We start from the raw sequence: 68,405 nt of genomic DNA on the forward strand, positions 1-68,405 counted from the left end.
TGCTATTTGCACGTGTGTTGTAAAACAGCCTGCATGCAGCTACCATAACGCAGTGCAAATGTAGAGTTTGCATGTGCTGGAAAGCCGGCGCACAGCGAGAAACCGACCGTCTCACGTAGCCGACGGAATTTGCCGCCTTTACGACTTCGGTTACGAGTATTGTGCGGATGGCGCACAGATGGTCACTACACGTACTGCATGAACCGGGAAGCTTTTCACGCGTTTAAACAGTCTTTGTAGATTGCTGACAGCTTTGGACAGCGCACAAATGCCGACGATCGCATCCCCGATTACGTTCCACAATGAGGCATGCAGGAACACGACACTACAGTTGTTTGACCGGAAACGAGCTCACTAGATCGGCGAAAGATCGGCGAGATCACTAGATCGCTTTGCAAAAAACATACTCACCAAAGAGCATTTCCAACACGAGGAGATCCCAAGACTTTGCTTTCGTTCACGTCGAAAGCACTGCTCGCACCAGCATCCTTTGCTTCTTCGAGAGGCCGGCTCTTCGCAATCGGCTCGTACGTGTAGGGAGTAACGCCGAACTCCTCAGAAAAACGCAGTCTCTCTAAATTTTCCGTTACCGTCTCAGAAAAACAGCACCAAACTACCTGGCGTCGCGCTTCATGTGTAGCGGCAGCGGTCGGTTCAGACGAACACTAGTGTTGACGTCACGAGGCGCCCGACCAATCACGGGCGGAAACGAGATGCGCGAGCTGGGCGTGTCCGCTGCTGCACTTTTCGTCGAAATAAAATATATTTGCGCTTTCTTTCGCTCAATTTCGATACGATATTCGTATACGGAGGGTTGAAAACCATTATGTACAGATGTTCACTCATTTTTTCTGGAAAACCTTTCAGCTTCCCTTTAAGGCTCAGCGACCACGAATAAATTATTCTGACTGTGATAGCTACAGCTGAAGGTAATGAAACTTTTAAGGAATATACTGCCTAGTTGATCTTCTCGATGCATGTTCTTTTTTGTTGGCATTGGTTGCATGATTGTAAACAATTCTTCCTGCTGCAGTGCACACCTGAAACCTCCTGCCAGCTGCTAAGTCCACGCAGGATGATGACACTGCTGGGCAATACGTTGGAGCACCTTAACGATGCCATGACAGCCGACAAAGGCGTGCCTCTCTCCAGGCTCCAAGGCATCCTATCACAACTTCCACCATCAATCCGGGGCCGGTTCGGTGCAAAAACTGAAACCATACGGTTGGTGGCGAGACATTTTCCCAGCAAGATTGTTGTCGGTTCGGACAACAGAGTTTACACATCCACACAACCTCTCGCATCTACCAGAAACAGTGAAGCAAAGAGCCACAGTCCGGCTGACAAGAAACATCTCGACGTGACTTACGGACCCATTCAGCTCTGTAATGTCACAGGCACCATCTCAAAGTTGTTAATGCTTTATGGTTTTGTCAATTTGGTACATCCACTTCGGGCTAGTGTTTCTTTTGACAAGAGATTCTTCAAGAAAAGTAGGCACCATGACCTAACAAAGTTGTGGTTCAAGCTAGGCAATGTAGTCATATTAGATGCAGTAAAAGGTCCACCAAGCCACAGAGCTACGTATCAGGCCACTCATATAGAACTTCTAAGAAAAATTGCACATACGACCAGCCCCGCAACAAAGCAGGCAGCGTACCAACCAGGTAGTGATGGCATCGGAAGTGGACTTCCTGGCTCAATCCAAGCCGTCAATCCAAGCCACGCATTTATATTATTCGGTGAAGACAATATAGTGTGTGCCTACTTTTCTATTGATAACATTGGCAAGTCCCTGCTTCAGCCAGAAAAGAGTTTGAATAACATATTTAGCCTCGGGGACAAGGTTCTCTTTGATGCCCAACCGAATCCAAAGTCGACTAGCTACGCCAAGTGGTGGGCCACCAATGTCATCAAATCGCAAAGTGCTCAACTTTCCCAGGCCAACGACAGCGGAGACGAAGCTTTTCTATCCGACAACGATATTGCTGAGCTTCTGCATGACTCAAAGGAGTTCTCTGCACGAAGGAAACTGTCAATCCAAGCCACGCATTTATATTATTCGGTGAAGACAATAGAGTGTTCCTACTTTTCTATTGAAAGTCCCTGCTTCAGCCGGAAAAGAGTTTGAATGACATTTAGCGTCCGGGACAAGGTTCTCTTTGATGCCCAACCAAATCCAAAGCCGACTAGCTACGCCAAGTGGTGGGCCACCAATGTCATCAAATCGCAAAGTGCTCAACTTTCCCAGGCCAACGACAGCGGAGACGAAGCTTTTCTATCCGACAACGATATCGCTGAGCTTCTGCATGACTCAAAGGAGTTCTCTGCACGAAGGAAACTGTCAATCCAAGCCACGCATTTATATTATTCGGTGAAGACAATAGAGTGTTCCTACTTTTCTATTGAAAGTCCCTGCTTCAGCCGGAAAAGAGTTTGAATGACATTTAGCGTCCGGGACAAGGTTCTCTTTGATGCCCAACCAAATCCAAAGCCGACTAGCTACGCCAAGTGGTGGGCCACCAATGTCAACAAAACGCAACGTGCTTAACTTTCCCAGGCCAACGACAGCGGAGACGAAGCTTTTCTATCCGACAACAATATCGCTGAGATTTTGCATGACCCAAAGGAGTTCTCTGCACGAAGGAAACTGTCAATCCAAGCCACGCATTTATATTATTCGGTGAAGACAATAGAGTGTTCCTACTTTTCTATTGAAAGTCCCTGCTTCAGCGGAAAAGAGTTTGAATGACATTTAGCGTCCGGGACAAGGTTCTCTTTGATGCCCAACCAAATCCAAAGCCAACTAGCTACGCCAAGTGGTGGGACACCAATGTCAACAAAACGCAACATGCTTAACTTTCCCAGGCCAACCACAGCGGAGACGAAGCTTTTCTATCCGACAACGATATCGCTGAGCTTCTGCTTGACCCAAAGGAGTTCTCTGCACGAAGGAAACTGTCCGGCATCAAAGGCTCATTCTTCCCAAGCTCCAAGATTAGGGGTCTTGTATCCACTGTGTAACCCAACGCCATGGTCCCAGTTCCAGACACAGTGACATATTGCAACAGAAGGAAGATCAGGACATTCAGCGAGCTGTTGAAAGGCAGTGCTGTCCTAGAAGATTTAGATGCCTTTATAGATGCCATCGAAGCAAAACACAACATATGATTAGCGACGCTCATGTGGAATGGTGAACGTCCCGAGCACTTCCAGCGGAGACGAAGCTTTTCTATCGCCCACCCAACCAGAAATCACCTCATAGCCCCTACACAATTCTCTCCGCAATGCCGCTTCTGCACAGAACCCAGGTCCCTCAGGTACATAGTAGGGGGTTGCAGACCGGCACCATTAAATCCTCCGAACCCTTACCTCACTGACAAGCTTTAAGAGAGAGCCTTGGCCAGCTCCAACCTCGAGGATGAGCAACGGCTGATTGCGAGGGCCTATGACGCGGCCCGAGCTCAAGGCATTCTGCAATGAGGACGCCTCTCCAAAGCTGCATTCACCCATTAAAAATGTTCATTCTCTCTCTCGCTCTTTCTGTCTGACAACGACATCGCTGAGCTTCTGCTTGACCCAAAGGAGTTCTCTGCACGAAGGAAACTGTCCGGCATCAAAGGCTCATTCTTCCCCAACTCCAAGATTAGGGGTCATGTATCCACTGTTGAACCCAACGTCATGGTCCTATGACGTATTGCAACAGAAGGAATATCAGGACATTCAGCAAACTGTTGAAAGACAGTGCTGTCCTAGAAGATTTAGATGCCTTTATAGACGGCATCGAAGCAGAACACGACATATGGTTAGCGACGCTCATGTGGAATGGTGAATGTCCCGAGCACGTCCCTGCACTTCCCATTCTCAGAGAAAATGACATCATTCGGATTGACTACATGGTCGGAATGGTTGGAGGGAGGATAGAGGTGTGCAGCCGCCTTGTGCGGCACGGGGAAAGGCCTTCAAATGCGCACCAAATGAGTCCCTCAGAGTTCTGCCTGCTGCTGAAGGCCAGGGCAGCACAGCAAGACATCCCTGCAGTGCCTGGCAAGCTCGGCACACTAGCGTAAGTTTTGGAAAGGTTTAATGTTTGGTTCAAACTACGTTTCTGTTGCCATTTTAAGTTTTACAGAGTGAACCTAGTCTACTTGCACACACCACGACTGAATTCTTTGCACAACACAGCACATTTCACACATAGCAGGTGAATGCTATGAAGGCTAGAGCGAGTTGTCTCACTGCTCTATTTGCGACTAAAAAATAGTGTGTCACATATAGAAGAAAAGGTACGGTATCTATTAATTGAATGTAACATTAGGCCTCATGCAACATGGGAGGCATCGTAGATCGGAACCTCTTTAGCACCGTACTAATGAAGTGGCACGTTTCTGAGACCAGTGGCCGCAGCCCAGAGTTTTTGCTTAAGCTTGCAACAAGACGTATGATGCATGCTGGAAGCACAAGGGTGCACTGATAACCTTATGGCCACATGTTGCAGTTGTGATGTGGAGTAGGTTGTTCCATAGAAAGCATTGCAAAGTAAAAGGTAACTTGTAAAGCTGAGTGAAATTCCCATAGCTGGACTACTTGCATGGCAACCTCGGCGTTGCCTGCTCACTGTGAACACAGCATAGTGAACATTAACATTTCCTTTCTATCATTAGCATCTGACATGAAAATGCCTAGAGTAGTCTCCACATGTTGTACCTTGGCCCTTCACACCATGTATAGACAGGTTACATGACTGGATGAACTGCAGTCATCAGAGAGCTTTAGCTGTGTTGGATAATATGGCCTGTGAGGCAGGTCCTCTGGTGTGGGCACCTTAATACAGGCCTAACGTTTTGGTGTCCTTGTTTAATATATGTAAACATCCTTGACCGAAATCTGTCTGGGAAATCTGAATCTGTCGGTGAATATGTTTGCTGTTTCTTAAATGAGCTGTGAATCTGAGAGACAGGACCCATTTGAGTGAGACACTTGGCAAGACAGAAATATCTCAATCCAAGTTTGAAAATGAGAGTCCTAATGTTGTGATGACAATTCGGCTTCTTTCTCTAAAGCCGAATCAGCCTCGAGGTATTGTCACATTGATTTTTGAAACATGGATAGAGGCTTTGCTTGTGTGGTGTCACCTTTTTGCAGATCCCCCTTTCCCTCCTTTTATTAACATCTGCAATCGATCAGCACAGCAGGCCCACAGGTGTAGAATTAATCAAATGAAATCAATAAAGTTGCACCTTTACATACATATCTGTCTGCACAACCACAAGCAGCTATCTCCAACGCATATTTTTTTATTTGGGCCATAGCTCTGCACGGTCAACAACAGTCTCACGGCAGTTGACAAGGAGGGCCAAGCAGTGCTCCAAGCTGCAACTTTCCCGACGTCCAGAAATCGAGAACTAGCAGTCTGCCTCCAGAACCCGGTTGCTCCAAATGGCCGTCAGCAGATTCGCTTTGAAAGATACTGGCTGTCAAGCAAGATGGTGAGCTTGGCATATGTTCTGACTTAGATGCCGTGGTGGTACATCAAAAATATTTATGCCATCTGGGGCTTCATAATTATTACAGCGCAAAATACGAAGATGAAGGGAAGAAAAGAAGCGACAGGACTTTGCGCTGACTCTCGGCTGATTCTTTAGTGGAAGAAGCATTTTATAGAGATGCCAAGCTTCTTCTCACACATGCTCACCATAATAACACGCTATCATGCCACTGTCAAACAAACATGCCTCGATCAATATAAAATGCGCTTTCCAATAAAGAAACATCAGTTGATAATCAGTGCATAGTCATGTTGCTTCGTGTCTTCCCTTTACGTTCGTATTTTACACTTTAGTAACTATAAATCGATACCAATTATTCCATTCACTATTCTCTGGCACTTATCTTGTCCCCAAGCAATAATCCTCACCCATCTTACATGGATTTCCGCTCTTTAAACACTGTGCTTACTATCCTTTCAAGAATGCTATCGCTTGTTAATAGGCGCTTGACGTTTGTGATCTGAAAGTAAAGGGCACACATCAAGAATAGCCAAGCAAGGTAGGTGGTGTTTATTGGTTTGGGAGAAGATAAGCCCCAAAGAGCGCTAACTTCGAGAGTGCATGCACTGTTCCACATTTTTTGCAGAATTGGAATTATTGTTGAATTCGTTATAAAATTACAAGGTACTACGGTAACATATAGACAGTGATGTGTATAGAAACAGACAGTGTAGGATTGATTGTGAATAATATGAACGGCTTGATTTTGGATATCCTCATGAGCCCCCTTGTAGTTTCTAATGCACATTACCTCGAATCAAAATTAGCTCGGAAGAGGTTATGTGGAATATTCATCCAGGATATAAAGTCTGATGCTTCTGGAGCTGTGTGAAAGTGGTTTAAGTCATTTGTGCCATCAGTTTTCCTGAGAATTGGGACTAACTTTACCTAGACCATTGCGTGGGTACAGATGATAAAAAGCGCCCGTGAAGAAAGTTTCGGTTACCGCAAGTTGACGAGAGAAGCCATGATGTTAAATCTGTGTTTAAGCAGAGAAAAGCAGCTTTTACGACAAGAACATGAATTGACAGTTTCTTTCACCATGTGCATGGAGATGGAACCCCCTATGTAGTACTCCGTCACAGGGTCTTTAAGGAATAAAAATGAAATGAACTGATGCGCTCAGCGTCTAAGTGTGGTAATTCAACTAAACAAAAAAATGGGTTTTTCATGTTGGTAACATAGCAAGTCAGTAATGAGAACTGAACTTGTAAAGCAATTAAACAGCTTAGTTGTCTTTTGATCTGAGGAAGTTATGGTGTCCATGGCAAAGGAACGTACCTCTTTGCCTGTCCTCATGCAGTCACTAATATTTTTTTACGTTTTAGTAACCGTCCCGTCACTACCCTTGGGTCCTGCCACCAGCAATGTAAGTGATATAAGACAGGTCACTTGTGACTTCTGGTCACACTATGTTATTTTACAACATACAGATGGTTTGTAAAACAGGCAGGGGAGGACAGTCAGTACACCAAAATGGAATAAGAGTGTACACTGGAATTTTTATATGTCAGAGATTGCGATGCTAGAAAGACACATTGGCAGCGTGCATGATTCGTGAAGTAACATGTGATAACAAGGACATGGACACGAAAAAACATGAATTTATGTTGTAGTGCATACTGATGAAAAAAAATTATTTGGAATAAGGAGGAACAAAAATAAGTGTTCAGTCTTGTTTCTTTGTGTTTGTGTTGCTGTTCTTACGCTTGCGTGAGATTCATGGAACCTCACCAACTAGCCTAGTTTCAAGTATCACAGAAAGTTTACATGGCGTGAGTCAATAATGAATGTTTAAAAATGTTTGTTTTGGCACTAAAAAGAGTCTAATGGTTAAGAGTGATTACTACCGATTGATTTACTGCAAGGCTTTTATGATGGAGCTGTTATTTCACAATTGGTTATTATTAATGAAAAAGAAAGTAGAATTTAATTTTCTTGCTATCAGCACAAATTGAAATGGGAAAACCCCGATCACTATGTGTGTTATGCATCACTGCATAGAGCTGTAGCTGATTTTTAAGCATGTATGTGCACTTTAAAACACGAGAAAAGTCATTGGTACTAATAGACTTTTGAACCTTGTTTCGGAACATTGCTCCTATTTTGATCGAATCTCATTCTTCCCAAGTCTTAGGTACGGTGATTTCAACTGCACAGCAAGATTTGCATGTTCAAATTGTGTTGGGAAGCTATGGTGTAAGCCATGCATGAAAGACACATGTTCCCTTTGTATCTGCTTTCTGAAGGGGGAGGCTGAGAGCCATGTATGACCACTTGCCACTATGCTCATACTTTGCTATGGTGTAATAGATGCTAAACAATGAGACAATATTGACATGAGCAATATTGATAAGAGCAATATTGCCTGATCTGTGATATTTTCATACTGTTTCGCATATTTCATATCGTAACAGTGAGAACCATGTTTGGATCGTGCTACGACTATTTTTGGGAGGGGAGGAAGGGTTATTAAAGCGTGTTTAGACTCTCATTGGTCAGTACCTTAAGTCACGACTGGTACCTAGTCCAGATCGATATGCAGTACGTAGGTACAAAACCGTAGTACGTTGTTACAAATGTCACATCCAGCTATGCAAGTGGTTCGGCAGAACAGTGAACCTCAGTAGTACAGCATGCCAGCATAGCAGAGGTGAGCTGGACTGGTGGCACCACGGAAAGGAGCGTCGTAGAGAAAAGGTGAACATACACATCTGTCTTCAAAGAAAATTTGCTCATCCAATCGCGTGTGTGAACCTAAATGTCGCAAAGCTTGTTCAAGTTGGCAAAGTAGCAGTGGTAGTGAATGACACATGCACAGCCTCAATGCCTGTAGCTGTTGGCTCTTTGCGTCAAAGCATACATTGATGAGGGTTGGACGCACGGAGGAATGTGACAGATGTGTAAATGCATTTAAGGCTTCTACGCCCCTTGCGTCACTGTGGCACATGTCCATTCTGGGGGATTGGCGAAGAATGGGCAACACACCCCATGGCACATATCCAGTAACCGAAGAGTTCTACTTGGCAAGAAAGCATCTGCAGTGTGGAAGAAAGAGGCATATAAAGCTGCCATTTAAAACTGATTGTTTTTCTTCACGGTTAGTCTTATTTCATGGTTCCTGTTCCATGTGTGCCAAAATAGAAACGCATGTTTTGCAGGCTACCATAAACTGGAAATCCACTGCAGCTGGCCACCCCCCTCTGGAGCCTACAGTCTGCATCTTCTCGGGCAGAAAGGAGTAATGCAAGTCCTTGACTCTTCCACCATGGTGGAAGCCAGGGAGGGGCAGACTATCTGGGAGGTGACGGTCAGTTTGGACAGCTTCTACAGGGATGGCAGGACGGTCTTGAGCGAACTCAACCCGGAATCCTGCGAAATAGTTCCATGTAGTCAAATTCGATAAATAAAATCATGTAAAAAACACGTAAAGGGCTTGTACAAATCAATGAACTTCGTACAAAGTATCTATTTCTTTGGCTGTAAGTACTGCAGCAGTGTAGCCTGCTGCTTATTGGCAGCCACATGCTTAACCGTGATGTCGTCAACATAGTCTAAATGATCCACAAGCAATAGGCCGATGCCTTCTATTGTGCCGTAGTAGCGGCGCAGAAGGGCCAAATTAAGCTTCTACAGCCTCAGTAAAGTTGGGAGCGCGGCAAAATGAACGCTTGCGGGATCAACCTCGGCAGCGTCTTCGTTTGGCCGCTACTTCCACTGCAACCTCTACATCCCAAGTGACCTTCTGTTTCTCGCAAAGGAACACTGGGACTGTTTTGTATTCAATTTTGTTATTCGTTTGAGTTCTTTATTCCCCAGGGAGCGCTTCTGTTCTTCATTTTATATATATGGTTGTATATGTTGAATAAACGGCTTTTTACATCGGGACGGCTGGAGCCTGACTTTGACCTTCGAAAGTACCACATTGGCGACGAGGATGTCGTGAACATACCCCCAGCCCCGCTGCACCATCCGGATCCGCCCACTTTGAGTTTCACCGGGCTTGCTCCGCCACCGTTTTTCCTTCCGACACCCGGACGCTCGTCATTGACATGGGAGCAGTGGGAGCAGATGTTCAACGTGTACTTGCTGCTATCCGGAGCCGCCACACTCAAGTGGGGGCAACGCAAGGCTATTTTTTTGCATTGTTTGGGGGCGGAGGGCCAGCATATTTATCAGACGCTGCATGCAGGGACCAGCGCCGCAGCACCGGCAACGCCAAGTGCCGCAGCACTCGCCGATGACAAGTCTGTCCTGGCCCCTCCTGAGCAATACGACTCTGCACTCGCTGCATTGCGGCACCAATTTTCGACGTCGTGCAACGTTATCATCGAGCGTCATCGCTTTCACCGCCGCAGCCAAAACACAGGCGAGTCCGTTCATGACTTTCTTGCTGCTCTGCGAGAGCTAGCGTCACATTGTTCGTTTGCCTCGCAAGATGATACTCTGCGGGATCAATTCGTTGTCGGCGTAGCTTCCACTCGCGTACGTGAGCGGTTACTGCTCGAGGGTTCCACTTTCATTCCGGAATTCCGTTCGAATTGCACTTCAGTTTGAGCAGGCGGTTGAAGAGCTAAAGGAACTTCCCGCTTCGGTCGAGGCAATTTCATTGCGGCAGCGTCATAAATCATCTTCGCATTCTTCGCAAAAAAGAAATTCACAGCCGGCAGTCACCTTTCAGCAGAAGTTAACGAGGAGTGCGGGCGGCTCACATGCGCCGCATCGGAACCACCTCCTGAATGGAACCGAGAACAGAGTAGCCGCTGCAGTTCACCACATTGTTTCCGATGCAGCTTGCGAAACCACATCGCGTCAGCGCCGCAGTGCCCAGCGCATGGCAAGACTTGTTCGTTTTGTGGTCGCAAGGGCCACTTTCAAAGGGTATGCAAGCGCAAACGAACTCAAATGCAAGGCCGGGTTCGTGAGGTTTAATTTCATGAAGATGTTTCGTCATCTAGCAGTGCTGAGCAAGGTTTGACTGTGCAACGTTCCGCGCTTAATGGAATTCATATTCAAATGCAAGTAGCGAATTTCACTGTGACATTCCTTGTCGATTCAGGGTCGTCTGTTTCAATCATGTCAGAGCAAGAGTTGAGTCAATATTTTCAGAGCGTTCCGCTCCTGCATGCTCCGCATGTTACTCTGTTTGACTAATCTCAACGGCCGATTTCCATGCTAGGTTGTTTCCAGGCAGACATTGGGTTCAAAGGCTGCACAGCGTCACTACGTTTTTATGTTCACCGAGGAACTTGTCTGATCGGTGTTGACGGCATTAAAGGCTTGAATCTTCGCATTGAGGGTTCTGCTCTCAAGTGCTTGTACACGTACGTTGCTCCGCTGCCGACTATCGTTGACCCGCTATCCTGTTCCATTTCCACACCGTCAAGCGCGCAGCCCCGTGGCAAAGATCTTCCACCTGCCTTGGCACATGAATTCAGTTCACTTTTCAGTCCCAAGTTGAGTCTTGCTAAGGGGTTCACGCATCGCATCAAGACGCAGCAAGGTGGGTAGCCTGTAACTTTGAAGCTTCGCCGTCTGCCATATTCTTTCCGGTCACCAGTATCAAATGAGATTCAGAGGTTGCTGAGCCTTGACATCATTGAATGCATCGATGCTTCTGAATGGGTGTCCCCCATTGTTGTTGTTGACAAGAAAGATGGTAGCATCAGGATATGTGTAGATATTCAAGAGCCGAACTAAGCTATTGTTCCAGACAGTTTCCCGTGGCCCCACACAGAGGAACTGCTTCACGCTTTGGTAGGCGCTACACACTTCTCAAAACTTGACTTGGCTTCCTCTTAAAATCAGGTTCTCTTGCACCCTGACAGCAGGAATCTGACAGCTTTCATCACTTGTGACGGCCTTTTCCGTTTTTTAAAACGGAAAAGTTTGCTTTGGGTTGGTTTCCGCCCCAGGGGCATTTCAGAAGATGGTGACGATCCTTGACCGCTGCCCTGGCGTGTTCTACATTGATGATGTCATCATTTTTGGCAAGACTGCAGAAGAACACCTTTCAAACTTGGAAGACCGTGCTGCAAAATATCAAGAACGCAGTTCTGAAACTGAACCACAAATGCCTCTTCAATGTTCCAGAACTTGCGTTTCTAGGGCACAAGGTCACCGCACATGGTATTTCGCCACATCCATAGAAGGTAGACTCTATAGTTAACACACCAGTGCCAACTGATGCTGGCACACTTCGTTCATTCCTGGGTCTCGTAGAATATTACTCCAAGTTTGTTCCACACTTGACACAAGTGGTCGAGCCTATGATAGTCTTACTTTGCAAAAATGAGCCGTTCATCTGGTCAGTCGAAGCACACAGCAGTTTCAGGAAGGTCAAGGAAATGCGTTCGTCGAGTACAGTCCTCCATATGTTTGATCCGTCACTTCCAGTTATTGTGTCGACCGACGCGTCCGACTGTGGGCTGGGAGCAGTCCTGCAGCAACAAAGTGGCCACGAGCTCTGCACAGTCACTTTCGCATATCGTACACTGTCGCCTGCGGAGAGAAAATACTCAGTCGGTGTACAAGAAGCTCTTGCATGTATTTGGGCATGTGAGCGATGGCACACGACCTTTGGGGTCGCCATTTCACAATTCGAACAGACCACCAGGCACTGGTGTCCTTGCTGTCGTCACAAGGACATGAAAGACGCCCACTGCAAATCGCACGCTGCAGTGCACGACTGCTTTGCTACAATTTCACCGTTGAATACCGCAAGGGGATCCACAAACACTGTAGTAGATGCACTTTCTCGGCTGCCAGCACCTACCTCGGAGGCAGAGATTGTTGAGGAGGAAGAAATTCTCGTTCATTCAGCCAGCCTACGTGACAAAGGAGAAGTTCAGGCAGGCTGCCCTCGACGTCAGTTGCCTGGAAACCATCAAGTCATTCGTGCTGAGGTCCTGGCCGCCAAAGAAGTCCATACCAGAAGAGGTGAAACTATTCTACCCCATTCGGGAAGAACTTTCTGTTGTCCATAACGTGCTGCTGCATGCAGAGCGCCTCGTCCTTCCGTCCTCCCTCACGGCTCAGATCATTGGCATCACGCACGAGGCATATCCGGGTATCACGTGCACGAAGGCGCGACTGCGTGAGCGGTTCTGGTGGCCACGAATGGATAAGCAAGTGGAAACGGCAGTAAAAAACTGCCACATTTGCCTGGAGGCAGATAAGTCAGACAACACATCACCAGCACCGTTGCAACCTGTTGAATGCCCTGAGCGACCGTGGCATAAGCTTGGCCTAGACATTGTTGGGCCTTTGGAGCATGCAGCTTACAACAGCAGATTTGCTGTAACACTTGTTGACTACCGTTCTAAATGGCCGAAGGTATATTTTTGCAGCGAAGTGTCCACAAGCACCGTGAAAGACGTTTCAACAAGTGTTTTTGCCCGTGAAGGCTACCCATAAGAGACGTTTGTGACAATGGACCTCAGTTCACTTCGCGTGATTTCATCACTTTCCTGCAAAACGGAAGCATCAGTCTTTCACATTCTTCGGTCTACTACACCCAAGTCAATGGGCAAATAGAATGTTTCAATCGCACATTGAAAAACTTCATTCAAGTAGCACTCCTCGAAAGACGACTACTCCAGCAAGCTGCCACAGAATACCTTGCCATTTACCGCTGTACTCTGCACGCCACCACCGGGGTCGCCTCAGCAGTTCTGCTGCATGGTAGAATGCCCCGAACCAGGCTGGATGCCGTGGGTTTCTCAGCTCCAGCATTTGCGGAAGACCCAGCCAAGGAGTTGGCGCGACTTCGTCAAAGGGTTCGGCGTCAACAGCAGAGCAGCAAGCACTACACGGACACAAGGAGAGCCGCCAAGAAGACGAAGATAGCCGTAGGTGACTTTGTCCGTATCAAAAAACCTTCTGTTCGTTTCAAGGGAGACTGCACCTTTTCTTGACCTACTAAGGTGATCAAGAGGAGGGGAGCAGCCTCTTTCCGACTTGGAGATGGCCGTACATGTAATGCGTCCAAGCTTTCCAGGGTTCCGGAGAGGGGCACCTGGGAACCAGGCCAGCCTGCCAATCTACAGCCGCGATCTCCTGATGCGCTGCAGCTCGCCACGCCACAGCCTCGGTCCCCTGATGTGCTGCAGCCTGCTGTGCTACAGCCGCGTTCCCCCAGGATGCAGGTACGGCCTCCTGGCATACTGCAGCAGCATTCTACGAGCCCGTCGCCATCGTCGCCAGGGCGACGTCGAAAGCGGCCGACCCAAGAGCGCCGGCCACTGGCCTGGCTCCAAGACTACCAGACCAACTAGTTGGCCGTCTGAAGTTGTATACATACTTTGTAAATACCGTATTTTCCCGATTCTAAGCACCCCCCCTCTATTTTCGCGAAAAAGTTAGGAAAAAAGTTTGCATGCGAATCTAAGCACCCCCCTATTTGTTAGGAAGAGCGCGTAGCCAAGGCCGCCAAACGCGCTTGCTCACTCTGGAATCAGTGCTGGGCGGACCTGCAGGCACGTGGTCGATGCTTCTGTTGGACGCGTTTCGCGGCCATCTGACCCCGGAGGTAAAGACAAAGCTTCGGAACATCAATAGCGACGTGGTTGGGATTCCGTGTGGCATGACGCCAGTGCTGCAACCCCTCGACGTTTCAGTCAACAAGGCCTTCAAAGCCAATCTCCGACAGGAGTACGAAGAGTGGGTGCGAAACCCTGACTGGAAGAAGACGCCGACGGGAAAGCTGCAGAAAGCGTCCCTATCAACCATCGCAAAGTGGATCTCGGACGCGTGGAAGAGGGTCCAAGTGGACGTTGTGGTCAAATCATTTAAGAAGTGCTCGATCACAAACAACTTCGATGGATCGGAAGACGACCTACTGTGGGATACTGAGAGCAGCGGTTCAAGCGGTGCTACGAACTCGAGTGGCAGTGATAGTGACTGAGCATCCTACACATGTGGTGGGTTTACTGTCTGCACCGATTTTTTTTTTTTAATGTTTGCAAATTAAAATGTTGTTTCTCGCACCCATCTCCTCGTGATATCGCAGCGAAAAGAGGGAGGGGGGGTCATTATAGATTTTTCGAATCTAAGCACTCACTTTGGGCATCGCGATCGTAAAAAAAAGGGGTTGCTTAGAATCGAGTAAATACGGTATGTGTAAATAAGTACAGTGTGCATGCCTTGGGGTTTCCTTACTAATACTTACTAAAAACTAATCACTAAAGATAAGGGGGGGGAGTATGTTGTATTCAGTTTCGTTATTCATTTCATTTCTTTATTTGCCACGAGGGGCTTCTGTTCCTCGTTATATATATGATTGTATATGTTGAAAAAACGGCTTTTTACATCGGGACGGCTGCAGCCTGACTTCAACCTTCGAAAATACCACAGACTGCTTACTCCAAATGTCAGTGTTGCCATAGCCGCCATGCTCCTGAAGCTCTTGCTGCTGCTCTAGGCCTCTGAAAAGGGAGCTAAGTTCTTTCTTCCCATGCCTTTCTCTCAGCACATCATGTTCGCAATACAAGCTGACTTTGGAGCATTGGACATTGGACATTTGGACATAGACAGTTTTGTTTTGGGTCTGTGTGTGTGAATGTGAACCGGCAACAGAGACACTCAAGCAATCACGGCACGAGTGTACGCAGTCTTCAACATGCCACGGAAAAACACAGGAACGAGTCTGCTTCACTAAAGCTCTTACAGAAGTTTCGTAGGCTTTCTGACGTGCGTCGGCAGCACACCCTTCCGGCGGCTCGTAGCAATGCAAATTCAAAACTCGTGCCTATCTGCTCCCGGCGAGCTGATTGGAGGCGCAAAGCGAGATGGCACACTAACATGGCTGCATTTCCGACTTCAAAAACTCTACTTCAGGGCCTCTCCTATTTTGTTTCATTCCTCCGTGGGTTCATGCATAGAAATCTGGAAGCGCAAGAGCGCCGCCATGTTGCTACGTTGTCGTTGCCAGCTCCCGAGACAATTGCTAGACTTGACAGTAATCAACAAGGGTGGTTGCTTGCTAATTCAAGGTAAAAACGACGTACAGCATGAAGGACAAGGGCTGAGAGTGACGATAAACACAGTAGTCAGATTTAATCTGGCAACTGATAGCATCTTGCTTGTAATGGTGCAATGTGGTGTGCGTGCAGCTGTGTGTGTGGGGTGTGTGGGCTTTATTCTATGGTGCGGGTGTTGGCTGTGCGGGTGGCAGTTATGCATTCAGAGGATGATCCTGTTAAAGTTTCCGGCGGTGTGGTTTTCAACGGTCACGCACTGTCAGCTGTTGCAAGTGTCGCTCAACGAGGTTATGTGTGAGGAGCCCGGAGCTCTGCTCGGCTGATTCTTCGTTGGAGTTGGAAGTTGTGGTCGGCAGATCCCTCGTTGGGCATTCCATAATTCTCCTCGCACGGGTGCGGTATGTTGCAGAACCCGCGGGGTGGTTGTTTTGTTGCAGGGTGCTTTTGTTCTCATGACTGTAGGTTGGTTTCTTTACAAGTACTGATCTAGCTGGAGACCACGTGTAACCGACAAACGGAAGTATCAGGAGGGCAACTGAGATTATAATAAAGCAGGCTGCGCAGGATCTCCAGGGCACCAAAGGGACAGTGGGTGGATCAAAGTCCAAGCATGGTAGTCCGTAGGTTGGGGTCGCCAAGGCCGGTGCGTGCCAGGGAATGTTTGCACGGGCAGCTCCCTAGGCATGCACAGCAGTGTCTCGCAAGGTGGAGATACATTAAAGGTACCTGTGCCCCTGATCTTTCTTTTGTCTCGGTGCAGTGAGCATGATTAACCAGAAGAATATGGAGGGCATCCGGGGCAGTCGTGAATGCGATTGATGGCATATATAGCTCGCGTTGCCAGAGGTATGTAATAATACCAGAGTTTGTTGTATGAACCGTATGCCTAATATGCTTTGTTACGGTACCCTAAAGGAATGGGTCTAGAGGAAGTTAATATTGCATGCATTTGGTACGTTTGTTCCTGCCGCATCTACTCCTATCCCCCCTCCCCCACGCGCGCACCCACCCTTCTTTTTTCTTTTCTATATGTGTACATATAATCCCTTCCCATGACGGATTAACCAGTTGAAGTTGTCAACTTGTCAATAAAAAATAAGTCATATGCATTACTGTAATAAACAATGCCACAATGAGATTGTTTAGTGTTATTTGTTATAGTAAGACTGAGAACTGTGCGTAAAACCTCATTTTGTATTTGTCAGAGAAGCATAGGCCTCTTGCACATGTGGATATCGCAAGCTTAATCCAGTGTGCACTACACAGACAAGGCAGCTGCTATGACATGAACTGTGGCATTGAGGGCCACAGAACACGTACATAAAGGTGAAAAACATAGAGGGAAGCTTCAAAATACGCTCTGTAGTGGTGCAAAGTAACATTGTATGTGTACACTAAATATTCAAAGAAAGCAATGCATTAATGTCCTATTTGCCTTCACGTTTATTATCAAGTTCAAGTTTATTGAAGTTTATTATCAGCATATGTACAACCAGGAATCTGCCGACACACCCGCAGTCAAGGTGGATGTTCGAGGTGTGCTGGCTGCCTAAGCCTAAGGAAAAGAAGTTGCGTGAATGTCAACACCAGTGCCATTGCTTCTTGCCTCTGACCTGCACATTCCTCTGTGGCATCTTTGTTGGTGGAGTTTGTGCAGGTGCGCTGGCGTGGTGAGGTGTAGGAGTCATCTGAGAGAGAGCATCATTTACATGGAGAAGTGACTGTTTTCATTCCCTGTGGCTTTCCCTCAAATGCTTCCTTGGCGACTTGTGTGACACATCTGCAGTCAAGGTGGCTGTTCAAAGTGTGCTGGCTGCCTAAACCTAAGAAAAAGAAAGAGATTGGTTTAATGTCAATACAAGTGCCATTGTATCTTGCCTATTACATGCATGTCGTTTTAAGTTATGTGAAAAAAAATAACACCCAGGTATTTGAAGTCATTAACGTGGGACAGGTAACTACCATTAGCACTGTAAAAATGTGGCGGTGGCTTTTTGTTACGAAAGGTCATTGCGACTATTTTAGTTTAGTTTTTTTTTTTTAGTTTTTTTTTTTTTTTTTTTTGATTTTTTACAATCACTGCTCCAGGAGGGCACGTAACCGGGAAACGGAGGCCTCAGGAGGGCACCTATTATAGTAAGGCAGGCGGCGCAGGATCTCCAGGGCACCCAAGGGGTAGCGGGAGGCCAACCCGAACTGGTCCGGGGTTGGCGCTCGCCGAGGCCTGCGCATGCCAGGGATGTATAAGATCGGCTGCCCGCTATCGCGGACAGCCAATTTTTTATGCGAACACCCCCTGGCACGGTTCGGCCTCCGCGGCCCCAACCCAAGGGCCGCCCTGCCTAATTTCCAGCTTTGGTGTCCCCGTTACCGCTTTGGTGTCCTGGAGGCGCCACCAATAATGCGAAATAATGACACGTTGTCACAATTTAAAAAATACGATTGAATAAATATAATTACGTCTGCAGCCGCCAACTTGTGACGCTAAGTTCAGCAGTATCGCGCCACGCGACTTCTGCAACACCAGTCAGAAGGTACGTCAGACAGACTTTCTCGCGCCTGCGGCGCTGGTGCTGAGTCACTGATCGTTACCGGCGACCGTTAAGCTACTTGCGTTCAACCGTGATTGCTAAGGCCTTCTAGATTTTCAATCTATGCGGCCCGGCTCTACTACGGTCGCTACTGCTCCCACAGAAACATCTGTGATGTTATTTGCAAGGTACATCGCCGTAAGGCGCGAGAAAGCAATGATCCGCCACGGTTGACCTAGCACGAGTGCAGCAGGGGCGAGACAGTGTTCCCGACAAAGCGGTCGCCATATCGGGCGTCAGTGCCTACTGCTTCACCATTTTACCGCGCCGGCAGCCAGCGTCGTTGCGTAAACAAACTCAACCCCACTCCGCAATGCCGGAACTCCTAGGGACGAACGCCTGCAATACGCGCTAAGAAACCTCCTCCGTAGTACCTAGGCAGAGTCATGTATTCAAGGTGCAGAAGCCCCCAGATTTTCTCTCTCGCGCCCGCTCTTACTCGCGCCTGCGCACAAACGACTGGCGATCCCTCAAATGAACGTCTCGTCACAGGGCTGACATTGGAGGAGGAGCGAAGAGAGCAAGGCTCGCGCCGTGCGCGAGAGATGGCGTCAGGAGCGCGCGCAGCTGGAGCAGTGCGCTGGTCCCAGCTACAGAGCTGGTTACGGCGAGGGACAACAGTGAGGCACAATGGCGAAGGCCACACGAAACGCAGGAACGGGCGCCAAAAAAGCTGAGCTCTAAAAAAAAAAAGAAAATTTAAAACAATCTATACGTTTCCTGAAAGGAACAATGTTTAGTGCATGGCTTTGTGGTGTTGCACATGCTCTAGGAGATATAAAAGAAAGGGTACCTGAATGCCGATGACGTGTGAATGATCTGTAAAGAATGATGATTTGTTCCCGTGTGCGCCTTTGTTTCAAAGTCTGCAATGATAAGATTTGAGCATGTGATGAAGGTGAAAATCTGCGATCAAAGCGACCGTAGGTGAATCTGATTTCTTTTTTCTGAACTGATTCCAAAAGGTTAATGTCACATGCGCAGTGAGGGCCGGAACCAAACAGTTGAAGTGTATTCCAGTATCAGGCGGACTAGTTATTTGTAAGCAGGTTTATATGTGGGAGCAAGTTTAGGAATATTAGTGAATCCAGCGCAGGCGGTCAATACAAGGTCAAGCACGGTAGCTTTTCACAAAGTACATCAGTTTGGCTGTGTAATAATTTGCAGTGAATTGAATTCAGAACAAACATTCAGGAGGGATGTGCATTCACATGATAAAACGGATAGAATGAGGAAACAAGAAATACACTGTATCTTTATTACTGAACTGAAACATTGCGCAGGATGTAAAGGTGTTGGATTGCGTAAAGGGCAGTGATCGTAGTTAGGTGTAGGGTTGTCCTCGATTGGTAGAAAGAAGGGAACAATATGAAAACAGGCCGACCAGGTAGGAGCTAATAAAACAAGAAAATTCAGGCCAGTGCTAACCAAATATGAGTCTTCAGAACAGGAGGATGTTAACGTAGAGATAAAGAATATAAGACCCTAACGAAAATAATTTCAGAGGCATCTGTTGAAGTTAGGGGTAAGGCACCAAGTCATGGAACGGGCAAGCTCTCGCAAGCAACAGAGGACCGCAGAAATGACTGTACAAATCTTTAATACCAGTAATCACACTAAACTGACTCGTGTCAAAACTAGGAAAGTGGAAAAGAATTAGTCACATAAAATTAAGTTTACAATATTTGACAGATTGAGAAAGCACTAAAAACAGAAGCATAAATTCATCAACACTTGGCATTGGCTTGAATGAGATCTACCATATTGCCTCCTTTACTAGATTCCTGCGGCATGGCTCGAGCTCTCAGAGCAATATGGTCCTGCCCTCAATTGTGAACAAGCATCGAGTGGTGGCGTTCGCCACCGACACTATAATCATGGGTGACATGTGGTGCCAACGGCTCGTGACTCAACGCAGGGTGTTTACGTGGTCGGTACCGCGGTGAAACCGCGGTCGGCACAATCCTTCGGGTGCACATTTTAAAGGCTGATTGCCTGTCCCTAGAATAGATGTGCCTGGAAACGTACGCTGAGCTATGATTAAAGGAGTACGGACACAAAAAAAAAAAAAAATTCACGTGTTTTTTTTCTGCTTTAATAAGTTGCTAATGACCGAGTAATCACGGCACGAAACCTCATTTACTTCAGAGCGCGACAGGTAATTATTTGCAGTCTTTTTTGTAGTGACGAGTTGAAGTTTCGGTTCCAGAGAGCAACGAGACGGGAGAAACGGGAATGTAAACAATGTGGTTACGTGTTAGCAAAAAGCCATGACGTATGCTCTGACGCGCAGCCAGCGTGCGCGACCAACTTGCTGAATATTGTCCTGCGACTGCCGCATCGGTCGGACGACCGCAGCCAATGACAACGCCGGTAGCGTGAACGTCATCGCCACGTGGTACACCCGGCGGGGCGGGCCGGCGAGCGGGCGCCTCGCCGCTCTGATCATGTCTTGTTTTTTCTCTCCCTGGTCGAAACGCGGGCCTCTTTCGCCGCTGACGGCTGCACATAAATCGGCTACAATTTGTTTCTGAAACGAAATAACTTCTAGAATAAAGTGACCTCGAAAGAGTGCGAGTTATAAAACGTCGTGCGAAATTGTAAATCGTTGGCGTGATTTCTACTCGGGCGCGGTAAGCGCAGACGTGCCAGCAATCGTCTGTACACGAAGCGGCTCGCCTGACTGGCGTGTTTACTCATCGCTACTAACGGCACCAGGAAAACTAACCGTATTTTCACTTAAGAGAAACATAAATGCTCAGGCATTGATTGTGCTGATGAATTTAGGCGATTTTTTACGAGCTGCGGACGCATCGCAAGGACCCTCGGCCCCGGATAGACGGCCGGCGAGTTAGGCTTACGCTAGGCCTACATCGTCTCCCAGCGATCACAAGCTCGCCTGGCATGCTCGTTCGCTTCTGTCGGCGCCAATGAAATCAAATGTGCTGCAATTTAAGCGTGACATAACTGTGTACACGTTGTACCGATTAACATAGGCGCTTCGTTATACGAGCTGCAAGCGATCGTGTCACAAGCGCAACCGGTGTCGGATTCGATGGCCCTGCGAGCTATGCCTGCCGGCTCCTGGCCATCGGCGGCTGTCAACGGATCCGATACTGCTAACGCGGCCTTGCGGAAACACGTCTACAGTGCTCGCATATACGTGTTTATATGGTTATCGTTTGTTTCAAACAAGATAGCTGTGCAAATACGGTTCCTTTCACTTTCTGTTCGAAGTTACGCAACATTCCGAACTTCCACGTAGGGGCGCCGGTTCTGAGCGGAGCTACTCGCCGCATGCGGCAAATCGCACACGATGCGCCGTACGCCAGATCGCACGGAAAATCGCACCATGTGTCTTGCGCTTTAGACGTGGCCAATCACTTAGCGACTCAGATATTGCGGCCGGCGATGGTGAGGACGAACCTAAACAAAACCCTCGCATCGGCCACGATCAATGGCAAGACACAACAAATCGGCGTTGAACGTTGTGGCTGCGCAGTCAAGCTGATAGTGTGGGAAATATCCCGATGGACACGACAAAAACTGCAGTTGCAACGACACGGAGAGCGTCCCACTGCAAGTACAACAGCTAGAACAAGCAACAACAAAGAAGAGCACATGTAAGCCGCATGGCAGCCAACGAAAATTCGTGACGTAGCCACATGACGTAGCGTTTTCTTGGCTATTTACAATCCCGCGTGATGTCAATCTCGCGAGGTGCTCTATCTTGAGGTTGGCTGCGCGCACGTACTTTAAAATTGATTTTAAATATTTTCTAAGCGATATTCGCCGCTGACATTTTATAGACGATGTGTGTGTGACCAACTAAATCGATCTCGCAAGTTATCTCGACTTCAAATGTTTGTGTCAGTACTCCTTTAAGGTTAATGGCCTTTGAGATTCGCGCGCACGCCTGATGAAGATTTCGGAAGCCACACGAGGTAATGCCCAGTGGTTCCGCCTGTCACATGTGGCGCTCGCGATCGACCAACACTGTCCTTGGGTTCAGAGGGAGCAGTGCTAAAACAAACATGTTCGCAATATAAATTAGTAAGAGGCGACTGGAGGATTGGTGGAAGAAAAGTAGGGAAACGACAAAAGACGGAGACGTACAAAAACACAGTTCGCAATAGGGGATCAGAAAATTTGGGCGTGGTAGTTCATAGTGTTTTTTTTTTTCTTTTTTCATTATTTAACCTAGGTAGGATATTAGGCAGTATAGTAGCAAGAGCTTGATGGCGCAACCCACCGCCCCGTTCCAAAGGGGACGCTCATAATATCCATCCATCCATCCACGGCGTCATCATCATCAGCCTGGCTACGCCCACTGCAGGGCAAAGGTCTCTCCCATACTTCTCCAACTACCCCGGTCATGTGCTAATTGTGGCCATGTTGTCCCTGCAAACTTCTTAATCTCATCCGCCCACCTAACTTTCTGCCGCCCCCTGCTACGCTTCCCTTCTCTTGGAATCCAGTCCGTAACCCTTAATGAGCATCGGTTATCTTCCCTTCCCATTACATGTCCTGCCCATGCCATTTCTTTTTCTTGATTTCAACTAAGATATCATTAACTCGCATTTGTTCCCTCACCCAATCTGCTCTTTTCTTATCCATTAACGTTACAGCCATCATTCTTTTTTCCATAGCTTGCTGCGTCATCCTCAATTTAAGTAGAACCCTTTTCGTAAGCCTCCAGGTTTCTGTCCCGTAGGTGGGTACTGGTAAGACACAGCTGTTATACACTTTTCTTTTGAGGGATAAGGGCAACATGGGGGGGGGGGGGGGGCTGTTCATGATCTGAGAATGCCTGCCAAACGCACCTCATCCCATTCTTATTCTTCTGATTATTTCAGTCTCATGATCCGGATCCGCGGTCACTACCTGCCCTAAGTAGATGTATTCCTTTACCACTTCCAGTGCCTCGCTACCTATCGTAAACTGCTGTTCTCTTCCGAGACCGTTAAACATTAGTTTTCTGCGGATTAATTTTTAGACCGACCTTGCCTCTCCAAGTCAGTGAGCATGCGTTGCAATGTGGGCGTCTTGCGCTGGAGTTTGAGGTATAGTAGCGGCGCCTGGTGGCGGTGCGCTAAACGTTATCTGGGTAGCACCAGCTTGGGTAGTACTGAGCCCTGGCTGTGGAGAAGCACGTTTCTAGCCCGAGCTTTGCGTCGATTCGCGCTTTTTACTGCCCTGTTGCGAGTGCGAAAAGGCTCGTCGCTTCTCACTGACCACGCCGACCACGCTGGGAGCTCGCCGCAGCCTATAGTTTAACGAAAACGGACTCTTCGTGTGCCGTGGGACGTATTTAAAGCTGGAAGCAGAAGGAATCGGCGACCTAGCTCAGTCTGGAAAAAGCGTCACCGTCGTTACTTCTGCGTCGTAGGCAGCCATGAACAAGAAAGCCTAACCGAATCCCAACATCAGATTCTGCCGTTTTCCTTCAAGGCCTCACGAAGCGGGGCGTAGGGCGCGCTGGATAGCTGCAGTTCGTCGCGTTGGGTAAGCGAAACTTCGCGCCATGCTGACTGTTTCGCCTGTCTTGAAGCTTGCTTGATTATCTGCGTTCTAAAATTCGGTCTTTTGCACCTACAGTCCCGACAGCAGACCGACATAGCAGCAGGCATGGCTGGTGATTCACGATTCGAGACCCGGCCACAGCGACAATTAACAATTCGATCGGTGCGAAGTGGTGAAGTAACCAGGTGCGTGCAAATGAACACAAATGGTCGGGCTTATTCGGTGACAATTTTCTGCCCCACTACGAGCAGCACAGGTTAGAGAGTTAAATGTGCTCATCCTTGACCTCAAGCCAGCACGCTGAGGCAGCGCAGCAAGGTAGTATAGATTGCAGCACATCGATGTTCGATCGCTGTCATTAAAAGCTACATCAAGCGACCAGCGCACCAGCTCGCGCTGCAGCGCGATTCGCACGTACTTTACTGCGAGCTTGTATGCATTGCATCAGTTATTTATCACTTGCTAAAGGGACAGATGACCGCTACTACAGTGCAGGCATAACCACTTGTCTAGCGGCATGCAGTCAACAAAGATTGCAGGAGGCCCGCCGTTTCGCGGCATGTCGAAAGACCGCTGCCGTCGCGGCGCGTAGGATTGTGCGCTCGAGCAATTCGTACATCGCGGCGTGCTGAAAGACTGTTGCCGTCGCGGGACGTACCGTCGTTCGCTCGAGCAGTTCCGTACCCATGATGTCTGCGAATCGCTGCGGTGAATTCATTTATAGCAGGCATTTCCTCGCGTTTGTGCGCCTGAATCTAGGAGCGTGCAAACCTCACCTCAAGTTCAACTTCGTAGGCGACTCGCTTCACTTGCGATTGACACCGCGCTAAAACTTCGCCGCTTATTTCTTGAACGGCGTACACGTATGCGGCGTTGCATTATTTATTGCCTTTACGCAGAGTGCCACCCCCGAAAAAAATATTTGGCGCCCGATATTAGATGGAAGCCGTGGTACAACAAAACCGAAAGTGGCGGCTACATATTGTAAACGTGCTTTCCGAAGCAGACGACCGAGCTTGGTACTACCCAGTTCAAGACAGAGGGCGCTTTTTAGCACCATTTTCGCTTGCTTTCGGGAATGCGGTTCTGTGTTTAAGGGCAGAGGTTCTGTCGAGACTAGAAGTAAATCAGAGAGCTGTGGGAAGGTTAGCACTAGGTGCCCACGGGAAAGCCACAAACGAAGCAGTACAGGGAGATATGGGCTGGGCATCGTTCGAAGCACGGGAAGCGCAGAGTAAAATCCTATACGAAAAACGTCTGAGGAAATTGGACGATAACAGGTGGGCAGCTAAGGTGTTTAAATACCTATACAGAAAGAGCGTTGACTCACAATGGCGGAAAAGAACTAGGAAGCTAACCAGTAAGCATGCGAGACACGAGGACGAAGAAAGACAGAGCATTAAACGACAGGTTAATAACGCGGAAGGTAAAAATTGGATAAATTCAATGGAAAAGAAACGTAGTGTGGACCCAAGCAACAAAAAGACCGTGGCAAAAAGTCGGCCCGACGTCTCCGGCCGACTGCAAAACGGTTGGCCCGACCTCGGCAACCAAGGGCGGCCCAGCTTTGGGGATTGACATTGGCCTAACGTCGGCCGATCGTCGGCAATCGATGTAGGCCCGACCACTGTGGCCGACTTGGCCGACGGCGTCCCATACGAGGGCCTACCAAGGCTTTAGGTACGTAGTCAGTCGGCCAGCCGTAGGGCCATTCTATTTGGCCAACGCAGCCGAGCGCATGCCACACGCGGGCCAGCCATGGCCCTGACGACAATAATGGTCGGCATTGCACCGGCCCGGTGCTGAAAGCCGACGTTGCTTTTGACGCCCCGAATAATCGTAGCTTTTGCATCATGCATTTACAACAGCATGCGCATCATGCATCATGCTTGTGTGGTGGCCGGCATAGAAGTACCACACGAAAGCGAACGCTTTTTTGTACTTTTCATGCCACATAAATGCCAGGCAAAAGATTCTGATACAGGTCTTTATTTCTTGTAATTGTCTTAAATTGGATATGTACACCGACACGTTCACAAGTTTCAAACACTAGTTCATATGTGGTGGGCTTGAAGCAGGGTCACGGCGCCTTCTTTCATTCCGGCCTCCATCCCTGTCAGCTGCTCCAACCAACCAGCGTTTTGCGACTCCAGCCACTGATGCTAGTGAAGCGTCAGGGAACGTGCTCCTCACAAATGCTGCAAAAAAGCGGCACATATAAGAAAGCTGCCCGCGCTTTATAGTTCAGTTGGTGAGTCGCATTCCATTTGAAGAAGTGAAACAATCAAAAAGATCATAAGTCAGATATTCACGAAACGTTAAAGAAACGACAACAAAGCAATATTAGTGACGTGCAAATCAGTATCGAAGCTGTCAGGAAGAGTGGCTGGACAAAACAAATCGTGTAAGTACCGGATAGTTGGTAATTTTATATGTCGTTAGCAATAGGGGGAACTGAACACGGAACCATAGCAAAACACGTATACACAGTGGCTACTGTGTCTATAGGTAGCGCGGCTATTTACACCACGATAGGTCTTGTTGCTTCCCGTGAGCACTGTATGAAACAGCTGAGTTGAAACGCTGATACAAAGAACGCGCCGGAGCCCGGAGCGCGCCAAGCGGCACAAGGAGGTGAATAGGTAAATGTGGAGAGGCAAGAGGGGAAGCTTATGGCGTGATACATATACTTTCTGACATGATGGCAACGATGATAGGTCTATGTTTTGCAGAAAACAGTTAGCATACATGGGTTAAAGCAGAAACAGCATATACAGCATATATTATATGGTGAAGCAAAACAAACTCCTCAAAAGCAGTGGCAAAATATGGACGCCGCAAGTAGAACTCACTTATTACGGCATTATTTTATTAAAGAAAATGCTAATACTGGACGCTGCAAGATGCAATAAGCAGCAGCTTGTTTGAATGAAGAAAAAAAACTAAGCATGCAGTTGGTACCGATGTTCGCAACGTGCACTAGAAAGCTGATTGTTATGCCATATTTCTTACTTATATTCGTGATGGCCATGAGCTTCACGAAGGCGTGCTTCCTCCCCTGCGACCCTTTCCAGTTGAACTGCAGTGCAGCTTCATTTGTAAGTATGCCCTGCAGAATAGTGCTCACGGCACGACCGGTGTCCGTTCCTCCGTATCTGGAAAAAAAGTTCACCTGCACGAACCAGCGCACGTAGAGTTAAACCAGACATCCAAATACGTGGTTATCGTGGTCTGTAAAAAATATTGGCCAGGATAAGAAACGCTCTCGTTTTAAATGTTTTAACCACATAAAACAAATATATCTAGAAACAACGTTCTATGACAGAATGGCATATGGCTGCGGTATTGTATGAATGACAAAATGAAAATCAACCAAATATTAAACATGAATACATAGTTTCTCTAAAAAGAAAACACAGCATGTCATTCACCATCTGTTCCATGCGGGAATCTGAAGCTAAATATTCCTCTAAGATACGCTTTAGAGCCGCCCAAGGAAACATGAGGACAGGAAGGATAGGTTTACCGACTTTGGTCGGAATATCAGTGAAAAAAAAACCATCCAGGCAGCGCGATAAATGAATACAACACATAGTTGCACAAACAAAATAGCACGCAGACTGCCACGAGACAAATGTATAGGTATACATAACGTCGAGACCGCGGTGACAAAGTATTACACGTAAACTACGAAAATGCAACAAAAGAAAAATTGAGGAAAAACTTACATATGGGCTATCCGCAGGGTTTCACATACGTGTCTTCTTGTCTGATGTTCCTAGATCTACTCTAGTCCACATGCGGTGAAGCGCGCCACACACAATCCATTCTTACCTGCAATGCACCAGACGTATATCATACAGGTATTTACAGTTATGTTTTTTCATCTGTGGGAAGGAACGAAAGCAACTTCTAATTAATTATGACTTTTCCGCAATAATAATCAGACAAGCGTCTTACCTGATTTCTTCCCGAATGGTGATAACAGTTCCGAGCGTAGCAGGTCATTCGCACACTGTGCTTCAATTTAAGCAGTGTCGTTCCAGTGTTTCCTAGAGAAAAATTGACGAGAATACAAGACGAAAAAATAATATTAGAAATATATACATGAAAGTACGTCTCACATTTCCCTGTCCCAACTCTCGAACGCTTGATCCGTTCTCATGTAAAGCCTCTTTTTTTTTTCTTCCTGTCAGAAAAAATAAGCCCGAAAAACAAGGAGTTTATCATACGTTGCAAAACCATTTACACAATACAAAGCGACCTTTGTTCACTTGAAAAAGACATTCATGCATTACACAACGTGAAATTAAAATGCCACTTACGAGTTCGCATATCTTGAACGGCGAGATACGGCGGCTCCACTGCATGGAAAGGGCTTGCGCTGTTCTTGTCCATGTCACTTTTGTGTAGTTTGCGTTTATATGCGCAGTCCATGATAGCAGAAATGCACCAACTAGTCTACCAAGAGACGCGGAACGAGCTGGCATCCAGAGCTATTTGGCGGCAACTCACGCAACTGCTTGCGCCCCCGCGCCATTTGGCGGGAACTCGCCTGCGCCCCTGTGAAGGCGGCGTTGGCCTGAGGAAGCAAAAATAGACAGCAAGGAAAGCCCCGTTTCGCTTTCTCGCCCCGTCCTCGCTGGTGGGAGCTGATGCTGACAGAGAGAATCACCCGTCGCTGCTTTCCAAGAACCTCTTCATTCCTTCTGGGAGAGGGAGAGGCGACAGCCCAAGACGACCTCGGTTCCCCACACTTTTCCTTTTTTTTTCTTTTTTCAGGCGCTTCCTGTGAGCGCGTTGCCGTTTCCTTTTGGTGTGTGTGCTGTGCACGTGCGTGCGTGCGTGTGTGTAATGAAAATCTGCGTTCTATATTTTGCAGGGATTGGTAGCTCTATACGAATATGTATATACCTTATGTGAACAATAATTTTGACCTCTTCAACGAGTCGAACAGTACTTTGGGTGCTATGTACGTTAGCATGTAGGTTCTGTTTTCTTGTTTGGGAGTATTGTACAAATATCGTATAATCTTGATTGGTTTCCTTTTGTACTTGCTCAGTATTGTATACCTGTTATTAGAGAGTTTTAGAATAGGGGCCCCAAACGTTTTGGGGCCCCAAAGAAATAGCGTCGAAGCCACTGCGCATGCGCAAGACGCAAACTCCGTTTGGGTTTTGCGTTGGGAACGCTATTTCACCGATTTAGCGGGAGCCCAAATAGCGGCCCCAAAAGCTTTGCGTCGGCAAACATGGCGGCACCCATCGAAGCGACGGCTCTAACCTAGCACAAAACTGGGTTCGATTCGCGGTAACGCGTGAAGTTCGCATGCTAGGAGAAGTGAGTGTGGTTATCGCTTTCTCTCAACTAGCGTGTGTTATGAAGATTGACTCATTAGACGCCGCTGATTTTGAATTCGATTGTGGATTTTATGGCTCGTAGGCCTAACACGGCTAAGCTTGGCTGGTGAAGGCTAGTAAAGTTGGTTTGCTCAAAACTAAGCGCAACTAATTGTGTGCTGCTTACAGAGAATAACCTCTAAATTGTACTTAAACGCGAATACACGCAAGTAAAAATTATTATTCCTATTATAAAATGGTATATTTTATCTAATTATTTCTAATAGTCTTTCTTTGACGCCGTAGTGGCGCTGTCAGCGCAAAACGCTATCCGCAAATGTCAAACCCTATTCTAAAACTCTTCACTCCTACGTGCCCCAACGCTAACACCCGCAAAGCTCTTTGGGGCCCCAAGCTATTGGGGCCCCTATTCTAAAACTCCCTATTACCGGGTGCAATTGTCTTTGTTTTAAAAGTGTCGCTGTAAAGGCTCTGCCAAGCGAAAGGGGGCTGCGGCTTTGTCAATCTGTATCTGACAGCTTTTTCTGCGCCTCTGCTGTCTGTACCTTTACAAGGCAGAAATAAATAATTTGAATTTTAATAAGTATTTATCGTCAAAGCATCACGTCTATATGTGCACGAAGTTCGATAGGTGCATGCATGCATACCCGGTCAATACGCTTTCCAGAGAGCTTTGCACGAAAATGGTAGATATGCTTCACAGGAGACGGCGCTTGAAAAAACACTCATGATATACCATGAATTTATTAATTCTTAACTGCTTGATTGTTGAACGTCATTAGTTAATTGAGCGAAAATTGGAAGAATTTGATCTAACTCTAGTTCTTCCCAATCAAATCCACGTCGACAGCAGAAATGCTCTATTTTATGATTTACATATTGATTGGCATGCAGCCTTAATTATTCTTAGACGAATCGACAATAGCTAGAAAAATTGCAGATTTTGACATCTCTTCACAATTCGCCTTCGTATAATCGCTTCTTTCACCCTTCCCAGAGAAAACATCTAACTGAAATGTTTCCTAGAACTGTACAGTCCACGAGTCGCCTGCGCTTAGTTCGTTTGAAGATTTTTTCTGTGCTGCGACAGGGCCGTTTACAATTAACGCGCCGTTCGCGAACAATTTTGCTTGGCTCTTTCTGCAGTTCAGATGACTATTACGAGAACTGTCTAATGCAATATCCACTTGATTAAATTTTGTTCCCCGTTAAATAGTTATTTTCTCGATAGTTTAACTACAAAAGAAGAAAGCAATAATGAACGACACAATAGTGTTGCAAACATATCCGTTTTTGAAGTATTGAAATCTTGTGCTTTTTGGTAAAGCAAATGTAATACTTACGCGATATGTCTTCTTCTTGCGACTTGCACACTGGTCTCCACGTACTCTTGCTCTCATAATAGTGGTCGTTGCATGCGCACCCGCATATATGGCGAAAATAAATTTGATTCTGATTTCATTATTCACTCTAATTACTAGAGTTCTATCAGTCCAGAACAAAACACAGAAACATCCTTTAGCCGGAAGGTGATCTAACTGCCAGATGAACTGTCACTAACGTCTGTATGTGATGGTTGCTGTTTTTCCCCGTGTGATGAACCGCCGTCATCGCTTTTGTATAGCTGGTATATATTCCGTCATTATATATATTCGTCCTTCAACATTTGTTACGCAAAAGCAACAACAACAAAAAATTGCTGCCTCTCACTTCTTCAAAGCACTGCGCAGCCTGTCGGAACGCACTGAAGCGTGTGAACGCATGGCCTGAAGGTTCAATTTCAAAGTGTTGTTCAATTGCTGCCTGAACCACTCGTGAAGACCTTTCGTGCCCCGTTACTTTATTATGCTAGCTTTTCTTGTGACCGATGACAAGACATTAAATTTGGCGGCCTCTGCAAGACTAAGCTGCACCAACACAGCTTCTTAAATATACGAATTGGCTCAGCGGCTGTCGGACAGTGTGCATGGTCCCTTGTGGCACGTCACTAAAAAAACCAATTAAACGCTTAGCGTATATGCACAAAATGACGCGACCACTAATATAACATGAGAGGGGACTTTCGGTCTCACAAAAAAAACGATATATATATATATATATATTACACGAAGTGCGCATGCGCACAAGCATGATGCATGATGCATGCGCATCATGCATCATGCTTCGGGTATCACGCTGTTCCACCAGCTTTTTTGACTTCCTTTTTGTTTTCCAACAAACGTGTTGCTTCTCCTTCCTAATTTCTCTCGTCATTACATTTAGAAGCTCACTGTATTCCCACTTTTTGCTTGGCCATTTGCCGTGTTCTTTCTCGACTCCCGCGGCTATATTTGTTATTTGTTGAGCGTTCAAATTTGGACTGGCCATTCTTCGCTCCGTGCACTCCTTCACAACTACATATCTCATTTTCAAAATGGTGCGTTTATGGCCAGTCCTTGTGTTACTACAGTCTTACTCGCCAATGGCTCAACTTATCTCAACTGATCTGAACTTATCATAAATATCTTCCGTCATCAGACAGTAACCAATAGTCGATTGCCTATTTCCAACTTCCCATCTGATCTGACCATCATATTTACGGCCCGTAATTACGATAACGAGGTTACGTTGCTCACAAAGGTCCAGCAATAACTTCCTGTTGTTGTCGGTATAAACGTCTAGATCCTGTATGTGGGCATTCATGTCACCTAACAGGGTAATTTCGGCATTATTTCCGAAAACGCCTAATATCAGCACTTAGGCATTCCGCTAAGCCTTGGTTCTTCTCTCTGCAATGTTTTCTCGTTCATAAATACGTTAAGCCCAGCCAAGTTTTATTTCCACTCATTGTGCCTGAAAACCAAAGATGCCCTTGACACTTTGAATATGCTTTTTCCCATTTAAACATCCCGGCCCCCCTCCCTTTCCTTTCGATTTAGTTCTGTTGCAACCTTCCCAAACATAATTCTCAATGACTGGTGCATCTTTTAAGTCTCTAAGGTGCGTTTTTTATAATCGCATACACCCCGATTTGTTCTCTATTTAACTGCTCCTCAATTTAAAAGCGCTTTTCCTTTCTTCTGGCGCCCTGCATGTTTATGCAGCCTATTGCATGGCGAGCTCGCTTTTTTTTTCCGCCTTTCTCTGTGGTACTAATCTGAGGTACCGCCACCTACCGGCCGTGGCCACTCAGACAGACCTCAAATGGCAGCTAGAAAAGGGCTTTGTCTTTCAGTTTCCGCGTAACAGAATTATGTTTTCCCGCATACTCGATTTGCAATCCGAAGTTATCATGTCTGAAGCTTGTGCTTAAGTTGTATTTTACGCATTTTCTGACAATTTACCCTCAAAGATTCATTTAGTTCCATAAGGCTCTTGCGCTTGGCGGGGGCCATGTATGCTGCACTTCCGTATACATGCGTGCCCGCGTTACGTACGTCGCTTGTGGTGTAGTGGTGGTTGGTTTCTGAGTAACGTCGTCTAACGTCGGCAATCGTTTCGTTGTACATCCACTTTCACAGGGTGCAATGGAGGAGGGCTTTCTTTTCTTTTTTTTTGCTAAGAACACTGCAGGGAACCTGCTGTGAAATATGCGCACAAAGCCACAAACGTGCGAAACCCGCGCACAGCGTAGGCAGAATGTAGCTGTGATACCTTACGTTCACACACTATCCCACAATTTGGAAAAGGTGGCTCAGCGTTACGAGTGTTCGCTGCTCCCCATAAGCTGTAAAAGCTTTGTAGAATGACCGACCCGGAAGTAACGTGACTGCGGCATAAAGCACAGGCCGCCTTTTATTGAATACGCATAAGGGGTAGTCTATGAAATTCTTTTAAGGTGCGGAATAGTGTACATTGGCCATACTGGGAGATGTGTTAATGATAGGTTAAGGAAGCACGCAAACAATGTAAAAAAATCCGCGTGAAGGAAAAGATTTCGAAGGTTTTCTGGCAAGTCATTGTCTGACTTGCAGGGACTGTTCGCCCGACCTTGTAAACACTTTCGTTATTAAGAAGAGTAAAACTCGTGTTATACGGGAAATCGCAGAATCTGAACCGATTTCTAGAAGTGAACTTGAACTTTATTTCCATCATCGATGGAGGAGAGAAAAAAAAGCTGTGTAAGCATGGGGATGTGTCAACATGGCATCCATCACGCTGTCAGACAAATAGTTGGCATATTTACGAATGCGCAGATGATTACACCGGGCTCGGACAGCATGTATATATTCGTGATTCATTCACAATAAATGTTTTTGGAAGTTCAGCACCCATCCTTGTCCTCTCGTCTCCGTCCGTGTCTTCTTGCGCTACCGCCTTTTCAAATTCTTAGGATATATCACGCACTTTCCACTGTGTGTTTTGCGGGGCAAGGAGTAGTATACGCGCGCCGGCGCGTTTCGGCGGCAGGGAGCCCGCTCCTCTCCCCAGCCCTGCTGTAACATCATCGCCGCCTGCACGGCATGAATGGTCCCCGCCTGCTCTCGCGCGACGTGTTGGTGGGGGGAGTGAGGTGGCTGTGTTCGTCTTTACATTCGGGGTCGCGGAAACCAGGCGGTTCGCTTGCCGCCGAACTCACAACTTTCTTTACCAGTGATCCAAGAAGAAGCTGAAAAAGAAAGAAAAAAAAGGCCAGAACAAGTTTCGTCCCCTCAGGCTCCGGAGAAAAGCATTCCGTCCGCAAGCAGCAGCGCGAGTTCGAAAAGAAAGGAGACTTCACAGTCTCGAGCATTGCCGCGCCGTCCGTCACGAATCACCCGAAGAAGATGGCACATGCTCAGTCTGAAGGATTAGACTGAATTGCGCGCAGCCAGTGGCACATAGCGAATGATAAATCATGAATCTGAACATAAAGCACTATTCCATTAAGAGGTCGGTGTGCTGTAGATATACATATGAGCCGAAATCATACGTGTTAGATTTTTTATGAAGGAACGTATTTTTTGTTGCACCGAAGAGAAACGCGCTTACTGCGAGGATACAGTTGTCTGTTATGTATGAGTGCCTAACAGAGCGCTTGCCAGCCCAAATGGAAAACCGGCAAGCGGCGTGCCGAGTGTCAAATCGGCAGCCCGCACCATGAGGGAAAACCTTGCATTGCTATTTGAAAATCGCCCACGCGGAAACTATGCGAGAAAACCTGGGCGAGCGCGAAGTGCTGCTGCAGAAGCGTGCAACAGAGAAAGTCTTGCTGGGACGCACTCGTAAAAAGGGATCCTCGAGCCTTTGGCAAACCATTTCTTGAAAGAAGAAACAAAAATTTAGAGAATGGGTAGTGGGACTCGGTGCCGTAGCAGATGAATTGCGCCGTCGTAGCAGCCAAATCATTTCTACTAAAAGGAAGAAAAGATTGGCTGAGAAGATTTCGAGATTGTGTTGCTGTAGGTGCAACACCGAAGTTATACTATTGATGCATTTACGTTTCACAGTCCCGTAGCACAGCAGGAACAGAAAACCCCTGGCGCTCCCCAGACATCTCCTGCAAAATGAAGACATCAGCACTTTTATTAGGGGAAGTTAATTCTTAGTATGTCGCATAACGTTTGCTTGGGCTATTTGGCTCATGGGAAACATCATGGCGTGAAAGACGAGGACACAGGGCTCATTCTGTTTCTAGTCCTCTTTTTTTCTTGCGCCACTGTTTTTTTGTTTCCAGCGGTTTCCACATAATATGCATTTTCCTAACCGTAGTTCTATTCTTGGTTCAATACAATTCGCGTTCGCCTTTTGGCAAATGCTCAGCGTGCGTTCAGTGTTATCACCTCGTCGCGCATGTTCTTCCGAAATTTTAAATTGTGAATTCATATCGGACCAATTCATTTTGAGTAAACAATTATATATATCTGCGCCAGCTGTAGTAAATAGATGTTTAACTAGTTTTCTGACACTTTCCTTACGTCAAATATCCAAAAGAGGAGGATACGAATAGTCTTGCCGTGATAAATGAAATAGAAAAAATTCACTGTGGAGAAAGGCCTGCATTAGTTTTTTCTGTTTGGGAATGAAAGCATCACCGCTCGGTACTGCCTGCTGAGCGGAATTCAAGGACTCCTAGCTCCACAGTCTGTAATAATTCGCATAAGTTAACTTCAGGCTGAGCATACGTATGTTCTGGTGCACTTGTCGTTCACACGAGTGAAAGCGCTATTAGTTGATGCAAAAAGGAGCTTGAGGGAGGCAAAGAAAGATGCCAAGAATCGTAAAACGCGTCTCTTTTTAGTGGTGGCTGAATGCAGTGGGTGGGGAAGGCGCCTCTGTGTTGCAGCTCTTGGCGCGGAGGCGGAGAGTCCGGGTGGAAGAGGGGGGTGACGTTTGTGGAGAGGAGACGCTTGTGGGAGGGAGTAGGAGGAAAACTAGCAGTGCAGCGAACGTGGCAGCGCGCCGAGGACAGCGCTAACAGAGCGATGCGATGTCTGGTCGCACTAACCGCTTCAGCGCTCCGCCCCAGAGATTCGTCGGCGCTCTATGATGGCATCTCGGAGGCCATGTTTAGGGCGGTAGGTACAAGTTTAATTTAGTGACGTTTGCTTTGTTAAACCCCAAATATTTCTAGAAGTTTACTGTTTAAATTACAGTAAAAAAGAATTAGCGAAAATTCATAATATATACCACAGCCCACGTGAAATTCCGCATGTTTACAGAATTAATCCTTGCAAGCATCCCGAGAATTTCCCTTGAAGAAGCATGGCAGGTTAATTCACATATTTACGCGTTCGACGAGTTTCATATTGCTTCAGAAAACGGTCCCACACACATATATCGCTGTTTCTGAACGCATTGCGCTATAATGCAGCTGTGTATATGTAATAGTCACGAAAAGTATAAATTCTGTAAGCATAACAATGTATTACCTTCACCTATAATAAATTTCCCTAGTGAGAATTTTACAAGTATAGACCGACAGACAGGAATTGATATAAAAATTAAATTATGCTACTCATCGGCCTCGGGCGTTGGTCCGACGCGTTGCCATCGTACCGAGCCGGCGACCAACTGGCGGGTCGGGAGTCAGTCTGACAGAGAGGTTGGCAAGACGCCCTCTGCCGACTGCCCGCCGGTAAAGGCGGCGGCCGTTGTCATACCGACCTCTCGCCAACCTTCGCTGGCCAATATAGTCGTTTGACGATCATTTCCCGACGATCGGCCAAGCAGCGGCAGTTGGCCAAGGTTGCTTGGGGAACTATATCGATACTGGAAACAGCCGATCAGGAAGGAAGCGTTTTATGATAACTCAAGAGGCAGTGCCCTACTCTTTGAAGCTAGATCAGGATGTCTTAGAACGCGGAGCTATAAAAAGAAATATAACGAAGAAGAAGACACATGTACTGTGTGAGGTAAATATGTAGAAACAATGGAACACCTCATACTAAAATGTGATGGTATCAAGCCCGATGTCGATGCGGCCACAGTCACCCTTCCTGAGGCACTAGGGTTCAGAGATAATAATAGTCATGTAAATAAATATGCGGTGGAAATTAGCAAAAGGCGATTGGAGGATTGGTGGCACAAAAGCAGAGAGGTGACATAAGGTTAAAAGGGTAGGAAGACGTATTTAAAGAAAATCGAGAAATTCAATAACACACAACACAGATAAAAATAAACATAAAAGGCAAAATAAAAAAATTGGCAGATGCTAATTAAATTAGCTTAGCTAAGCCTAGTGGATTGCGAAAACAATCTTCTGTTCAAGTTGTAGAGTTTCATACTGCTCATCGAACGTGTAGATGCAGTCTCGTCGCCATTTAAAGCATCCATAAGGCTTGCTGTCGAACGATCAGGTGTCGCCACAGTCGCGTCAGCATGCATGATACTTGTAGATGCACCCAGATCAAGAGATGTTGAACGCATTCGCCTGGCTGCATAATATGCACGCCGTTTAGCTAAACGTTGTTCCCGCTCTTCATCCGGTTCTTCCGCACGCCGCCGCTTCTTAGCTGGAGCACATCGTTGGAGATTCACTGTATACACATCATCCGACATACCGTGGAGGATTCGCTGGGACGACTGCGACATGACTGCGACGAGCCGAGTTGGGGGGCCGCTTTTCCACAGCTGGCATGACGATGGGTGGGTGGAAGGTAGGAGTGTCCCCTTTGAAACGGGGCGATGGCAGTTGCCACCATGCTCAGAGTTTTATTTTGCCTTTTATTTTTATCTGTGTTGTGTGTTATTGAATTTCTCGATTTTCTTTAAATACGTCTTCCTACCCTTTTAACCTTATGTCACCTCTCTGCTTTTGTGCCACCAATCCTCCAATCGCCTTTTGCTAATTTCCACCGCATATTTATTTACATGACTATTATTATCTCTGAACCCTAGTGCCTCAGGAAGGGTGACTGTGGCCGCATCGACATCGGGCTTGATACCATCACATTTTAGTATGAGGTGTTCCATTGTTTCTACATATTTACCTCACACAGTACATGTGTCTTCTTCTTCGTTATATTTCTTTTTATAGCTCCGCGTTCTAAGACATCCTGATCTAGCTTCAAAGAGTAGGGCACTGCCTCTTGAGTTATCATAAAACGCTTCCTTCCTGATCGGCTGTTTCCAGTATCGATATAGTTCCACACTACGTTTCTTTTCCATTGAATTTATCCAATTTTTACCTTCCGCGTTATTAACCTGTCGTTTAATGCTCTGTCTTTCTTCGTCCTCGTGTCTCGCATGCTTACTGGTTAGCTTCCTAGTTCTTTTCCGCCATTGTGAGTCAACGCTCTTTCTGTATAGGTATTTAAACACCTTAGCTGCCCACCTGTTATCGTCCAATTTCTTCAGATGTTTTTCGTATAGGATTTTACTCTGACCTTCCCGTGCTTCGAACGATGCCCAGCCCATGTCCCCCTGTACTCCTTCGTCTGTGGTTTTCCCGTGAGCACCTAGTGCTAACCTTCCCACAGCTCTCTGATTTACTTCTAGTCTCGACTGAACCTCTGCCCTTAAACACAGGACCGCATTCCCGAAAGTAAGCCCCGGCACCATTACTCCATTCCAAATACCTCTCAGTACCTCATACCTGTTGTACCCCCACAATGCCCTATGTTTCATTATCCCGGCATCTCTTCGCCCTTTTGCTATTAGAGACTGTTCGTGCTTTTCCGTGTACATCTGCCCTTTGTTTATCCATATCCCGAGATATTTGTATTCGGCCACTCGGGGTATTTCTTGGCCTTGTATTGTAAGCTCCTGATCAGTGGTATCGTTGAAAAACATCCCACCGGACTTAGCTGCATTAAAACTGAAACCTAAACTGTCTCCTTCGTCTCCACAGTAATTAACCAGAGTTTGCAAATCTTCCCGGCTATCTGCTAACGAACTGCGTCACGTAGAGCGAGCGCCTCCCCCACGGCAGCGGCGCGTGGAGGATTCGCTGGGACGATCGCGACGAGCCGAGTAGGGGGGGGGGGGGGGGCGCTTTTTCACAGCTGGCATGACGTCACGTACAGCGAGCGCCCCTCGCGGCAGCGGCGCGCAGCTGCAACATGGAGGATAGGATCGCTGGGACGATCGCGACGAGCCGAGTTGGGGCCCTGCTTTTCCACAGCTGGTATGACGTCACACATAGGTCACGCTAAAGGTCAATGGTGGATTCTCCGGGACGACGGCCAAGAGCGGAAACCTCGAGCAGTATTGCTTTCGCAATAAAATCTGAGAATGGTGGCAACTGCCATCACACCGTTTCAAAGGGGACGCTCCTACCTTCCATACATCCATTCGCAGCATCCCTGGGCAATGCAAGAGGCCCATTGGTACCCTGAGTTACTAAGCAAAGCAATATCATCAGCGAATCGCAAGTTACTAAAGTATTCTCCATTAACTCTTATCCCCAACTCTTCCCCATCCAGGTCTCTGAATACCTCCTGTAAACAAGCTATGAATAGCTTTGGAGAGATAGAGGGGGGGGGGGGGGGGCGTCGGTGGCGCAGCCTCAAACCACACGCGCTGGGAGATGCTAAGCTATGCCCCCAAAGACCAACTCTGGGCCGCCAAGCGGGCCGAGGAAGCCGCCAGAGCTCAAGGGCTCATCGCTGACTTTGTTCGTGTTTGTTCAAGTTTAGCGCATCGTTATCATCGTGACGTAGCATTCACGACAGAAAAGTAGCGAGCGCAGCGTTTTCAAGGAAGTCAACGCAAGAAAGACAGATGACGGTTATCGTTGTGAGACAAGATCAGCCCCAGAGAATGCAAACTTTTTAAAGAGTCTAGTAAAGTGTTAGTGTCTTCGTATTTGTCTCTAGTCTCCGCCAGAAGACCGCTTTCATTTTTCTTGGAAAACAGATGCCACTTGTTAAAAAGAAAAACCTTAGGTTTTAAAACCGAAACCTGTACGCGCCGCAAAGAACCAATCGGCATCGTCGCTTCGCAACATGCACGCGCACGGACGCACGCGCTTCGACCGAACCTGGGCCCACGCATTCCGTGCCGCAGTAACCCTGCTGGTGTTCGAACGCCATTTCGGAGCTGTGTCCACCATCGAGGAACATTCATATCTTGGTAAGCTGTTCTTTTATTTCACACGACTGTCGTACTTACAATGGTGCAGCTCTCCCCCGCTCCATAAAATTCATCTAGGAAGTTCTGGTATTACCGCGAAACTTGATTTTATGGAAGCAGTGACAGTTTTGATAATGTGTTCCTTCCGTGTTCCATCACCGGTGCCACGCTGAAGTATCGTCCAGGTGATCGCTTTTGCCGTATATTTACATATCTAGATGGCGTCATTCAGTGAGTATAACTGTTCGCGAACGCACGTAAATGTAATCTCCTGGGGAATGCGTGGTTTCGTGGCGTCTCTGACGCCGTGGTCTTAGTGTGCGTGCGCTGTCCATGCACGCGCTCTTTGTTAAGGTGTAAACTGTCTGCGAGAAGTTTTAGTCGCTATTGGACGTCGCATCAATGCTCGGAAGTGTTTTATTAGGCATTCCAAGACGCCTAGCTGGCACTAAATCGTCACCGCGTTCTGAAAAAAAAAAAAAAAAAATCCCAACATTACCTGGATAGCTTTGCACTGGAACGCGTTTCTAAAGGTAGCGTACGCGCTTTCGAGCACGATCTCAAGAGCTTCTTTCTCTATTCTCCCGACCCTTTTGCGTATGCGACAAAAAAAAAAAAAATGGAGCCTCAGACAGTGTATTTTCTTTCTTGATGCTGGATTGTGCGCCATTGCGATCGAGCACGATCGGTATTCCATATCTGTCTCGATATGTCCTCCTCGCAAACTCGAGCCATTGCTATCGAGAAATTTGAACGCGCTCGAAAGTGCCGCATATGTGACTGGGGTGGAATTTAAACAGACGCAACACCTATCGAACGTATGTGTCTGTCGCGCGTCTCTACAGCCGTGGTTAACTGCCGACGATATATCAAACTCAAGGAAGCAGGAAAATATTAACATATAGTAAGTAGTTGAGGAGTGCCAAAAGTGCCAGTGCCTATTAATTCGCGCACGCACTTTTTTTCTTTTCTTTATTTTTTTTATTGCGATAGTCGTTCGCCTTTCAAAAGCAAGTGCGCACTTCATCGTTGTCGTCTTCTGGCGTTACTGGTCACTTAAAATTTACATGCATATCTTCTGGGGAAAAAAAACAAAAACAAATCCCATCGGGGCCACCTAAGCACTTCTGACGGAGATGTGAATGCGAAAGCATTCATGTCCAATTGAACGCCGCTGAGCAGTCTTTCAACTTATGAACTCCTTGCGGTCAAGCGAGCGCGTTGAGTCGCTTGGCCAACGCCTCCTAGCTTGCACAAGGCCGGTGCACTTTGATCCGTGACGTAATGCTAACTTGCCCGACTGCCGTAGAATGTAATAGGGACGCTTGGTGAGTTTTGATTTGGCCTCATAGACTGAGGCCATGCCGAGGCACGGTTACAACGCAGGCGATTCGCAACTTTCACAGACGGTGGCACCGTCGTGCGGCAGCGGCCTGAAACAATCGAAAGATTATACTCACTGCTTTCTGCCGCCTGTTCGCGTAACATATTGGTGTTCTCTACGCTTTTCCTTCATTTTTGGTTGGTTTTAACGCGTTCGAAGCTCCCGTGGGATCCTGAAGGACGCTTAACATAGAATGAGCAAACATAGAAGTAACCGTATTTTCTGCGTGCTGCAATGCAAAAGTTATGCGGTAGGTGATGTGAGCCCTCACTCATTCCCACTGGCTGCGTCCATGAGGAAGAAATTGATTATTAAGCTGCGGATCGGCAAAGCTATCACAGAAGCAAGGTTTGCAGTGCACACTTCATGCCGGAGGACTTTTTTTGGAATATGACAGATGAGTGACGATTCCGAGCAGTTGAAATCTCGAATAGACGTACCGCTATAAAGACGCAGGCATAGCACTATATTAGGTGCAGAGAAAGAAATCATGCGCAATCCTAACTTAAATGTGTTGTACGATGATTGATGCTTGTGTTCTTGCCACTCATGCCTTTGCGGCTATGTTGGAGCGCAAACATTTTCTGTGAAGCCTTGTACCTGCTTCAAAATTTCTTGTTCTCGCTCATGCGTTCGTGCTCTGCAACGCCGGCTTGACTTTCCACCATTTTCGAACAGTGAGATGAGTTTCTCATTTGTGCATCGAAGCAAAGTGATGCAGGCGTAGAGGGACCTAGAACTGGTACTTGTCGTCGTCTTCCACTTCGATGCGCGGCTGCAACGTGTGCACAGGTGCACATGACTGCACTCGTAAGGTAACAAATCCTAGTCCAACAAACGTTAAACTACTGTGCAGTGTTCGAGTAGCGAACCCTCAACTGATTTGCATGTATATGTTTAGATAAAGTTAACTGGAAGAATGAAGCGAGCATTGCCGCGGACCGATAAATATAGGCTATGTATCGCTTGATCTGTCTGTAGGCAAGACGCGGTAAAACATACGCAGGCTGTAAAACTACCACAAGACTGTAGATTGCACAGCACGCATAAAGGGCAATAAATAAAGTACAAGGGTGAACGGTTATCATATTAGCTCGCAAAACCGGTCATATATGGGTTTTTGTTTGCTTCTTGTGTTCAACATCCAGCTTTGTGAACACAGGCAGGGATAACTAGACAAGAAATTTTCGCTCACGGACCGCTGCTCTGAGGCTGCTTTTCATGCCGTCGATGTAAAGAACTTGGATCGCGCAACAGCGCGATCCAAGTTCAGGTCATGGTACCAGTTCAAAGAGGTCGAATTAATAGAATAGCAAAGAAAAAGCACGGTCACTTGTCTTTATAGCACCGTCGCGGTAAAACTGAAACCACAGCTCGTGTGGTTTGCTTCGAAGCCGCGAAGTTTGCATGCAAAGGCCTTCAACAGTCACGGACGTTGACGTGCACACAAGATGACCAGCGTTTAGGACTTCTCGCCTTCAAGTAGGCTTCGAATGCTGCGTTCTGCTCGCCCAATGTGAGCTATTACGCAGGCTGACGACTGCGGGCACGTAAACTGAGGAGACATTTGAACTCGACTACGCGAAACATGTCACTGAGCAAGATGACCGCAGGACTGCACTGCCTGCTCTAGTTCTTAATCTTTCGGACAGCCACGTTGGATTTAAGGTGGTGCCCCCCTATAGGCCGTGAAAGTTTCGAATAGCCTGCGTGGAGAATGAACACGCAGATAACAAAGGCTTCCGAGAGCAAGGGTGACTTGTGGTCCCGGCGGTGCCCTTTCCCCTCACGCAACACCCGGCGCGCTAATGCGGCAGCAGGTGTTCCCCTGCCCGCTCTGCTCCGTCGAGGTGCGCTCGTGATGTGGTGTCTTTGCCAATAGAAATTTAGGTGCCGTTCTTACGCAATATCGCGTTAAAGGCCCTGTGTCGGAAAAAATTCGGCGTTGGCGTCGGTCGTCATTTCGAGAAAAATCATTACATACCACAACCAAAATAATTCTATTATGCGTAACCTCAAACACAAACCCCATTTCCAGCGTTTCTATTACTCATAGAACGGTGCGGCCCGCCTGGTTTCTTGCAATAATAACATCCAGATGGTACTTCCGTTCACGCATCTGCAAGAAAGCTGTGGTTGCTGGGAAGCGCGACAAGCAGCCGGGGATCTTTGAATGTTATTGCATTCCACTCTTCGAACTGAAGCGCACCCCAAATGTTTTCGCTTGTCCAGATGACAGACGCCGGCTGTTTTCACTCAATGGGTCATTCAGTGCTTTCGAATCAAAAAGAAAAAACGCATGTATGCATGCATTATATAGTAGGGCAACTATAATTGGAACTTGAATGGCTTTTATGAAATTATCTTGCCTAATTCCCATTGGATTCAGTTAGGATCATAGCAGAAGTACCTGGTTGAGATGTATTTCTTTGTGAAGTTATGTAGATATAGTTTCGCCGTGTGAAAGCTTCCAACTTCCTGCAGTCGACCTTTGGTTCACTTTCTTCGGACATACCCCAATTTGTAGCAGAAGTGTCGTCTCGTCTAATTTGCCATCAGGTCCTTCCTGCGTGGTCGTTTTGTATTTCTCCTCTCTGTGGCTCCCGTATGTGTGTATATGTCTGTGTGTTAAATGGATTTATTTATTGTGAATTTGCTTTGATCATTGCAGTGCCCTAAGTACCTATAGTTGAGAGAAAAATTTGCATGTTTACTTGATTATAACGAGCCTTCGATTATGATGTGCACCTTAAGTTTTCAGACTGACACAGAATATGCATTGTGCTCTTGATCGTAATGGGCACACAGATTTTCATATACTAAAAAAAGCACAAACTGTAATACCCTTATATTGTTCCCTCACAATATATTTTCATGGTAAGAGAGAATTATTTTGATTTGTTTGCACTCAAGAAAATAACTTTTATTTCATCTTTATCACAGGCACCCTTGGTCAAGGCTGTTTGAGGTGGGCTTAACACTGTTTGAGGTAAGCTTTGAGATTTGGACATTACGCATTGCAGTTTTTGTTTGTGCTAGATTTGAACGCACACCTTCTTGCTAATTTTTCTGAGAAAAGTGTGCTTTAAAATGAAGTAAATATAGGGTACTTTGGACAGATCGAATGCTGGTGAACTTTTTATGCTGTACGTTGAATTCCTGGTACAGACTACCGGGTACATGTTTTTTATGATGTACAGAATTTTTTCTAATCAACTGTGGCAGATAACGTAATTCTATTCCTTGAGATAGACTACTTAGAGAAATTACTTTCTCTGAAAAATTACTTGCACGAGAAGTCAAAATGAGTGATCAGTTAAGCAAATTTCACTAATTAGGTTTTTATCTAATTACTTCAGGGCACGTATTTCAATTTACGAATTGTAGCAAGTGAGTTTCCAAAGCGTATCCACTAGGAACAAATTTTCGGCCAGTGTCGAGATATAAATTCCCTAAAGAATGCAACGAAATACATGAGCGTCCCATTTATTTTTGTGCTTCAATGCATAGGTGGCATTTTCTTTGAGGTAAGTGGGACAGCAGTGCATTTTTACTGCAAGTGCGATGGCACATGTATCTAAACCAGTGCCATATCCTCAGAATTATTTCCTAGCGGATATGCCTTGCAATCGCGCTACCATTCGTAAATTGCAATTTGCCGTAATGTAATTCGTTCAAAAGTGGTGACGGTTTTTAATTGGTCATTTATGCATCTCAGTGTTTCGTACACGTAATGTTCACCGCAAGCAACGCAGCTCAATAACTAGAAGTATGCTGTTGCCACAGGTGGTTTCTAAAAATTTTGTCTAATTTAAAGAAGTGGCATCCTGTATGCTCACCCATTGCAAAGAGTACCATACACATAGATTTTTTCTGCTTCTTTTCAAGCCGGCAATAATCTCAAACATTTTTGGCATTTTCATTGTTTATTACGTTTTTGTACTGTCTCTGTAGTTATTTCCCTTTTTTTACAATATTGCTACTATCTTAACTTGCCTTTCCATTTCTTTGCACTGCATTTTTTTCGTAGTCACCAGATACCTGAAGTATTCGGAGAAAAGTGAGGAAGTTGCTATGTCTCCGGCATTTTCATTCCCTCGTTGGCCCTCCTTTAATAAAACAACAAATTGCGACTACTACGCTCTGCATTTTGCTTTCAATTGTTTTCAAACTTGTAACGACAGGAAGTAATGAATGAAAAATCTGTTTGAAGCGCTATAATTGGCCTTCTGAGAGTTTATAACATTAGTATTTTATTGCTTTATACGATAATTTCTGGCCACGTAGCAACAGGATGGTGCTAGATTTTCTTCAACATATGACAAATCATTAGTTAACTATGTACTTTTCTGATGCAACCAGTTCAATACATGCGCCTAATGCAGGAGAAAAGAAAAAAAACTAGAGCATAGGAATGATGAGACACAAAGATCAATCAGTCAGTCATCCAAGTTTATTTGACACAAGATTGTCATCATCCATCCTATCTAACTAGCCATCCTAGCTGTCGCCAAATGCAGCTTGGCTTCTAGGCGTAGGGGGCAGTTACAAGGGTTCCTTTGCATGGTCACAAAAATAAGGGGAGGAAGAGGGTCACATACTGCTGACACACTTATTGGTCAGCCTGGTATACAATTGTTGCGAGTCACACAGTGACTGTGTCACCGAAAGCTGGATGAGCAGCGCATCTGTCATTGTTTCTGCTTTTACTTTGCGCTTCTCGAAATACGACGCGGTGAGCATGGGCCAGTCATCTGCTGTTGCTTGTCCCGGAACGCACCGCGATCTTCTCTCCTCTATTAGCTCCTCTTTTAGCTCCTCTATTATCATATAGCGCTTTTGATGAGGTGATCAATTGCTGCTTTGATCTCCACACCCGCCTGTAAATGAGTGAGATCACATGACCACATTCCCTCATTTTCGTATGGGAAGGAACCGTCGTAAACACAGTCTGTGGCGAGAAGCAGTGTTCCACTTAGGTTGCACTTTAAGTTAATTGCATTAAAAGTTTGTGTAATTTATGCTTTCTTTTAAATCTGAGAAATTTATGCCTCATATGGGGCTACAATTGTGGCCACTAACTAGTACCAATAAGGCAAAAAAAAATAAATAAATAAACAAGAACTATGAGATAAGCTCTTACAGTACCTCTATAAAGGGAAGCTGAAGAGTCTGTCGAATTCAATAAGACGCTCAGATACGGATGCGGGAACCTTATAAACCATGTAGGTAAAATTTGGGAGTTCTTTTTTTTAATTAGGAGCGACATAATCGTCGGTTAAAATTGTGCTGTAGCTCCGCCCCCCGTCGAATGCCGCGCGCTGCTGCTGATGCTGACGATGCGAGCGGAGACCGGAAACCGCGCTGTTGTGACGTCAACACTAGTGTTCCATTCCTTCGCAGCCTCCACGTCCGTGCCTGACCGTGCTTGTTTCTGCGTGCGTGCCATCGTAATCTGCTTCGATCGACCCCGCATTCCTTTGTTGGTGCGTCTGCGTGTATGTAGAGTGGTAGTATACGGCCAGCCCTGCAATTCGGCCTGCGCAGTTGCTGTATATGGCCACAGAATGAGAGAGGACTACTTGCCACTAGCAGGCTTTCTAAACGCAGCGCGAAAAGATCGGAGCAACGAAAACAAAGACGGCACGAGTGTGGACTGACTGATGATAACTGGTGTTGGAAGGCCTTATGAATACACGAACTCGCCCAAACCTGGATTTTGATGTACTGCGAGCTCCTTCGTGTCAGCATGCTGAACGGAAGGTGCATGTTTATCTTCCGCCCTTGACGCAGGTTTCGTCGCAAAGCGCCGCGAATTTGCTATTTGCACGTGTGTTGTAAAACAGCCTGCATGCAGCTACCATAACGCAGTGCAAATGTAGAGTTTGCATGTGCTGGAAAGCCGGCGCACAGCGAGAAACCGACCGTCTCACGTAGCCGACGGAATTTGCCGCCTTTACGACTTCGGTTACGAGTATTGTGCGGATGGCGCACAGATGGTCACTACACGTACTGCATGAACCGGGAAGCTTTTCACGCGTTTAAACAGTCTTTGTAGATTGCTGACAGCTTTGGACAGCGCACAAATGCCGACGATCGCATCCCCGATTACGTTCCACAATGAGGCATGCAGGAACACGACACTACAGTTGTTTGACCGGAAACGAGCTCACTAGATCGGCGAAAGATCGGCGAGATCACTAGATCGCTTTGCAAAAAACATACTCACCAAAGAGCATTTCCAACACGAGGAGATCCCAAGACTTTGCTTTCGTTCGCGTCGAAAGCACTGCTCGCACCAGCATCGTTTGCTTCTTCGAGAGGCCGGCTCTTCGCAATCGGCTCGTACGTGTAGGGAGTAACGCCGAACTCCTCAGAAAAACGCAGTCTCTCTAAATTTTCCGTTACCGTCTCAGAAAAACAGCACCAAACTACCTGGCGTCGCGCTTCATGTGTAGCGGCAGCGGTCGGTTCGGACGAACACTAGTGTTGACGTCACGAGGCGCCCGACCAATCACGGGCGGAAACGAGATGCGCGAGCTGGGCGTGTCCGCTGCTGCACTTTTCGTCGAAATAAAATATATTTGCGCTTTCTTTCGCTCAATTTCGATACGATATTCGTATACGGAGGGTTGAAAACCATTATGTACAGATGTTCACTCATTTTTTCTGGAAAACCTTTCAGCTTCCCTTTAAGGCTCAGCGACCACGAATAAATTATTCTGACTGTGATAGCTACAGCTGAAGGTAATGAAACTTTTAAGGAATATACTGCCTAGTTGATCTTCTCGATGCATGTTCTTTTTTGTTGGCATTGGTTGCATGATTGTAAACAATTCTTCCTGCTGCAGTGCACACCTGAAACCTCCTGCCAGCTGCTAAGTCCACGCAGGATGATGACACTGCTGGGCAATACGTTGGAGCACCTTAACGATGCCATGACAGCCGACAAAGGCGTGCCTCTCTCCAGGCTCCAAGGCATCCTATCACAACTTCCACCATCAATCCGAGGCCGGTTCGGTGCAAAAACTGAAACCATACGGTTGGTGGCGAGACATTTTCCCAGCAAGATTGTTGTCGGTTCGGACAACAGAGTTTACACATCCACACTACCTCTCGCATCTACCAGAAACAGTGAAGCAAAGAGCCACAGTCCGGCTGACAAGAAACATCTCGACGTGACTTACGGACCCATTCAGCTCTGTAATGTCACAGGCACCATCTCAAAGTTGTTAATGCTTTATGGTTTTGTCAATTTGGTACATCCACTTCGGGCTAGTGTTTCTTTTGACAAGAGATTCTTCAAGAAAAGTAGGCACCATGACCTAACAAAGTTGTGGTTCAAGCTAGGCAATGTAGTCATATTAGATGCAGTAAAAGGTCCACCAAGCCACAGAGCTACGTATCAGGCCACTCATATAGAGCTTCTAAGAAAAATTGCACATACGAGCAGCCCCGCAACAAAGCAGGCAGCGTACCAACCAGGTAGTGATGGCATCGGAAGTGGACTTCCTGGCTCAATCCAAGCCGTCAATCCAAGCCACGCATTTATATTATTCGGTGAAGACAATATAGTGTGTGCCTACTTTTCTATTGATAACATTGGCAAGTCCCTGCTTCAGCCAGAAAAGAGTTTGAATAACATATTTAGCCTCGGGGACAAGGTTCTCTTTGATGCCCAACCGAATCCAAAGTCGACTAGCTACGCCAAGTGGTGGGCCACCAATGTCATCAAATCGCAAAGTGCTCAACTTTCCCAGGCCAACGACAGCAGAGACAAGCTTTTCTATCCGACAACGATATTGCTGAGCTTCTGCATGACTCAAAGGAGTTCTCTGCACGAAGGAAACTGTCAATCCAAGCCACGCATTTATATTATTCGGTGAAGACAATAGAGTGTTCCTACTTTTCTGTTGAAAGTCCCTGCTTCAGCCGGAAAAGAGTTTGAATGACATTTAGCGTCCGGGACAAGGTTCTCTTTGATGCCCAACCAAATCCAATGCCGACTAGCTACGCCAAGTGGTGGGCCACCAATGTCATCAAATCGCAAAGTGCTTAACTTTCCCAGGCCAACGACAGCGGAGACGAAGCTTTTCTATCCGACAACGATATCGCTGAGATTTTGCATGACCCAAAGGAGTTCTCTGCACGAAGGAAACTGTCAATCCAAGCCACGCATTTATATTATTCGGTGAAGACAATAGAGTGTTCCTACTTTTCTATTGAAAGTCCCTGCTTCAGCCGGAAAAGAGTTTGAATGACATTTAGCGTCCGGGACAAGGTTCTCTTTGATGCCCAACCAAATCCAAAGCCGACTAGCTACACCAAGTGGTGAGCCACCAATGTCAACAAAACGCAACGTGCCTAACTTTCCCAGGCCAACGACAGCGGAGACGAAGCTTTTCTATCCGACAACGATATCGCTGAGCTTCTGCTTGACCCAAAGGAGTTCTCTGCACGAAGGAAACTGTCCGGCATCAAAGGCTCATTCTTCCCAAACTCCAAGATTAGGGGTCTTGTATCCACTGTGTAACCCAACGCCATGGTCCCAGTTCCAGACACAGTGACATATTGCAACAGAAGGAAGATCAGGACATTCAGCGAGCTGTTGAAAGGCAGTGCTGTCCTAGAAGATTTAGATGCCTTTATAGATGCCATCGAAGCAAAACACAACATATGGTTAGCGACGCTCATGTGGAATGGTGAACGTCCCGAGCACTTCCAGCGGAGACGAAGCTTTTCTATCGCCCACCCAACCAGAAATCGCCTCATAGCCCCTACACAATTCTCTCCGCAATGCCGCTTCTGCACAGAACCCAGGTCCCTCAGGCACATAGTAGGGGGTTTCAGACCGGCACCATTAAATCCTCCGAACCCTTACCCCACTGACAAGCTTTAAGAGAGAGCCTTGGCCAGCTCCAACCTCGAGGATGAGCAACGGCTGATTGCGAGGGCCTATGACGCGGCCCGAGCTCAAGGCATTCTGCAATGAGGACGCCTCTCCAAAGCTGCATTCACCCATTAAAAATGTTCATTCTCTCTCTCGCTCTTTCTGTCTGACAACGACATCGCTGAGCTTCTGCTTGACCCAAAGGAGTTCTCTGCACGAAGGAAACTGTCCGGCATCAAAGGCTCATTCTTCCCCAACTCCAAGATTAGGGGTCATGTATCCACTGTTGAACCCAACGTCATGGTCCTATGACGTATTGCAACAGAAGGAATATCAGGACATTCAGCAAACTGTTGAAAGACAGTGCTGTCCTAGAAGATTTAGATGCCTTTATAGACGGCATCGAAGCAGAACACGACATATGGTTAGCGACGCTCATGTGGAATGGTGAATGTCCCGAGCACGTCCCTGCACTTCCCATTCTCAGAGAAAATGACATCATTCGGATTGACTACATGGTCGGAATGGTTGGAGGGAGGATAGAGGTGTGCAGCCGCCTTGTGCGGCACGGGGAAAGGCCTTCAAATGCGCACCAAATGAGTCCCTCAGAGTTCTGCCTGCTGCTGAAGGCCAGGGCAGCACAGCAAGACATCCCTGCAGTGCCTGGCAAGCTCGGCACACTAGCGTAAGTTTTGGAAAGGTTTAATGTTTGGTTCAAACTACGTTTCTGTTGCCATTTTAAGTTTTACAGAGTGAACCTAGTCTACTTGCACACACCACGACTGAATTCTTTGCACAACACAGCACATTTCACACATAGCAGGTGAATGCTATGAAGGCTAGAGCGAGTTGTCTCACTGCTCTATTTGCGACTAAAAAATAGTGTGTCACATATAGAAGAAAAGGTACGGTATCTATTAATTGAATGTAACATTAGGCCTCATGCAACATGGGAGGCATCGTAGATCGGAACCTCTTTAGCACCGTACTAATGAAGTGGCACGTTTCTGAGACCAGTGGCCGCAGCCCAGAGTTTTTGCTTAAGCTTGCAACAAGACGTATGATGCATGCTGGAAGCACAAGGGTGCACTGATAACCTTATGGCCACATGTTGCAGTTGTGATGTGGAGTAGGTTGTTCCATAGAAAGCATTGCAAAGTAAAAGGTAACTTTTAAAGCTGAGTGAAATTCCCATAGCTGGACTACTTGCATGGCAACCTCGGCGTTGCCTGCTCACTGTGAACACAGCATAGTGAACATTAACATTTCCTTTCTATCATTAGCATCTGACATGAAAATGCCTAGAGTAGTCTCCACATGTTGTACCTTGGCCCTTCACACCATGTATAGACAGGTTACATGACTGGATGAACTGCAGTCATCAGAGAGCTTTAGCTGTGTTGGATAATATGGCCTGTGAGGCAGGTCCTCTGGTGTGGGCACCTTAATACAGGCCTAACGTTTTGGTGTCCTTGTTTAATATATGTAAACATCCTTGACCGAAATCTGTCTGGGAAATCTGAATCTGTCGGTGAATATGTTTGCTGTTTCTTAAATGAGCTGTGAATCTGAGAGACAGGACCCATTTGAGTGAGACACTTGGCAAGACAGAAATATCTCAATCCAAGTTTGAAAATGAGAGTCCTAATGTTGTGAGGACAATTCGGCTTCTTTCTCTAAAGCCGAATCAGCCTCGAGGTATCGTCACATTGATTTTTGAAACATGGATAGAGGCTTTGCTTGTGTGGTGTCACCTTTTTGCAGATCCCCCTTTCCCTCCTTTTATTAACATCTGCAATCGATCAGCACAGCAGGCCCACAGGTGTAGAATTAATCAAATGAAATCAATAAAGTTGCACCTTTACATACATATCTGTCTGCACAACCACAAGCAGCTATCTCCAACGCATATTTTTTTATTTGGGCCATAGCTCTGCACGGTCAACAACAGTCTCACGGCAGTTGACAAGGAGGGCCAAGCAGTGCTCCAAGCTGCAACTTTCCCGACGTCCAGAAATCGAGAACTAGCAGTCTGCCTCCAGAACCCGGTTGCTCCAAATGGCCGTCAGCAGATTCGCTTTGAAAGATACTGGCTGTCAAGCAAGATGGTGAGCTTGGCATATGTTCTGACTTAGATGCCGTGGTGGTACATCAAAAATATTTATGCCATCTGGGGCTTCATAATTATTACAGCGCAAAATACGAAGATGAAGGGAAGAAAAGAAGCGACAGGACTTTGCGCTGACTCTCGGCTGATTCTTTAGTGGAAGAAGCATTTTATAGAGATGCCAAGCTTCTTCTCACACATGCTCACCATAATAACACGCTATCATGCCACTGTCAAACAAACATGCCTCGATCAATATAAAATGCGCTTTCCAATAAAGAAACATCAGTTGATAATCAGTGCATAGTCATGTTGCTTCGTGTCTTCCCTTTACGTTCGTATTTTACACTTTAGTAACTATAAATCGATACCAATTATTCCATTCACTATTCTCTGGCACTTATCTTGTCCCCAAGCAATAATCCTCACCCATCTTACATGGATTTCCGCTCTTTAAACACTGTGCTTACTATCCTTTCAAGAATGCTATCGCTTGTTAATAGGCGCTTGACGTTTGTGATCTGAAAGTAAAGGGCACACATCAAGAATAGCCAAGCAAGGTAGGTGGTGTTTATTGGTTTGGGAGAAGATAAGCCCCAAAGAGCGCTAACTTCGAGAGTGCATGCACTGTTCCACATTTTTTGCAGAATTGGAATTATTGTTGAATTCGTTATAAAATTACAAGGTACTACGGTAACATATAGACAGTGATGTGTATAGAAACAGACAGTGTAGGATTGATTGTGAATAATATGAACGGCTTGATTTTGGATATCCTCATGAGCCCCCTTGTAGTTTCTAATGCACATTACCTCGAATCAAAATTAGCTCGGAAGAGGTTATGTGGAATATTCATCCAGGATATAAAGTCTGATGCTTCTGGAGCTGTGTGAAAGTGGTTTAAGTCATTTGTGCCATCAGTTTTCCTGAGAATTGGGACTAACTTTACCTAGACCATTGCGTGGGTACAGATGATAAAAAGCGCCCGTGAAGAAAGTTTCGGTTACCGCAAGTTGACGAGAGAAGCCATGATGTTAAATCTGTGTTTAAGCAGAGAAAAGCAGCTTTTACGACAAGAACATGAATTGACAGTTTCTTTCACCATGTGCATGGAGATGGAACCCCCTATGTAGTACTCCGTCACAGGGTCTTTAAGGAATAAAAATGAAATGAACTGATGCGCTCAGCGTCTAAGTGTGGTAATTCAACTAAACAAAAAAATGGGTTTTTCATGTTGGTAACATAGCAAGTCAGTAATGAGAACTGAACTTGTAAAGCAATTAAACAGCTTAGTTGTCTTTTGATCTGAGGAAGTTATGGTGTCCATGGCAAAGGAACGTACCTCTTTGCCTGTCCTCATGCAGTCACTAATATTTTTTTACGTTTTAGTAACCGTCCCGTCACTACCCTTGGGTCCTGCCACCAGCAATGTAAGTGATATAAGACAGGTCACTTGTGACTTCTGGTCACACTATGTTATTTTACAACATACAGATGGTTTGTAAAACAGGCAGGGGAGGACAGTCAGTACACCAAAATGGAATAAGAGTGTACACTGGAATTTTTATATGTCAGAGATTGCGATGCTAGAAAGACACATTGGCAGCGTGCATGATTCGTGAAGTAACATGTGATAACAAGGACATGGACACGAAAAAACATGAATTTATGTTGTAGTGCATACTGATGAAAAAAAATTATTTGGAATAAGGAGGAACAAAAATAAGTGTTCAGTCTTGTTTCTTTGTGTTTGTGTTGCTGTTCTTACGCTTGCGTGAGATTCATGGAACCTCACCAACTAGCCTAGTTTCAAGTATCACAGAAAGTTTACATGGCGTGAGTCAATAATGAATGTTTAAAAATGTTTGTTTTGGCACTAAAAAGAGTCTAATGGTTAAGAGTGATTACTACCGATTGATTTACTGCAAGGCTTTTATGATGGAGCTGTTATTTCACAATTGGTTATTATTAATGAAAAAGAAAGTAGAATTTAATTTTCTTGCTATCAGCACAAATTGAAATGGGAAAACCCCGATCACTATGTGTGTTATGCATCACTGCATAGAGCTGTAGCTGATTTTTAAGCATGTATGTGCACTTTAAAACACGAGAAAAGTCATTGGTACTAATAGACTTTTGAACCTTGTTTCGGAACATTGCTCCTATTTTGATCGAATCTCATTCTTCCCAAGTCTTAGGTACGGTGATTTCAACTGCACAGCAAGATTTGCATGTTCAAATTGTGTTGGGAAGCTATGGTGTAAGCCATGCATGAAAGACACATGTTCCCTTTGTATCTGCTTTCTGAAGGGGGAGGCTGAGAGCCATGTATGACCACTTGCCACTATGCTCATACTTTGCTATGGTGTAATAGATGCTAAACAATGAGACAATATTGACATGAGCAATATTGATAAGAGCAATATTGCCTGATCTGTGATATTTTCATACTGTTTCGCATATTTCATATCGTAACAGTGAGAACCATGTTTGGATCGTGCTACGACTATTTTTGGGAGGGGAGGAAGGGTTATTAAAGCGTGTTTAGACTCTCATTGGTCAGTACCTTAAGTCACGACTGGTACCTAGTCCAGATCGATATGCAGTACGTAGGTACAAAACCGTAGTACGTTGTTACAAATGTCACATCCAGCTATGCAAGTGGTTCGGCAGAACAGTGAACCTCAGTAGTACAGCATGCCAGCATAGCAGAGGTGAGCTGGACTGGTGGCACCACGGAAAGGAGCGTCGTAGAGAAAAGGTGAACATACACATCTGTCTTCAAAGAAAATTTGCACATCCAATCGCGTGTGTGAACCTAAATGTCGCAAAGCTTGTTCAAGTTGGCAAAGTAGCAGTGGTAGTGAATGACACATGCACAGCCTCAATGCCTGTAGCTGTTGGCTCTTTGCGTCAAAGCATACATTGATGAGGGTTGGACGCACGGAGGAATGTGACAGATGTGTAAATGCATTTAAGGCTTCTACGCCCCTTGCGTCACTGTGGCACATGTCCATTCTGGGGGATTCGCGAAGAATGGGCAACACACCCCATGGCACATATCCAGTAACCGAAGAGTTCTACTTGGCAAAAAAGCATCTGCAGTGTGGAAGAAAGAGGCATATAAAGCTGCCATTTAAAACTGATTGTTTTTCTTCACGGTTAGTCTTATTTCATGGTTCCTGTTCCATGTGTGCCAAAATAGAAACGCATGTTTTGCAGGCTACCATAAACTGGAAATCCACTGCAGCTGGCCACCCCCCTCTGGAGCCTACAGTCTGCATCTTCTCGGGCAGAAAGGAGTAATGCAAGTCCTTGACTCTTCCACCATGGTGGAAGCCAGGGAGGGGCAGACTATCTGGGAGGTGACGGTCACTTTGGACAGCTTCTACAGGGATGGCAGGACGGTCTTGAGCGAACTCAACCCGGAATCCTGCGAAATAGTTCGATGTAGTCAAATTCGATAAATAAAATCATGTAAAAAACACGTAAAGGGCTTGTACAAATCAATGAACTTCGTACAAGTATCTATTTCTTTGGCTGTAAGTACTGCAGCAGTGTAGCCTGCTGCTTATTGGCAGCCACATGCTTAACCGTGATGTCGTCAACATAGTCTAAATGATTCACAAGCAATAGGCCGATGCCTTCTATTGTGCCGTAGTAGCGGCGCAGAAGGGCCAAATTAAGCTTCTACAGCCTCAGTAAAGTTGGGAGCGCGGCAAAATGAACGCTTGCGGGATCAACCTCGGCAGCGTCTTCGTTTGGCCGCTACTTCCACTGCAACCTCTACATCCCAAGTGACCTTCTGTTTCTCGCAAAGGAACACTGGGACTGTTTTGTATTCAATTTTGTTATTCGTTTGAGTTCTTTATTCCCCAGGGAGCGCTTCTGTTCTTCATTTTATATATATGGTTGTATATGTTGAATAAACGGCTTTTTACATCGGGACGGCTGGAGCCTGACTTTGACCTTCGAAAGTACCACATTGGCGACGAGGATGTCGTGAACATACCCCCAGCCCCACTGCGCCATCCGGATCCGCCCACTTTGAGTTTCACCGGGCTTGCTCCGCCACCGTTTTTCCTTCCGACACCCGGACGCTCGTCATTGACATGGGAGCAGTGGGAGCAGATGTTCAACGTGTACTTGCTGCTATCCGGAGCCGCCACACTCAAGTGGGGGCAACGCAAGGCTATTTTTTTGCATTGTTTGGGGGCGGAGGGCCAGCATATTTATCAGACGCTGCATGCAGGGACCAGCGCCGCAGCACCGGCAACGCCAAGTGCCGCAGCACTCGCCGATGACAAGTCTGTCCTGGCCCCTCCTGAGCAATACGACTCTGCACTCGCTGCATTGCGGCACCAATTTTCGACGTCGTGCAACGTTATCATCGAGCGTCATCGCTTTCACCGCCGCAGCCAAAACACAGGCGAGTCCGTTCATGACTTTCTTGCTGCTCTGCGAGAGCTAGCGTCACATTGTTCGTTTGCCTCGCAAGATGATACTCTGCGGGATCAATTCGTTGCCGGCGTAGCTTCCACTCGCGTACGTGAGCGGTTACTGCTCGAGGGTTCCACTTTCATTCCGGAATTCCGTTCGAATTGCACTTCAGTTTGAGCAGGCGGTTGAAGAGCTAAAGGAACTTCCCGCTTCGGTCGAGGCAATTTCATTGCGGCAGCGTCATAAATCATCTTCGCATTCTTCGCAAAAAAGAAATTCACAGCCGGCAGTCACCTTTCAGCAGAAGTTAACGAGGAGTGCGGGCGGCTCACATGCGCCGCATCGGAACCACCTCCTGAATGGAACCGAGAACAGAGTAGCCGCTGCAGTTCACCACATTGTTTCCGATGCAGCTTGCGAAACCACATCGCGTCAGCGCCGCAGTGCCCAGCGCATGGCAAGACTTGTTCGTTTTGTGGTCGCAAGGGCCACTTTCAAAGGGTATGCAAGCGCAAACGAACTCAAATGCAAGGCCGGGTTCGTGAGGTTTAATTTCATGAAGATGTTTCGTCATCTAGCAGTGCTGAGCAAGGTTTGACTGTGCAACGTTCCGCGCTTAATGGAATTCATATTCAAATGCAAGTAGCGAATTTCACTGTGACATTCCTTGTCGATTCAGGGTCGTCTGTTTCAATCATGTCGGAGCAAGAGTTGAGTCAATATTTTCAGAGCGTTCCGCTCCTGCATGCTCCGCATGTTACTCTGTTTGACTAATCTCAACGGCCGATTTCCATGCTAGGTTGTTTCCAGGCAGACATTGGGTTCAAAGGCTGCACAGCGTCACTACGTTTTTATGTTCACCGAGGAACTTGTCTGATCGGTGTTGACGGCATTAAAGGCTTGAATCTTCGCATTGAGGGTTCTGCTCTCAAGTGCTTGTACACGTACGTTGCTCCGCTGCCGACTATCGTTGACCCGCTATCCTGTTCCATTTCCACACCGTCAAGCGCGCAGCCCCGTGGCAAAGATCTTCCACCTGCCTTGGCACATGAATTCAGTTCACTTTTCAGTCCCAAGTTGAGTCTTGCTAAGGGGTTCACGCATCGCATCAAGACGCAGCAAGGTGGGTAGCCTGTAACTTTGAAGCTTCGCCGTCTGCCATATTCTTTCCGGTCACCAGTATCAAATGAGATTCAGAGGTTGCTGAGCCTTGACATCATTGAATGCATCGATGCTTCTGAATGGGTGTCCCCCATTGTTGTTGTTGACAAGAAAGATGGTAGCATCAGGATATGTGTAGATATTCGAGAGCCGAACTAAGCTATTGTTCCAGACAGTTTCCCGTGGCCCCACACAGAGGAACTGCTTCACGCTTTGGTAGGCGCTACACACTTCTCAAAACTTGACTTGGCTTCCTCTTAAAATCAGGTTCTCTTGCACCCTGACAGCAGGAATCTGACAGCTTTCATCACTTGTGACGGCCTTTTCCGTTTTTTAAAACGGAAAAGTTTGCTTTGGGTTGGTTTCCGCCCCAGGGGCATTTCAGAAGATGGTGACGATCCTTGACCGCTGCCCTGGCGGGTTCTACATTGATGATGTCATCATTTTTGGCAAGACTGCAGAAGAACACCTTTCAAACTTGGAAGACCGTGCTGCAAAATATCAAGAACGCAGTTCTGAAACTGAACCACAAATGCCTCTTCAATGTTCCAGAACTTGCGTTTCTAGGGCACAAGGTCACCGCACATGGTATTTCGCCACATCCATAGAAGGTAGACTCTATAGTTAACACACCAGTGCCAACTGATGCTGGCACACTTCGTTCATTCCTGGGTCTCGTAGAATATTACTCCAAGTTTGTTCCACACTTGACACAAGTGGTCGAGCCTATGATAGTCTTACTTTGCAAAAATGAGCCGTTCATCTGGTCAGTCGAAGCACACAGCAGTTTCAGGAAGGTCAAGGAAATGCGTTCGTCGAGTACAGTCCTCCATATGTTTGATCCGTCACTTCCAGTTATTGTGTCGACCGACGCGTCCGACTGTGGGCTGGGAGCAGTCCTGCAGCAACAAAGTGGCCACGAGCTCTGCACAGTCACTTTCGCATATCGTACACTGTCGCCTGCGGAGAGAAAATACTCAGTCGGTGTACAAGAAGCTCTTGCATGTATTTGGGCATGTGAGCGATGGCACACGACCTTTGGGGTCGCCATTTCACAATTCGAACAGACCACCAGGCACTGGTGTCCTTGCTGTCGTCACAAGGACATGAAAGACGCCCACTGCAAATCGCACGCTGCAGTGCACGACTGCTTTGCTACAATTTCACCGTTGAATACCGCAAGGGGATCCACAAACACTGTAGTAGATGCACTTTCTCGGCTGCCAGCACCTACCTCGGAGGCAGAGATTGTTGAGGAGGAAGAAATTCTCGTTCATTCAGCCAGCCTACGTGACAAAGGAGAAGTTCAGGCAGGCTGCCCTCGACGTCAGTTGCCTGGAAACCATCAAGTCATTCGTGCTGAGGTCCTGGCCGCCAAAGAAGTCCATACCAGAAGAGGTGAAACTATTCTACCCCATTCGGGAAGAACTTTCTGTTGTCCATAACGTGCTGCTGCATGCAGAGCGCCTCGTCCTTCCGTCCTCCCTCACGGCTCAGATCATTGGCATCACGCACGAGGCATATCCGGGTATCACGTGCACGAAGGCGCGACTGCGTGAGCGGTTCTAGTGGCCACGAATGGATAAGCAAGTGGAAACGGCAGTAAAAAACTGCCACATTTGCCTGGAGGCAGATAAGTCAGCCAACGCATCACCAGCACCGTTGCAACCTGTTGAATGCCCTGAGCGACCGTGGCATAAGCTTGGCCTAGACATTGTTGGGCCTTTGGAGCATGCAGCTTACAACAGCAGATTTGCTGTAACACTTGTTGACTACCGTTCTAAATGGCCGAAGGTATATTTTTGCAGCGAAGTGTCCACAAGCACCGTGAAAGACGTTTCAACAAGTGTTTTTGCCCGTGAAGGCTACCCATAAGAGACGTTTGTGACAATGGACCTCAGTTCACTTCGCGTGATTTCATCACTTTCCTGCAAAACGGAAGCATCAGTCTTTCACATTCTTCGGTCTACTACACCCAAGTCAATGGGCAAATAGAATGTTTCAATCGCACATTGAAAAACTTCATTCAAGTCGCACTCCTCGAAAGACGACTACTCCAGCAAGCTGCCACAGAATACCTTGCCATTTACCGCTGTACTCTGCACGCCACCACCGGGGTCGCCTCAGCAGTTCTGCTGCATGGTAGAATGCCCCGAACCAGGCTGGATGCCGTGGGTTTCTCAGCTCCAGCATTTGCGGAAGACCCAGCCAAGGAGTTGGCGCGACTTCATCAAAGGGTTCGGCGTCAACAGCAGAGCAGCAAGCACTACACGGACACAAGGAGAGCCGCCAAGAAGACGAAGATAGCCGTAGGTGACTTTGTCCGTATCAAAAAACCTTCTGTTCGTTTCAAGGGAGACTGCACCTTTTCTTGACCTACTAAGGTGATCAAGAGGAGGGGAGCAGCCTCTTTCCGACTTGGAGATGGCCGTACATGTAATGCGTCCAAGCTTTCCAGGGTTCCGGAGAGGGGCACCTGGGAACCAGGCCAGCCTGCCAATCTAGAGCCGCGATCTCCTGATGCGCTGCAGCTCGCCACAGCCTCGGTCCCCTGATGTGCTGCAGCCTGCTGTGCTACAGCCGCGTTCCCCCAGGATGCAGGTACGGCCTCCTGGCATACTGCAGCAGCATTCTACGAGCCCGTCGCCATCGTCGCCAGGGCGACGTCGAAAGCGGCCGACCCAAGAGCGCCGGCCACTGGCCTGGCTCCAAGACTACCAGACCAACTAGTTGGCCGTCTGAAGTTGTATACATACTCTGTAAATACCGTATTTTCCCGATTCTAAGCACCCCCCCTCTATTTTCGCGAAAAAGTTAGGAAAAAAGTTTGCATGCGAATCTAAGCACCCCCCTATTTGTTAGGAAGAGCGCGTAGCCAAGGCCGCCAAACGCGCTTGCTCACTCTGGAATCAGTGCTGGGCGGACCTGCAGGCACGTGGTCGATGCTTCTGTTGGACGCGTTTCGCGGCCATCTGACCCCGGAGGTAAAGACAAAGCTTCGGAACATCAATAGTGACGTGGTTGGGATTCCGTGTGGCATGACGCCAGTGCTGCAACCCCTCGACGTTTCAGTCAACAAGGCCTTCAAAGCCAATCTCCGACAGGAGTACGAAGAGTGGGTGCGAAACCCTGACTGGAAGAAGACGCCGACGGGAAAGCTGCAGAAAGCGTCCCTATCAACCATCGCAAAGTGGATCTCGGACGCGTGGAAGAGGGTCCAAGTGGACGTTGTGGTCAAATCATTTAAGAAGTGCTCGATCACAAACAACTTCGATGGATCGGAAGACGACCTACTGTGGGATACTGAGAGCAGCGGTTCAAGCGGTGTGACGAACTCGAGTGGCAGTGATAGTGACTGAGCATCCTACACATGTGGTGGGTTTACTGTCTGCACCGATTTTTTTTTTTTTAATGCTTGCAAATTAAAATGTTGTTTCTCGCACCCATCTCCTCGTGATATCGCAGCGAAAAGAGGGAGGGGGGGTCATTATAGATTTTTCGAATCTAAGCACTCACTTTGGGCATCGCGATCGTAAAAAAAAGGGGTTGCTTAGAATCGAGTAAATACGGTATGTGTAAATAAGTACAGTGTGCATGCCTTGGGGTTTCCTTACTAATACTTACTAAAAACTAATCACTAAAGATAAGGGGGGGGAGTATGTTGTATTCAGTTTCGTTATTCATTTCATTTCTTTATTTGCCACGAGGGGCTTCTGTTCCTCGTTATATATATGATTGTATATGTTGAAAAAACGGCTTTTTACATCGGGACGGCTGCAGCCTGACTTCAACATTCGAAAATACCACAGACTGCTTACTCCAAATGTCAGTGTTGCCATAGCCACCATGCTCCTGAAGCTCTTGCTGCTGCTCTTGGCCTCTGAAAAGGGAGCTAAGTTCTTTCTTCCCATGCCTTTCTCTCAGCACATCATGTTCGCAATACAAGCTGACTTTGGAGCATTGGACATTGGACATTTGGACATAGACAGTTTTGTTTTGGGTCTGTGTGTGTGAATGTGAACCGGCAACAGAGACACTCAAGCAATCACGGCACGAGTGTACGCAGTCTTCAACATGCCACGGAAAAACACAGGAACGAGTCTGCTTCACTAAAGCTCTTACAGAAGTTTCGTAGGCTTTCTGACGTGCGTCGGCAGCACACCCTTCCGGCGGCTCGTAGCAATGCAAATTCAAAACTCGTGCCTATCTGCTCCCGGCGAGCTGATTGGAGGCGCAAAGCGAGATGGCACACTAACATGGCTGCATTTCCGACTTCAAAAACTCTACTTCAGGGCCTCTCCTATTTTGTTTCATTCCTCCGTGGGTTCATGCATAGAAATCTGGAAGCGCAAGAGCGCCGCCATGTTGCTACGTTGTCGTTGCCAGCTCCCGAGACAATTGCTAGACTTGACAGTAATCAACAAGGGTGGTTGCTTGCTAATTCAAGGTAAAAACGACGTACAGCATGAAGGACAAGGGCTGAGAGTGACGATAAACACAGTAGTCAGATTTAATCTGGCAACTGATAGCAACTTGCTTGTAATGGTGCAATGTGGTGTGCGTGCAGCTGTGTGTGTGGGGTGTGTGGGCTTTATTCTATGGTGCGGGTGTTGGCTGTGCGGGTGGCAGTTATGCATTCAGAGGATGATCCTGTTAAAGTTTCCGGCGGTGTGGTTTTCAACGGTCACGCACTGTCAGCTGTTGCAAGTGTCGCTCAACGAGGTTATGTGTGAGGAGCCCGGAGCTCTGCTCGGCTGATTCTTCGTTGGAGTTGGAAGTTGTGGTCGGCAGATCCCTCGTTGGGCATTCCATAATTCTCCTCGCACGGGTGCGGTATGTTGCAGAACCCGCGGGGTGGTTGTTTTGTTGCAGGGTGCTTTTGTTCTCATGACTGTAGGTTGGTTTCTTTACAAGTACTGATCTAGCTGGAGACCACGTGTAACCGACAAACGGAAGTATCAGGAGGGCAACTGAGATTATAATAAAGCAGGCTTCGCAGGATCTCCAGGGCACCAAAGGGACAGTGGGTGGATCAAAGTCCAAGCATGGTAGTCCGTAGGTTGGGGTCGCCAAGGCCGGTGCGTGCCAGGGAATGTTTGCACGGGCAGCTCCCTAGGCATGCACAGCAGTGTCTCGCAAGGTGGAGATACTTTAAAGGTAGCTGTGCCCATGATCTTTCTTTTGTCTCGGTGCAGTGAGCATGATTAACCAGAAGAATATGGAGGGCATCCGGGGCAGTCGTGAATGCGATTGATGGCATATATAGCTCGCGTTGCCAGAGGTATGTAATAATACCAGAGTTAGTTGTATGAACCGTATGCCTAATATGCTTTGTTACGGTACCCTAAAGGAATGGGTCTAGAGGAAGTTAATATTGCATGCATTTGGTACGTTTGTTCCTGCCGCATCTACTCCTATCCCCCCTCCCCCACGCGCGCACCCACCCTTCTTTTTTCTTTTCTATATGTGTACATATAATCCCTTCCCATGACGGATTAACCAGTTGAAGTTGTCAACTTGTCAATAAAAAATAAGTCATATGCATTACTGTAATAAACAATGCCACAATGAGATTGTTTAGTGTTATTTGTTATAGTAAGACTGAGAACTGTGCGTAAAACCTCATTTTGTATTTGTCAGAGAAGCATAGGCCTCTTGCACATGTGGATATCGCAAGCTTAATCCAGTGTGCACTACACAGACAAGGCAGCTGCTATGACATGAACTGTGGCATTGAGGGCCACACAACACGTACATAAAGGTGAAAAACATAGAGGGAAGCTTCAAAATACGCTCTGTAGTGGTGCAAAGTAACATTGTATGTGTACACTAAATATTCAAAGAAAGCAATGCATTAATGTCCTATTTGCCTTCACGTTTATTATCAAGTTCAAGTTTATTGAAGTTTATTATCAGCATATGTACAACCAGGAATCTGCCGACACACCCGCAGTCAAGGTGGATGTTCGAGGTGTGCTGGCTGCCTAAGCCTAAGGAAAAGAAGTTGCGTGAATGTCAACACCAGTGCCATTGCTTCTTGCCTCTGACCTGCACATTCCTCTGTGGCATCTTTGTTGGTGGAGTTTGTGCAGGTGCGCTGGCGTGGTGAGGTGTAGGAGTCATCTGAGAGAGAGCATCATTTACATGGAGAAGTGACTGTTTTCATTCCCTGTGGCTTTCCCTCAAATGCTTCCTTGGCGACTTGTGTGACACATCTGCAGTCAAGGTGGCTGTTCAAAGTGTGCTGGCTGCCTAAACCTAAGAAAAAGAAAGAGATTGGTTTAATGTCAATACAAGTGCCATTGTATCTTGCCTATTACATGCATGTCGTTTTAAGTTATGTGAAAAAAAATAACACCCAGGTATTTGAAGTCATTAACGTGGGACAGGTAACTACCATTAGCACTGTAAAAATGTGGCGGTGGCTTTTTGTTACGAAAGGTCATTGCGACTATTTTAGTTTAGTTTTTTTTTTAGTTTTTTTTTTTGATTTTTTACAATCACTGCTCCAGGAGGGCACGTAACCGGGAAACGGAGGCCTCAGGAGGGCACCTATTATAGTAAGGCAGGCGGCGCAGGATCTCCAGGGCACCCAAGGGGTAGCGGGAGGCCAACCCGAACTGGTCCGGGGTTGGCGCTCGCCGAGGCCTGCGCATGCCAGGGATGTATAAGATCGGCTGCCCGCTATCGCGGACAGCCAATTTTTTATGCGAACACCCCCTGGCACGGTTCGGCCTCCGCGGCCCCAACCCAAGGGCCGCCCTGCCTAATTTCCAGCTTTGGTGTCCCCGTTACCGCTTTGGTGTCCTGGAGGCGCCACCAATAATGCGAAATAATGACACGTTGTCACAATTTAAAAAATACGATTGAATAAATATAATTACGTCTGCAGCCGCCAACTTGTGACGCTAAGTTCAGCAGTATCGCGCCACGCGACTTCTGCAACACCAGTCAGAAGGTACGTCAGACAGACTTTCTCGCGCCTGCGGCGCTGGTGCTGAGTCACTGATCGTTACCGGCGACCGTTAAGCTACTTGCGTTCAACCGTGATTGCTAAGGCCTTCTAGATTTTCAATCTATGCGGCCTGGCTCTACTACGGTCGCTACTGCTCCCACAGAAACATCTGTGATGTTATTTGCAAGGTACATCGCCGTAAGGCGCGAGAAAGCAATGATCCGCCACGGTTGACCTAGCACGAGTGCAGCAGGGGCGAGACAGTGTTCCCGACAAAGCGGTCGCCATATCGGGCGTCAGTGCCTACTGCTTCACCATTTTACCGCGCCGGCAGCCAGCGTCGTTGCGTAAACAAACTCAACCCCACTCCGCAATGCCGGAACTCCTAGGGACGAACGCCTGCAATACGCGCTAAGAAACCTCCTCCGTAGTACCTAGGCAGAGTCATGTATTCAAGGTGCAGAAGCCCCCAGATTTTCTCTCTCGCGCCCGCTCTTACTCGCGCCTGCGCACAAACGACTGGCGATCCCTCAAATGAACGTCTCGTCACAGGGCTGACATTGGAGGAGGAGCGAAGAGAGCAAGGCTCGCGCCGTGCGCGAGAGATGGCGTCAGGAGCGCGCGCAGCTGGAGCAGTGCGCTGGTCCCAGCTACAGAGCTGGTTACGGCGAGGGACAACAGTGAGGCACAATGGCGAAGGCCACACGAAACGCAGGAACGGGCGCCAAAAAAGCTGAGCTCTAAAAAAAAAAAGAAAATTTAAAACAATCTATACGTTTCCTGAAAGGAACAATGTTTAGTGCATGGCTTTGTGGTGTTGCACATGCTCTAGGAGATATAAAAGAAAGGGTACCTGAATGCCGATGACGTGTGAATGATCTGTAAAGAATGATGATTTGTTCCCGTGTGCGCCTTTGTTTCAAAGTCTGCAATGATAAGATTTGAGCATGTGATGAAGGTGAAAATCTGCGATCAAAGCGACCGTAGGTGAATCTGATTTCTTTTTTCTGAACTGATTCCAAAAGGTTAATGTCACATGCGCAGTGAGGGCCGGAACCAAACAGTTGAAGTGTATTCCAGTATCAGGCGGACTAGTTATTTGTAAGCAGGTTTATATGTGGGAGCAAGTTTAGGAATATTAGTGAATCCAGCGCAGGCGGTCAATACAAGGTCAAGCACTGTAGCTTTTCACAAAGTACATCAGTTTGGCTGTGTAATAATTTGCAGTGAATTGAATTCAGAACAAACATTCAGGAGGGATGTGCATTCACATGATAAAACGGATAGAATGAGGAAACAAGAAATACACTGTATCTTTATTACTGAACTGAAACATTGCGCAGGATGTAAAGGTGTTGGATTGCGTAAAGGGCAGTGATCGTAGTTAGGTGTAGGGTTGTCCTCGATTGGTAGAAAGAAGGGAACAATATGAAAACAGGCCGACCAGGTAGGAGCTAATAAAACAAGAAAATTCAGGCCAGTGCTAACCAAATATGAGTCTTCAGAACAGGAGGATGTTAACGTAGAGATAAAGAATATAAGACCCTAACGAAAATAATTTCAGAGGCATCTGTTGAAGTTAGGGGTAAGGCACCAAGTCATGGAACGGGCAAGCTCTCGCAAGCAACAGAGGACCGCAGAAATGACTGTACAAATCTTTAATACCAGTAATCACACTAAACTGACTCGTGTCAAAACTAGGAAAGTGGAAAAGAATTAGTCACATAAAATTAAGTTTACAATATTTGACAGATTGAGAAAGCACTAAAAACAGAAGCATAAATTCATCAACACTTGGCATTGGCTTGAATGAGATCTACCATATTGCCTCCTTTACTAGATTCCTGCGGCATGGCTCGAGCTCTCAGAGCAATATGGTCCTGCCCTCAATTGTGAACAAGCATCGAGTGGTGGCGTTCGCCACCGACACTATAATCATGGGTGACATGTGGTGCCAACGGCTCGTGACTCAACGCAGGGTGTTTACGTGGTCGGTACCGCGGTGAAACCGCGGTCGGCACAATCCTTCGGGTGCACATTTTAAAGGCTGATTGCCTGTCCCTAGAATAGATGTGCCTGGAAACGTACGCTGAGCTATGATTAAAGGAGTACGGACACAAAAAAAAAAAAAATTCACGTGTTTTTTTTCTGCTTTAATAAGTTGCTAATGACCGAGTAATCACGGCACGAAACCTCATTTACTTCAGAGCGCGACAGGTAATTATTTGCAGTCTTTTTTGTAGTGACGAGTTGAAGTTTCGGTTCCAGAGAGCAACGAGACGGGAGAAACGGGAATGTAAACAATGTGGTTACGTGTTAGCAAAAAGCCATGACGTATGCTCTGACGCGCAGCCAGCGTGCGCGACCAACTTGCTGAATATTGTCCTGCGACTGCCGCATCGGTCGGACGACCGCAGCCAATGACAACGCCGGTAGCGTGAACGTCATCGCCACGTGGTACACCCGGCGGGGCGGGCCGGCGAGCGGGCGCCTCGCCGCTCTGATCATGTCTTGTTTTTTCTCTCCCTGGTCGAAACGCGGGCCTCTTTCGCCGCTGACGGCTGCACATAAATCGGCTACAATTTGTTTCTGAAACGAAATAACTTCTAGAATAAAGTGACCTCGAAAGAGTGCGAGTTATAAAACGTCGTGCGAAATTGTAAATCGTTGGCGTGATTTCTACTCGGGCGCGGTAAGCGCAGACGTGCCAGCAATCGTCTGTACACGAAGCGGCTCGCCTGACTGGCGTGTTTACTCATCGCTACTAACGGCACCAGGAAAACTAACCGTATTTTCACTTAAGAGAAACATAAATGCTCAGGCATTGATTGTGCTGATGAATTTAGGCGATTTTTTACGAGCTGCGGACGCATCGCAAGGACCCTCGGCCCCGGATAGACGGCCGGCGAGTTAGGCTTACGCTAGGCCTACATCGTCTCCCAGCGATCACAAGCTCGCCTGGCATGCTCGTTCGCTTCTGTCGGCGCCAATGAAATCAAATGTGCTGCAATTTAAGCGTGACATAACTGTGTACACGTTGTACCGATTAACATAGGCGCTTCGTTATACGAGCTGCAAGCGATCGTGTCACAAGCGCAACCGGTGTCGGATTCGATGGCCCTGCGAGCTATGCCTGCCGGCTCCTGGCCATCGGCGGCTGTCAACGGATCCGATACTGCTAACGCGGCCTTGCGGAAACACGTCTACAGTGCTCGCATATACGTGTTTATATGGTTATCGTTTGTTTCAAACAAGATAGCTGTGCAAATACGGTTCCTTTCACTTTCTGTTCGAAGTTACGCAACATTCCGAACTTCCACGTAGGGGCGCCGGTTCTGAGCGGAGCTACTCGCCGCATGCGGCAAATCGCACACGATGCGCCGTACGCCAGATCGCACGGAAAATCGCACCATGTGTCTTGCGCTTTAGACGTGGCCAATCACTTAGCGACTCAGATATTGCGGCCGGCGATGGTGAGGACGAACCTAAACAAAACCCTCGCATCGGCCACGATCAATGGCAAGACACAACAAATCGGCGTTGAACGTTGTGGCTGCGCAGTCAAGCTGATAGTGTGGGAAATATCCCGATGGACACGACAAAAACTGCAGTTGCAACGACACGGAGAGCGTCCCACTGCAAGTACAACAGCTAGAACAAGCAACAACAAAGAAGAGCACATGTAAGCCGCATGGCAGCCAACGAAAATTCGTGACGTAGCCACATGACGTAGCGTTTTCTTGGCTATTTACAATCCCGCGTGATGTCAATCTCGCGAGGTGCTCTATCTTGAGGTTGGCTGCGCGCACGTACTTTAAAATTGATTTTAAATATTTTCTAAGCGATATTCGCCGCTGACATTTTATAGACGATGTGTGTGTGACCAACTAAATCGATCTCGCAAGTTATCTCGACTTCAAATGTTTGTGTCAGTACTCCTTTAAGGTTAATGGCCTTTGAGATTCGCGCGCACGCCTGATGAAGATTTCGGA

At 46.9% G+C, this 68,405-nt stretch overlaps 1 protein-coding gene, 1 long non-coding RNA gene and 2 pseudogenes across 7 annotated transcripts; 3 read left to right on the top strand and 1 right to left on the bottom strand.

Annotated features, from left to right (window-relative positions):
- The first annotated feature begins 1,230 nt into the window (after nt 1–1,230).
- On the top strand, nt 1,231–10,651 carry LOC142578140 (uncharacterized; annotated as a pseudogene).
- A 14,559-nt stretch (nt 10,652–25,210) lies between these two features.
- LOC142578145 (uncharacterized) lies at nt 25,211–27,920 on the bottom strand. Of its 2 annotated transcripts, XR_012827192.1 has the most exons (4): nt 27,604–27,920; nt 27,372–27,530; nt 26,656–26,815; nt 25,211–25,841 (listed from the first exon to the last, which is right to left on the bottom strand). It is a non-coding gene; the product is annotated as an uncharacterized LOC142578145 (long non-coding RNA). The 2 variants fall into 2 exon arrangements; XR_012827190.1 differs by lacking the exons at nt 27,372–27,530; nt 27,604–27,920 and adding an exon at nt 27,075–27,349.
- An 11,213-nt stretch (nt 27,921–39,133) lies between these two features.
- LOC142578154 (uncharacterized) lies at nt 39,134–55,344 on the top strand. Of its 5 annotated transcripts, XM_075687559.1 has the most exons (6): nt 39,134–39,476; nt 43,804–43,849; nt 47,712–50,435; nt 51,682–51,858; nt 53,247–53,287; nt 55,080–55,344. In XM_075687559.1, the coding sequence occupies exon 3, from the start codon at nt 47,754–47,756 to the stop codon at nt 48,744–48,746; it is 993 nt and encodes a 330-aa protein (XP_075543674.1). In that variant the 5' UTR covers nt 39,134–39,476; nt 43,804–43,849; nt 47,712–47,753; the 3' UTR covers nt 48,747–50,435; nt 51,682–51,858; nt 53,247–53,287; nt 55,080–55,344. The 5 variants fall into 5 exon arrangements, 4 of the variants coding, with proteins under 4 accessions (XP_075543674.1, XP_075543678.1, XP_075543689.1 ...); XM_075687563.1 differs by lacking the exon at nt 53,247–53,287; XR_012827203.1 differs by lacking the exon at nt 47,712–50,435 and having other exon boundaries at nt 39,342–39,476.
- Nucleotides 55,345–55,775: 431 nt separating this feature from the next.
- Nucleotides 55,776–57,863, top strand: LOC142575040 (uncharacterized; annotated as a pseudogene).
- The last annotated feature ends 10,542 nt before the right edge of the window (nt 57,864–68,405 follow it).

The sequence above is a fragment of the Dermacentor variabilis genome, chromosome 1 (assembly GCF_050947875.1).
Source record: "Dermacentor variabilis isolate Ectoservices chromosome 1, ASM5094787v1, whole genome shotgun sequence".
NCBI classification, from domain to species: Eukaryota; Metazoa; Arthropoda; class Arachnida; order Ixodida; family Ixodidae; genus Dermacentor; species Dermacentor variabilis.

What these genes read in the sequence shown, in the direction of transcription:
- LOC142578154 (XM_075687559.1), top strand. Translation starts at nt 47,754, where the DNA reads ATGATGACACTGCTGGGCAATACGTTGGAGCACCTTAACGATGCCATG.